Below are 67,164 nucleotides of genomic sequence, written 5' to 3'. Positions count from 1 at the left end.
AAAAATAAAAAAAAATAAAAAAGCTACCATACTGCAATAGTTAGGCAGACCCAGAGCCACCATGGGAGTATTAGGAGAACAGTCTCAGATCTACCCTGTGAGTGCTGTCTTCAGGGTACTTCAATTTATTTTATCAATCATTGCTGGAATTCCTTTTAACTTTGTGCTAAGAATTTAGTCCCTCCATATTATGGGCCCACAGGATCCAAGTGAGTTGATACTCTCCCAGGTTCAGAAATTCATCCTCTGTCTAGTGCAAAGGATGTATGAACTACAACTTGTCCCCTCTCCCAGGGAGATTTGCATTTTGAAGAGGATTATCACCTCCGCTAAAGGCAAGGTTCTCCCAGTGCAGGCTTTTAGGCCAAAGCAGGAAGAGTAGAGAGTGTCTTAGAGAAGCAGAAGACTGCCTTCCTAGAAACACAGATGTCACTCCGGCGAGGCAGGCTGCCCGCCCTGGGCTTTAGGCCGTTCTGGAACTGAAAGGGGGTTGGAAACCATCTGGCAGGGTAGGAAACAGAAAGCTGTGGCGAGCAGCCACCAAAGCCTTGGTTTCCTGGGCCTTCCTAAGCTCCCCACAAGCATGGACTTGTTTTCCGCTAAGCTCTCTGGGAGTCTAAGAGGGGGTTTAGGTGAGAGAGTGAGTGAGAGAGAGAGAGTGAGAGAGAGAGAGGGTGTGTGTGTGTGTGTGTGTGTGTGTGTGTGTGTGTGTTTTCTACAGCCTAAGGAGAAACTGCACATGGGGGAAGCATGTGAGATAAAGAGGTCAGAGAAAAGATGCAAAGAGAACAAGCAAGAGAGCCGGTTGGGGCAGGTCTCTAGAGCCGCTATTATTTTTTTTTCTGGTTGATTATCAGAGTGCTTGAAAATGAAGAATAACTTCAGAGCTTGGTGGGGAGGAGGGGCCTAGCTTCTTGGAAGCCTTATTAACACCCTGCACACAAGACTGTAATTAATCATCGGGGTACTTGAGCCACTGGGATGAACGTGAAACTGTATTCTGTCTCTGCCTGGTATTTTTATTTCAGCAAGTTCTGAAACTTTAAGGATGTTCTTCTGAACACGATTCCCACCACCACTGCCCTCTGTAACTCAAATGAAGCTTCCAGAGTGAAGCCTTGCAACTGTGTTGTCGTGTTTTCAACTTTACCATTTTATTCCAGTGACTTCTGGATTTTAACTCTGATTTATCCGCCCTGGTAAAGACGAATTGAAATAATTTGAAACATCAGACAACTTAGATTATGATTTTTATGTAGACCAGAATAAACATTTTTTTTTTCTTCCTACTGCTATACCTTTCTTCTTACTGGGTTAGAGTTAATAGAAACAATTCTTATGAAAAGGAAATCTATTATTTTAAAATATATGCTATTCCAGACATTGTCTGAGATGAAGGTTAGCTTCACGCTATCTGTGAAGAAAAGTTTGCTAAGTAAATGAGGACAATAAACTAAATCTCAGCCCAATTGTTTTAGCCTACTTGAAGAAACATACTGTAAGAACCATAGCAGCGTCCATTTACATGTAAACATTTTTATTCTACTTACAAATTATTGTCATCTTTCCTTAAAAGCTGATCCTCAAAGAACCTCTAGTTGGTAACACCCTTTTAGCTTCATTTTCATTACCCTACACATTGGAAATTCATAAAAATGCTTTTCTTTGCAAATATTCCCTTAAAGCTAATTTGAATAAATGACATTGGTGTAGAGTTTGTTTATAGTCTGGTACTGCTAAATACATGAGTGAATATGTTACCAGAAAAAATAAAACGGGGTTCATTTGCCTGGCAAGTAACAACTCTCCACGAGAACACAGGTTTTGCTCAATAAGCGTTTTACTATTTGTCACAGGTAAAAGAGCACTGGCATGTTCTCCAAGGCAATGTCTCTCTGAGGGAGAGTGACAGGAGGGTTTAATGGGGCAATGGAGAGGGGAGAGGAAGTGTCAGCGCATGTAGAGAAAGGGTCCCAGGGGTGGAGATGTAGTGAGTCATCACACCAGCACCTAGGTCGCATGTTATGGTAATGAGGCTATAGCTCCTCCAGGGGCGGGGACTCTAGCATGGTAATGAGGAAACTTCACTCAGGTTCATGTATAACTTGCCAGGGTCTATCAGGAGCTGGTGCCAACCAACTGGGTGACCACATTCCACATAGGGTTTGGGACAAAACAGGCATCAAGACAAGGGGCTGTAAAACAGGCTGATTGCTCAAGTTGACTAAGTTCCTATAGTTCCTGAAGACCCTCCCTGTCTGCTTACACACAGATGAATGCGTGAATCTTGAATAGAGTCCGCCAGATTTCTGTCTATTTCCCTCATACATGGGCCTCTGGGGACTCCCTGGGAAGGAAAAAGGATGTCCATTCCTCTCAAGAAGTCTTCACTGGCAGGGCATGGTGGCTCATGCCTGTAATGCCAGCACTTTGGGAGGCCCGGGTGGGTGAATTACTTGAGGCCAAGAATTTGAGGCCAGCCTGGTCAACATGGTGAAACCCAGTCTCTACTAAAAATACAAAAATTAGCCAGGTGTGGTGGTGTGCATCTCCTGTCCCAGATACTTGGGAGGCTGAGGCAGGGGAATTGCTTGAACCCAAGAGGCAGAGGTTGCAGAGAGAGCCAAGATTATGCCACTGCACTCCAGCTGGGCAACAGAGTGAGACTCTATCTCAAAAAAAAAAAAAAAAAAAGACTTCACTGTCCAAGCCACACTTCCACCTATGACTGAAGACCGTAGCTCCCCAGCCCCAGGCCTGCTCCAGGGTCCTGAGCCACCTCCTCTTCATGCTGCCACTTGTGCCTACCTTGGCCATTTGGCCGCTTCGCCACCTAGACTTGATTCTGCTTTGAGCTCACCTCTCCACGATTTTACTGCCAGGATCTGAAATGAGCAAATCGGCCTGCAGGCAGGTTCATTATTTCAACTCAGTTTTGAGTCTTAACAAACTCAAAACTGTTTGGCAGCCTGACCTTTTTCCACAGCTCTTGGTACACAGTGCTCCTTACTTGCTCCCCACAGCCGAGACCTATTTCCTCTCACCTCCCCAAAGCCAGATTGCCAGGGAGAGAGAGCAAGATTGGACAGACTGCTCACAAGCTCTCTTGGGGTCACCTCATTCCATGTAGGTAAACTCCTACTAGCTGCTGGCCTCAATTCTAGATAGCTGTGGACCCCAAAAAATGCTATCAAAGGGGACACAGTGCTCTGCTGCTTGGCTGTGAAATTTTCTGCTCTGAAGTAAAAGGATTGATGATTTCCATACTAAAAATCTTCCCATGTTCCCCATCCCATCTTTTCCCTTAAAAATATTAACATTTTTTGAATTTAGGTCTATTTGTTCCCTTCAAAATATTAACATTTTTTGAATTTAGTCAACAAGTTCTATTTGTTCCTGCAACTTTTTAATGGACCCAAGTATTTTCCATTAATCTAGTTCTGCCTTTTATCAAATACTTCCCCATATTTTCCAGTGTCTTTTTACAGCATTTGTATATATTATTTACAAAATAAGAACATAAAAAAATAAGTATCCATAATGCAATCACTGTTGTGTATATAAAACATGAAGTGTGTACAACAAAAATGATATTTGGGGGGTATAAAATATGAAAGGAAGCTCCTGCCCTCACCATGACTCCAGGTGACTTCTTGGATCAGCCCCGATAAGTTTAGCGCCTTTCCTTCTAGACCGTTTATGGGCTTAGACAAACATGTACAAATGTTTTCAAGCCAATTATCAACTTGTCTTTGATTTTTCTTTCCCTCTTATCACATGTTATGGGCTGAATCATGTCCCCTTGAAATTCACATGTTGAAGTCCTAAACTCCAGTTACCCCAGCATATTATGACATTTGGCAATAAGCTCTTTAAAGAGGTACTTAAGTTACAATGAGGTAATTAGATTGGGCCCTAATCCAATATGATGTGTGTCCTTATAAGGATGAGAAAGGAAATCTGAACACAAACATGCACACTCACAGCAGGAAGACCATGCAAAGACACCAGAGTAACATGGCCATCTAGAAGCCAAGGAGAGAGGCCTTAGAAGGGGCCAACCCTGCCAACACCTTGATCTTAGACTTCTAGCTGCCAGAAATGTGATAAAATAAATTTCTGTTGTTCAAGCCAACCCATCTGTGGTACTCTGTTAACGCAGCCCTAGCTGACTAATACACGAACCACTAGGAAATTCTAGTGCCTATTCCTCCAATACCATCTTAAATTCATTCCATCTTTACCACCATAGTCCAAGCCACTATCATTTCTCACTGGTTGACTATGAAAGCCCCCCATCAAGCAGTCCCTTCACTCTCAATTGTAAGCAAACAATAGATACCAACTCCAGTGAAGGTAAGCAGAAAAAGGATTATTGGAACTCCATTAAGAAGTTCACAGAATTGATGAGAAAGTGCTAAAACTAGCCTCAGAGATAGGCAAGTAGATCAGGTTATTCCTGTTTTTAAGTCTTCCAATGGTTTCCCACCACCCTTAGAATCTAGTTCTAACCACATGCCCTTGGATACCAGATCCCCTGTGGCAGAGCTCCAGAGATGGAAACCCATTACCAGAGAGTCAAACAGCATCAATATAAAGGTTAAGCTCATCATGTATTCGTTGTCATCAATGCCGACAAAGCCCAAGAACTGAAATGCCCTTCACACATGCCTCTTCATGTGCGTGGAGGTTCAGATGTCTGCATCTGGGCCCTGCTGCTTCTGAATGACTTCATTAAAAGCATTTTAAAGCTCCAATTTAATTAGCTAATTTAAATCCTGTTCAGTTTATCGTCTGTGTACAATGATCTCTGCACAGGTCCAGAAACTAATGACCATCTTCAATATAATCACTAACATTTGCATAGTGGTTCACAGTTTACAAAGTGCTTTTACGTACTTTAAAAACCCTCTGATTCTCAAAATGCTCCTGTGGATAGGTATGATAGGCATTATTACCTCATTTTGATAGGTAAGAAAACTCAGATTCAGAGGTCAATTGTACTTTTCAAGCACACCGGGGGTAAGAAAGGGGGAAGCTTGGATTAAAACCTACCGCTCTAAATGTCACTTCTAATCACCTAATTCACCAGGCATTTTAAATTATCAAGGTTTTGCTGGTGGATGTGAGGGGGTGAAACAAACAAAGGCCACAGGATCCTAATTCAGAAGCAGGTAGGGGCAAAAGGAAGACAGCTGGGTTTTGCCGTAGACTTGGGAACGTCCAGCTCCTGGCTATGCCCCAGCAGGTTCTAGGGCCCGGAGCAAACTATACACCGGGCGCCCCCCACCGATGCTACTAATAGCCGTCATATACACTACCATGGAAACGGTGAGAGGAGTAAATGAAAATGGACATCAGGGACCACCTAAAAGAAGAAAATTAAGAGAAAAGGAGGCCCGCCCACAAGGTGGGGCAAGAGGCACTGGTAATTGTTTAAGAGCTGATGTTTATGGAACTTCTATCTGTCTGGCGGGAACCTTTCATAAGTTATCTCTCTAGCCTCTGCCTAGAGACACTCACTGCAAGTGAACATGGAGATTAGAAGGAGAAATTAAGAAGAGCAAGAGCAAGAAATTAGGCAGACTTGGGGCTATCCCCTTGATTACCAAGACCCCAAGGAGTTGTTGCACTAGGTCTAATCTTACTGCATGGAGAGCTTTTTTTTTTTTTTTTTTTTTCAAATCAGAAACAAGAGAAATCACAGCTCCTGTACCCTTTAGTCTATCAGAAAGTAAATCTCCTGGCTGAGGCACTTTCTCTTCAGTGTCGGGTTTCTCCCAAGGTGACACCCCAGAGACCTTGCTTCAGGGGCATGGCCTAGGGCACCCCATCTGCTCTCCTGACCTTACCCTACATGCTCCCACTGCATGTGCCAAGTCTGGTCTCAGACAAGAATCCAAAGTGGCTCAACACCAAATGCAAATCACCAAGTATAATACCTCTTTGTAGTTTGTTCACACCTTTCATCCCAGAGTTTCAAAGCACAGTACAAATGTTAACTTGTCCTCAGACACCCCAGGAGAGGCAGGTAGGTGGCATATGCTATTATCATCTCCTGTTTACAGAAACAAACCAGGCTTCAAGCCATGAACTGTCTTGCTTAAGGCCTCATGGTGAATAATTGTATGTCCTGGGCACCTACATCTAGTCATTAACTATATAATGTTACTGCTGAAATACCACAAATATCAGTCCTCTGCTAACCATTTTCTTACCTTACTTTCTTCTTTCTTTCTTCCTTTGGAATCTAAAGTCTCATAGCTTTATAAGGTGATACCACAAATTGCCACAACCACAACCCATCTTCAGTTACCCTTCTCTTAAAAGAAGCCAGAAGATAAATTAAATCGGCCCTTTTGCTACATGCTTGCCATATATGATCACTTGCCTAGGGAAATAGTTTTGGCTAGGTCAGTGTGTTATTTAGAGTGGAAAGTCACTCAGAGGTATCTATCCTCCCTAATGTCCCTTCCTAAGGGACTCATCATTTTTGGCTGAGAAGAGTAGCCTCTAACTGTGACTTAAATGATGCGCACATCTTTTGTAGCACATGACTGCGCCCTTACCCAAGCTACACCCAAATGAACCAAGGACCCAGATGTAACTAGTTCAGAGATTGGTCTGTGGATTTTTAAGAAGGCCTACCTCCAAAGTACTATTCATACAATGGAATTTGATGGGAGAAAAAGAACGGTGAGTTTCAATCAGATGGTCAAAAGAGAAGTGGATGGGCTGGAGAGTAGTGAATAACTTTATTGGCAGAGAATGAGAGTCCAAACTTCTGTTGTGAGAGCAACAGTTTAAACAAATCCTTGGAACTACTGTAGATGCTGAATGACCTTGAGGTTCTGGTGCCTGTGAGTTTTGGCCACACCTTGGTCTTATTCTTCATACATTCCTACATGCTTTAGTGCTAGCCTTTATAACATGCCCTCATTTTTAGCCTGATATCAGAAATACCCAACTAAGTATTTCATCTATGGTCTGTGACTTACATGCATGAACCAATATAAAGTTGTGTAAGTCACTTGCTCTTTATGCTTCAAAGCTTTCATCAGCAAAATAGGGATAATTATTTCTAAGGCCATGCCTTCAGAGTTGATTGGACTTCATGAATATATAGTTGATTCGAAGTGGGGATTTTCTAGCCATGATAACTTCCAACTACCAAACAATCACTGAATGTCCACCTGGTTTAACTGTTTAGATATTTGAAGTAATGACATTTTTAAAAGTCCTGTCGCATAGCTCTCTTAAGAATAGGGTAACGTCAGCTCTGCTGATCAACCCCTAAGTGTCATACTAGTAAATTGATCCTGAAGGGCCTATTACCCCAGGCCTTTTGAAATTCTGGGATGTGACTTGTGAGACAGATTATAGAAGACATCAATTATGTTGCCCAAATGGTACAAATGTATCTCATCTAAGAGAGAGAGAAATTCAAATAGACACTGTGTGCTTAAGAGAAAAAAATACAGGACACACAAAACATTTTTGAGAAACGAGATAGTTGACATTTTGATCAATCAACCATAATTATGAAATGCCATCATCTCTGCCAAGTTAATTACCTGCAAATGAAGAGCCAGCCCTGGCCAGAAGCAGTTCTGCAGGCATGCAGCTCTGCAGTCACATTCGGAAAGGGGAAAGGCAGAAACTAGAGAAGATCAGGGCAAAGCCCAAAGAAACAAAAATTGTGAAGTATGCTGAGCAGCATTTTCCTAAAGGATGATTTCCGTCTCAGCAGTTCCAGCACCCCTGCTGCCCGAGGGAAAGCTGCTGGCAGGGGAGGGGCCCAGCTGTCCAATGAGCTTGTCACCTTGCTCTCTCCATACCCAGCCTGCGTCAGTGCATCCCTCAGACAGCAGCTGGGCAAAGTGGCAGCTCCTCCCAAACTTCCTTTGGCTCCAGTGGTATCCGTCCTGGGCTCTGGCTCCATACTTAGTTCAGGAATAACTGCCAGGGACCAACAAGCTGTGGTAAGACTCTGAAGCTGCCATTCACAGGCAAGGAGACTGAGGTCCATTCCACGTAGGTGGACAAAGATAGGGCAAGAGGAGGAAACACTGCCTTGTACACGGCGTATGGTAGCTGAGGCATTTTACTTAAGCAAGACTTGGAGAAAGCAAGCCCAGGTGAGCCCTGCTTCAGAAGTATATAAAGGAGAGGGGAAATTCTTTTGTCCCATTTGAGCCACATCCAAGCATTTTCCTTAGAAGAAAGGCAGATCCAGGTTTTGGGTAGCCTGGATTTTATATCATTTGGGGGAGGGTCCCTCTTTGACAAAAGCATACAAAATTAAGTACAGGGCTTTAAAAAAGTAGCTCTGAAAGCTTAAGCTTTATTGCCTTGTGGAAAATCTGCCATTACTTCGAAGTAGGTTTATTTTCTGTTGCTCTGCCTCTCTCTCACCTCATTTCTCTGCCTCTGTCTCTCTTGCCATGATTATGGGTTCATTCACCCTAGGGGGACCTGAAACAATGCAGGTGATATAAATATTTGTCTGTGTCTTCTGGGGTGTTCTCAGCATCTGTCCCTCTGAAGTGCTCCAGTAGCACAATAAAGTCTTACTGGCATTAGGGGATGGGCTCAAGGCAGAGGCCCAGACTTCACTGAAAATTGCCTGTTATTCCTCCCAGTTTGGGTTTAGAAGTCTGGGTCTGCACTCCGCTCAGCCAGCAATTCTCAGGGTCACTGTCATAAATGGCATTGTGTTCCTCTAAAATGCATGTGTTAAATATTCTAGCTCATGGTACCTAACATTATGATTTTATTTGAAGATAGGGTCTTTACAGACCTATTTACAGTCAAAATGAGGTCCTCAGGTTGGGCTCTAATTCAATATGACTAGTATCTTTATCAGATGCAAAACTTGGATACCTGCAGAGTGAAGATTATGTGAACATAAAGGCAGAGATCAGGGTAATGATTCTGCAAGCCAAGGAATGCCAAAGACTGACAGCAGACCACCACAAGCCAAGGGAGAGGCATGGAACAGAACTTCCTCACAGCCGTCAGAAAGAGCCAGCCCTACTGATGCTTTGATCTTGGCCTTCTAGTCTCCAAAACTGTGAGACAACACACTTCTATTGTTCAAACCACCCATTCTATAGTTGCTATAGCACCCCAGTAAGTGAATACAATCACCTTGGATATATCTTCCCTCCACATCATTTGCCATAAAATGAAGATAGAAATAACGTCCTTCAGCTAGCACCAAAATGGCAGTATCAAATTCACACATTAAAAAAAAATAATAATAAAAAATAACGTCCTACATAATACAAGCTATAAAAGAGCAACCAAAGCAGGAATGTAAAAGTGCTTCTCTCTGTACTATCTATAAAGAATAACTCATAACCAGAGAGGTTCTTTAAGCACTTCTGCTCCAAGAATGTTTCACTTGCCTTGATTGTGGTACTCATGATTTTGTTCCAGTCATAATATAAGAGAAACTTTCAAGAGAAGATGTCAACAAAAGTTTCTTTCTTTTACTCTTTTTTGGGACAGAGTTTTGCTCGTTGCCCAGGATGGAGTGCAATGGCACGATCTCGGGCTCATTGCAATCTCCGCCTCCCGGGTTCAAGTGATTCTCTGCCTCAGCCTCCCGAGGAGCTGGGATTACAGGTACCCACCACCATACCCAGCTACCTTTTTTTTTTTTTTTTTTTTTTTTTTTTTTTTTTTCAGTAGAGATGGGATTTCACCATGTTGGCCAAGCTGGTCTCAAACTCCTCAGGTGATCCACCCACCTCGGCCTCCCAAAGTGCTGGGGTTACAGGCATGAGCCACCAGGCTGGCCAACAAAAGTTTCTTAAATGCACTTATTCTTCCAGTCTCTGGCCTTCATCCCAGGAGATGACACCTTTATTCATGGAAATTCAGCATTTACTGAGCATTTACTATTGTGCAGATTTTGGGTCAGGGGCTAGAAGACAAAAATTTAAAGGACATAGCCAAGCTTCTAAGGAACTGTATTCTGGTAAGAAAACAGCAATGGATAACACAGCTTGCAAGTGCTGCAAAATGATGTTTATAAAATACTGTGTAAGCTCAGATGAAGGAAAATCCCTGGGGAAGAGTCTCAGAGGAGGTAACATTTGAGTTCAGCTTTATTTTTTTAACTTTTATTTTATCTTATTTTTTTGAGATAGAGTCTTGCTTTGTTGCCCAGGCAGGAGTGCAGTGGCATGATGTGGGCTTACTACAACCTCCACCTGCTGGGTTCAAGTGAGCATACCCAGCTAATTTTTTTTTTTTTTTTTTTTTTGCATTTTTAGTAGAGAAATGGTTTCACCATGTTGGCCAGGCTGGTCTTGAACTCCTGACCTCAAGAGATCCACCCACTGCAGCCTCCCAAAGTGCTGGGATTACAGGTGTGAGCCACCGCACCTGGCCATGAATTGGGCTTTGAAGGATGAATAAGAGTTTGCCAGGCTGAGAAACAACAACAACAAAAATGTAGAGGGGCAAACATGGCCAGTTTGAGGCATGTTGAACAAATTTACATAGCTGTAGTACCGAGGTCAGATGAAAGAGAGGCATATTAAAGGAAGGGCAGGCCAGGAGCATGCAGCAGGATGAGGGCATAGGAGAGCAAGAGGTGAGGACAGAAACTCGAATGTCAGATTCTCTCCTCTCGATCTCTCCTGTGTTACGATGTTGAGGTACATCCTAGAAAGCCTGCCTTAGGTATAGTCAGAACCCAGGAAAGGTCCTTGAAAACGTTCTACTGTTTTCCTTAGTTTGGACTGATCTATAACAGAAAGACATTTGAGCAAGTGGTGAGAAGAGGGAAAGGAGTGGAGGAAGGCAGAAGACATGGCCCTTTGTTGTTCCTTTTGCATCTGGCCCCTGCTAAGTCTGATTTTCACTTTGTAACTTGTTCCAGCAGATTCTCTTTTACTCTGCTTCATATCTCTGGTTATCATATCCTCAGATAACCAGAGACACTTACACTGGATCTCAGGTACCTGCAGAGATCACTCCCTGCTTTCACCCCTTAACCTGGTCAAATTAATGCAGCCATTTATTCAGTAACCACTCCAGGCACTGGTCTAGGCACTCAGTGTACAACCAAAGCATCCAGGGGCAAATGTCCCTTTTCTTCCCAAGGCCAGTTGCAGGTTGTGGCCCAGTAGGCAAGGACACAGAACCGCCAGCCAGGAACACTGGTTTTGAGGCCCAGCTCTGCAACTTATAAGCTGTGTGAACTTAAGCCCATCACTTGACATCTCCAATCTTTGGTTTCCTCGTGTTTAAAATTAGGTTTGTGACACATTCCTCTGTTAAAAGGGTAGAACAAAACAATGAACATGAAAATACTTTCTCATCTGGGAAACCCTCGACAAATCTTATTTGTTACTGTGACCAGACCAGTTAGGTGAGTAGAAGCCAATTTATATTCATCAGAACTCTCTCTGTGGCAAGTAATAGGAAGCCAAGCCAAGCTGGCCAAAGGAACAAAGACATTTATTGATTCCTTTTCCTGGGAAGAGCCTGGAGAAGCTCAGTCAAAGGAAAGCGATGGGATCTAAGGCTTCAGGGAGCTGGGACCTGGTGCTCCCTTTGACTGCCTTTTGTGTCTTCTTGCCTTTGCTTCTCCTTGCATCATGGCCCCATTCTCTTGGCACAAGAATCCCTTTTTCTTTGTGGCAGGGAGCATGGGCTCTGGCAACTCAAGTCTGGTAGGCCCCTGTGAGAGTACAGGGTGGGGAGGACAGTCTGTAACCAGCAGAAGTGGGAGAAGCTCATGGGCAGATGAGAAACAGAGCTTCAATCATGGTTTTACAGCAACAAATGAGACAGACGTGGATGAGCTCCCTTCTCTTCTGTCATGGAGGGGGACAGAAAAATAAGCAATGAAAACAAGCCACCCACAACACAAGGACTATCAACTAATTAAAAAAGTATGAAAGATTTGGCAGGTCCATGCAATGGAACACTATTTGGCAATAAAAAGAAATGAGTACTGATTTATGCTATGACATTATGAACATCAAAAATTTGCTAAGGGACAGGAGCCAGTCACAAAAGACCACATACTATATAGTTCTATGCTTATAAAAGATCTACAATAAGTAAATCAATAGAGGCAGGAAGTAGATTAGCAGTTTGCAGTGGCTAGAAGGTAAAGCAAGGAGTGAAGGAAGGGGAAATGGGACATTCTCCTTCTGCTAATGGGTATAAGGTTTCTTTTTGGGTGATGAAAATGTTCTAAAATTATGAAAATTTGATGGTTATACAATTCTATAAATATACCAAAACTCATTGACTCTCACAATGTATTCTATTTTATTATTCTTATTTTTGGGAACAGGGTCTCACTCTGTCACCCAGGCTGAAATACAGTGGTACAATCATGTCTCACTACAGCTTCAACTTCCCAGGCTCTAGCAATCCTCCCATCTCAGCCTCCAAAGTATCTGGGACTACAGGCATGTGCCACTATGCCCAATTAATTTTTTAAATGTGTGTAGAGATGCAGTCTCCCTATGTTGCCCGGATTGGTCTCAAACTCCTGGCCTCAAGCAATTCTGCCTCGGCCTCCCAAAGTGCTGGGATTACAGGCATGAGAGACCCTGCCCGGGCCAACCTGCATAGTTTAAATACATGAATCTTGTGGTATGTAAAGTATATCTCAATATGGCTGTTTTAAGAAAAACAAACAGAAATCTTGTGTAAAATGTAAATAGGGTGATGAAATGAAATGGGGAGTAACTTAATAGTCACCCTAGACTAGATAGAAAAGTTACAAAGACCACTCTAAAAAGGTGACATAAAAACTGAGGGGCTGTGTGACAGGAATGGGCCTATCCTGCCGGAACCTGAAAAAAGATTATTCTAGGGAGAGGAGACAGATAGTCAAAGCCTCTAAAGCAGAAGCAAGATAAGTATATTCAAGGAATCTCTAGATAGGTTGATGACGCAGGTAGGGGAAGATGATTTGACTTTGTAAACACCAGTGGGAGGGGTGGATTTTATTCCAAGTGCAAAAGAAAGTCACTGGAGGATTTTAGCAGGGGAGCATCATGATCTCAATTATGTTTTCAAAAGATCATTCTGGCTGCTATGGGAAGAACGGAGGAGGCTGGTATTAAATTTTCTTTGGCTGATTAAGGGCAAAGTATTGAAAAAGAAGAAAAAGTAAAGAGGATTGAATCTCTGCCTTAAAAGAGCTAACAGAGTGGTGAAGGAAATGGTACATATAGGAACACAGAAATCTCAGAAGAAATGGATTGTAGAAATCACACAGGGAGAGGGTGGGAAGAGCTATGGGGACTCAAATGAAGACACAATGTTAACTGGCTAGGGAAGAAACTTGTCAGTAAAGAAAATGTTGAAGTGAAGTATGAAAGATGAGCAGAAAAAGAAAGGGGGGTGGTCTTCTGACAGCCAAAATCGCATCTCACAGTATGGCAGTGATAAGGTGCAGGGAGTATTAAGAAACAATATGCTATTCAGTTAATCTACAGAGTAGAAGGCAAAATAAGAAAGTGATGAGGGACAATGCTAATAATAGTCAACATTTACTAAGAGCTTACTAGGTACCAAGCACTGTTTTAACACAAAGCATAAGTGGGAACATTTAATTCTCAAAACAGGAATGTCAGATGGCTGCTATTATCATTCTGCCCTCTACCAGTCAAGGCCCCAGTAGGAAGAAATGGTACATTCACTTTAAAACAATTCAAGGATGTTTATTTTAAAAGGACTATTTACAACGCGTGGGCAGAAAGTTAGGGAACCACAATGGAAAATGCAGGAACCCATGGCTTGCAACCACAGAGCACTCAATAAATGATGGTGTGGTCCCTATAGGTTGGCCTCTGTATTAGGTTTCCCTAGAGGGACAGAACTAATAGGATAGAGAGATACATATAAAGGGGAGTTTGTTATGTATTAACTTACACGATCACAAGGTCCCACAATGGTTCGTCTGCAAGCTTGAGGAGCAAGGAGAGCCAGTTGGGATCTCAAAACTGAAGAACTTGGGGTCTGATGTTTGAGGGCTGGAAGTCTGGGATGGTAGACCACCTCACCTTTTCATGTTTTTCTGCCTGTTTGTATTCTCTGACAGCTGATTAGATAGTGCCCTCCAGATTAAAGGTGGATCTGCCTTCCCAGCCCACTGAGTCAAGTGTTGATCACCTTTGGCAACACCCTCACCGACACACTCAAGATCAAGACTTTGTATCCTTCAGTCCAATCAAGTGGACACTAGGTATTCACTAACACTGCCTCCAAGGGAGGAAAGCCTAAGATAAGAATGAAAAGGTAGATACTTAGTTACAGTCTCAGTCCATTTGTGCAACTATAACAAAATGCCTCATTCTGGGTAATTTATAAAGAACAGAAATTTATTTCCTCACAGTTCTGGAGGGAAGTACAAGATCAAGATGCCACCAGATTCAATGACTGCTGAGAGCTCTAAACTATATTTCTACGATTGTGCCTTGAATGTGGTGTTCTCACATGGTGGGAGGAATGGAAGGGCAAAAGGAATGGAAGGTTGTGTCCTCACATGGCAGAAGAGCAAGAGATCAAACCCACTCCTCCAAGCCCTTTTATAAGGACCCTAATTCTATCCATAAGAGTTCCACCCTCATGACTTAATCACCTCCTAAAGGCCCCACTTCTTACTACTATATAATTGGCCATTAGACTTCAACACACATTTTGGGGGACACATTCAGACCATAAGAGGTAAATTGCCAAAGAGGACATGAAAATTCAGGTGAGAAATATGATATTAATTCAGTGCATAATGAACAAGCTTTGAAGATCTTTGATGGATTAGAGGAGAAAATAATGAGAAGTGGGAAAATCAGTAAGGAATCTTTAATTGTCTCATTAAGAGGCAGTGAGCCTGAGGTGATGGGAAGAATAGTAAGAAGTGACAAATTTAAGGGCATTTTTTTTTCTTCAAGAACAATATGAAAAATAGACTCCATTGGACATGATAGTTAATGGGATATAACGGAGAGGTTGGAATGAAGTAAGGAAAATGCCAAAGATAATATGGGAGTTTTCAGCATGAATACTGAGAAAAGAGCATTCTTATTATTAACAGAAATAGAAATGGAATGAAGAGGGTTTATCTGGGCTTGGGGGTGTTATACCCAAAGCTCTTTCATTTGAAGCCCCACTTACATTAAATTAAGTAGAAAGGAATAATTTATTATAAAAATAGATGATTATTTCCCAAAACGCAAGTGCAGAAAGTATAGCTGAACCTCACAAAGGACCAGAATCAGTAATTGGCAGAACCAGAAAGGAGCCACATCCCTCATTGGTGATGCTGAGTCATCCCAAGTCTCACAGTCTCACATCTTGACCTCTATTTGCTGCATTCATGCTTCTTTTCATGAACAAGCTTTCTCTGCATCTCCATGCTCATGACTGAAGATGGCCATCTCACAGTGGCAGCATCACCTCTGAGTTTATATCACTTCCCAGTTAAACCACAATGAACTACCCCTTGCCACAATTCTGTATCTTTGGGAGACCAGATCCAGCCAGCTACAGCCAAGCGTGCAGGATTACATAGTTAACACCCATCTGGGGTGGAGAAAGTTCTCAGAGGAGGTCCATGTGCTGGGGGGAAATGCCTAAGAGGTGAGGAAAAGATGAGCTCAGTTTTGGACACTGTGAGTGGGAGATGCATGTGAAATATCTTAGTTGGATATCTAGCAAGCTACAACAATTTCAGTCCAAAGTAAGAGAGCAAATTGGCAGGAGGGGAATCAAGGCTAGTGAAACAGAGGTGACAAAGGCAAATCTTGAAAGACAGGGTGTATAATAAAAGAAAGAGGCCAAGGACTGAACCTTGGTAAATGCTTCCATTTCCAGGAAAAAATAAGAAATATCAGTAAAGGATACCAGTAAAGAATACAGAAAAAGATCTGTCTAAGGATGCAAGAAAAGAAAGAGGAGAATGTGGAGTCATGGCATCAGGAAGAGAGAGGAAGAGTTGATCCACAAGACCACCTGATTATTTTATCCTCCAATCCACTGAAGACCTTCAAAGTGTATTCTTTGACTACAGAGACTGTGATCTCCTGGAGGGCAGGGGTTGAATCTGTCTCTCTGAGAGTGAGCTCCGTGCCCAGTGGGTAGCAAGGGGCTCAATATATATATCTGTTGAATTGAATAAAGATGGTGAAGAAAGAGAAGGATGTAAGATTTAGCTAGAATGAGAGACCCTTAGTAACTTTAAAGAAAGCAGTTATATTGGAGTGTAAAGGAAAAAGTCAAGATAAAAGGAAGGAGTGGGCGTGGTGTAGTCATTGAGCCATTTTGGTGATAGAAGGAAGAGAGAAATGACTTGAGGAGGAAGTAGAGTTAAATGAATAGTTTATTATATTATTACTATTGCTTTTGTGCTTCATTTTTAGAATGAGAAAGACTTGAACATATGTGGAAAAATAGTCAAGATCTATGCATTGAACATTTTCTCAAGAAATGAGCAATTAATAGGTCAACTTCAAGGAAGAAGATAAGAGATAAGAGGAACTTTAGAAATCAGACAGAACTCTTCTCAGAGAAGAAAAAAGGCTCAAGATACAAAGAAAATTTGAGAGAGAAAAAAGCAAAGTTGAGGGAGCATCCCCACATGCCTTTACTTCCCAGAGAAGGAATAATCCTCTTGTTGGCCTGCCTGGGGCACGGTTGGAGGCTGAGGATAATGAAGCAGGTTTGGAACTGTGCCTGAGCAAAATGCTGCATGCAGTTATCAAGACAAAGGCTACGGTATTACCCAACAGTAAGAGCTCAGCTAAAGTTGGTGTGAATTTGTTAGCAGCCTCAGTTTGCACAACTGCAGGATTTGCTTCAGTAAAGCTTAGCAATTTGGAAGCAGAAGCAGAGCCCAGCAGAGATCTCCAGGAGTAGAGGGATAAAAGATCCCAGTGTGGTGGCAAGCACTGCGTTGAAAGAGCTAAGCCAAGGGTCAGACTGTGTAGGCAGCAAATGAGGAAGAGGCTGATGACTAGAGAATCTGGGGCACTGGTGATGAGAGTGAGATAAAAGCACAAAGGGAGGAAAAATGGGAAGCTGTCTCAGAGGAAGAAGTATCTGCTCTCAAATTCTAACAGGACAAACTCTTGGTGAAGGTCAAGATACCAAAGTGCCAAGGGGTGGCTCCAGCTCTGAAAAAGCAGTTCAAAGTCACTCACAAATGAAGAAGCATTTAGCTCCGACTCACCACGCAGGAGAGGCCACGGCTCCCAAAGGGCTGTTGCTACACAAGCTTCTAATCGCTAGGGCAGTTGGTTCCCACAAAACCCAGTAGTAGGAAAGTGGGCATTAAAGTTCATCCTAGCATGAGATGAAAAGTGAAAAGGAAATCCTTAAACATGTCATAGATACAGTGTGATTACAACTCTCAGGAAAATATTTCATAGAATGAAAGAATGAAATTGGGAATCGGGAAAAATCACCACATAACTAATGATTTTGGTTTTCAAGGGAATGCAACAATAGATGAATGGATGATTTGATGGTCTTCCTTCCTTCCTTTTTTTTTCCCTTTTCATTTCTGCGGCAAGTTCACTGTCGTTTCAAGAAAAGCTCACAGGTTTTGGAGTCAGGCAGAACATTTATAATCACTACCAGTTATCGACCACACACCAAGAGCCAGGCATTGAGCTCGATGCTTTACACATATGACTTCTAATCTTTACAGCAATCCTTGTAGTAATTATTATTCTCATTTTGGATATGCAAGTGAAACTCAAACATAAGAAGGAACTTTGCCAAGTCCAAAGCCCATCTATATTCTGTCCACTTTAGTTGACAGCTACTTTGATTATATCTCTGACTCTTTCTTACCAAATGTTGTGCCTTGAGCCTCCCTGAGGCTCAGTTTCTTCAACTGCAAACTAGAGATCTTAAAAATAAAAATAAAAACAAATAAGTAAGCCATAGGGAAATAAATTTGCCATCATCTCCAAATCTGTATTAGAATCACCAAGGTAAGAGGAGATTAAATCAGCTCCTGAGTGAACTGTAGAGAAAGGAGTTTTCAGAACCCTAGAAAATGAGACTTGTTCTATAGCCTTGGTTATGCTGTTTAGCTCACAAACCGAGTGAGTCCAATGTTTGTAAACATTCTCTTTACTAGAAATACAAAGGTTAGTTTAGCTTTTCTACAATGGTGTTGTAATCCTGAGGCCAAGTATAAAAGAGCAACAGTGAGGCAAGAACTGAGATGTTTTCCCAGCTCTGACAGCATAGGACGCCTTACCCATGTGGAGAGCGTCACTGGCAGCTGAGCAGCACACAAGGAACTTCAGGGCAAAGGAAAAGCCCACCAAAGTGGGCTGCACCTGCTCTGCCCTGTTTCGCTGTGGGTGTGCAGTTTCCTATTCATGGCGAATAAATCAGAGGCTATGGTGGAACTGTGCACAGGGAAATGATGGTGTTGGGAAGGCATGTCCTCTCACCAATCTACAATTTACTTGCAATATTACCAATGTCTACTTCAAAGAGTTGTGTAGATTAAAAAGAGTATCTTTAAAATGCCTGGTAGTGGACCCTGCATAAAATGACCTAATTAAGTGGTAGTTTTTATTGCTGTTTTTCAATTTTTTAATACTGAGCTTGCATTACCTTTTATGGGTAACACAATGAATTTTCTAATTCTCCATTTCAGCTGGAGTAATGAATGGCTACAGAGTAGACTTGAGATGGAGTAGTTACATTAAAGGAAAGATACTCGCCTTTTACTTCATATATAGAGCACATATGAATTGTTTGGGGTCATTCTTTTCTAAATGAATTATTTCTTGAAAAAGTTCACTAGCAAGATCATCCTTAGGAGGATGAGATGTCTCTCGGGCATTCTCTTCTAGGACGTTCCCTAGAGAAAGCTGGTTAAAGTGAAACACAGGCAACAGAATTAGAAACCCAAACACAAGCCACAACAGTAAGGTAAAATTGATGCCAAGACACAATAGCCAAGGGGCAGAAGGATGGATGAAGGGATAAACAAAACATGGTCCATACACACAATGGGACATGAGTGAGCCTTAAAAAGAAAGAAAATCCTATCACATGTTGGATTGAGGACATTATGCTAAGTGAAAGATGTCAGTCACAAAAAGGCAAATACTGTATAATTCTACTTACATAAGATATCTAAAGTCATTAAATACATAGAAACAAAAAGAAGATTCTGGTTATCAGGGACAGGGATGGGGAGGAGGGGAAAGGAGAGTTGTTGTTTAATACGTATAGAGTTTCAATTTTGCAAGATCTATTAGCCAGGGTTCTCCAGAGAAGCAGAACCAACAGGATATACATATATATGCAGAATTAGCTCATGCCATTATGGAGGATGAAGAGTCCCATTACCTGGCATCTACAAGCTGGGGACCCAGGAAAGCCAGGAATGTAATTCTAGTCTAACTCCAAAGGCCTGAGAAGCAGGGGAGCTGACGGTGTAAATCCCAGGCCAAGGTCCAGAAAAGACTGATGTGCCACTCAAACAAGCAAGCAGAAGTGAGACGAATCCTCCCTTCCTCCACCTTTAGCCCTATTCAGGCTCTCAGTAGATTGGATGATGCCCATCCACAATGGTGAAGGAAATCCACTTTACCAAATCCACGGATTGAAATTCTGGTCTCATCTGAAAACTCTCAAAGAGACTCCCAGAAATAAGGTTTAATCTGGGTACCTCGCAGTCCACCATGGCCTAGTCAAGTTGACAAATAAAATTAACTATCACATTAGATGAAAACATTCTGGAGATCTGTTTCGCAACCACGTGAATATACTTAAAACTACTGAACTATACTCTTGAAAGGGGTTAAGATGGTTTAAGAAAATTAATGGACAGAAGTACTAACAAATCATGTCAATAGGCCTGTACATAAAAAAAGAGACATTTCATTGAATATGTATAAATATACATTTGAACAATTAAAAATAAAGTGATGCCAAGGGAAAGAAGCCACAAAACACTTAAAGGGACATTACTGAAGGTAGAGGGGAAGAGGGGAGAGAGCTGTTAAAGCAGTGAAAGTTCTGCCCACACCACCCAGGTGACTATAGAAGTGGGGAGGGGCACTGAGTACATGAAAATCTTGTAGGGGAGTTCAGGCCTTTTTCAGAATAGTTGGCCTAGCAAGTGCTTCTCTTCCTGTGCCCTGCCTGACTCCTGAGTTTCAGCTGCCTGGCTGGTGTCTTCAGCAGACCCATGTTCAACCCTTCAAGCACTGCATTAACCAGTCCCACTAGATCGTCAGCCCACAGCCGTCCTCATTTGCCTAAACCAGATGAGTCTTGGAACTGACTTTGTGCCTCACTAACGTACCACCTGCTGCCTCAGACATCTGCATCCAGGACAACTTTACCTCCACTTTGAAACTTTGTTATGTGCCTTCATCAAGGAAATGACTAAATATGCCAGGAGGATTAAAGAGGAAAGATTAAAATAGGAAAGTTTATTAGCCAAGATGCTTCTAACTCCAAATAACAGAAAGGCCTGCTTAGAAACAGTTAAAATATAGGGAAATGTATTATTACATAACAAGAAGTCAAAGTTAAGTCAATAGCTGGGACAGCCTCCAGTTTGTGGTTAATCAGAAGCTCAATATTGTCATCACAGACTTGGGTATTGGGTAGCTTCAGTCTCTGCTCTGTCATCTAGGTATTGGTTTTGTCCTCAAGTTGTTGGCAAGATGGCTCTACAGTTTCAGCTATCGCATTTAGAGAGAATATCTAGAGGAAGAAGAGAAGCTACCTCTTCCTTTTTTTTCTTTTTTTTTTTTTTTTTTTTTTTTTTTTTTTTTTTTTTTTTTCTTAGAGCATGAAATTTCCCCATAAGCCCTTAGCATATTTCCTCTTTCATCCCATTGGCCAGAAGATGGGGCCACATGGCCACCACTAACCAATTTACTGCAAGAAGACTATTTCTCCTACAAATGACTGAGTCTGCTTATTAGAGGAGACCATGGGGTCTGCTTAAGAATGTAAATAGGCTCATAAAACAAACACAGCTATTATATGAAAAGCTAGCCTCTATATTTTTCTAAAGCAGAACTATGATGCTTCCTCTGACCTATTATTGCCCCTACCCTCAATCTCAACTCAGTTACAGTGGTTCTCAGCGTTAAAATTACTCATCTGGGAAAGACGGAGGGAAAAAGATTTTATAGTCAAGTATGACAGGGCAAACATCCACTTCACATCTGTCTCAGAGGTTCATGGTTATCACTAATAACAGTTATCAAAAGTTCTGCAAAATCCTACAAATTGCTTACCCTACCTTTCCCCAAATTTATCTATACTTTCTTTTAAAAAATGATTTAAGTTAACATTCTGTAAAATTAATGCTCCTCAAACTTTGAGAAACCACAGGTAAGACATGTCTTGCTTGGAAACACAGTATTTCACTCCTTCCTGTCCCTTCAATCTCAGCCTTAACAGCAGGTCTTCCAGGAAGCCCTACACCCAGCAGAGGGGAATCAAAGCACTTACTCCACTGCATTGTAATTGCCTAGTTTTTGAGTTTTCTGCCCCACAATCTGTGAGCTCTTTGAGGTTAGGAACTGTCTCTTGCTCTGGACTATATTTCCAATGCCCAGCACGATGGCCAGCATAGGGAAGGGACCAAATATTTCTTGAAAGAATCCCTTTGATTTTCCCCCAAAGGCAAGGGAATGAACTAGAATGAGCCAAGATAGACAAGTACAGATTTCAGCCTTTCTAATCCACTCTGCTTCTATGTAATCACTGAGCACTTCTCCAAGATTGTTGGAGAGCTAACTTTTTCCAGAAACTCCAGTCAGCACAAAGGAAGCCTTTGTTAACAGACCACACCTCTGCACCCAGAGCCATCCTCATGGATGGAGTCTTAGTCCTTCCAGCCTGTCACTCCCATTAGAAAACCCAGCGCAGGATGTGCTCTGCTTTCAGATTGGGCCTTTGGGGCTGCCTCGTGACCCTCACACCACCTCCATAAATGGAAGATAATAATTCTCAGAGCAGAGGTCATCAAGTCTATAAAAGTGCCTGGAGCTTGTTGGAAGAAAGGCCTTTCCTAAGTACAAAGTAAGATTATAACTAGCATTAAAAACAGAACAAAATAAGAAAACACAAGCCTCCAGCTGGCATAATCCAAAGGCATCAGATGCTGGGGCCTCAGGGTAGGGCTGAGTGAGGGAAGACACGAGGGTGAGTTGCTTCCCCTCTCTGGAGGCTCTGAAACAGCGAGAGTCACATGACTAGCTGTTGAGGCAAACACTCATGGTTGCCTATCCAACATCTATTGCCCACTTGTCTTCTTTCACCTGAATAGAAATGCAATTTGGTTCAGGTGTCCACCCTCCTTCACACAGCCATGGGCCTCAAAGGAAGCTGATGTCAATTCCACCTCCAGATGCTGATTCTGGTTTGCCTACAAGTCAGCCATAGTAGACCCTTTCCTTTTGGCAAGGCTTTGTTTAGAAATGGGCATGTGATCTAATTCTGAATGATCCAACATGAGGGTGAAATCTGCTGGGAGGCTTCTGGGAGAGTCTCCTTGTACGTAAAATAGAAAAGGAAAATCTTTCTTCTTCCTCTGGCCACGACTGGCCCAGCAGTGGTGGCTGGAAGTAGAGCAGCTCTTTCATCATCAGGCTGAGGATGAAGCCAGCATCACGGTGGCAAGATGGAAGGTAGGAAGCAACCTAGGTCTTTCAGGATGCTGTTAAGCCTCGGTCATACCAGAACCATATCCCACTCCAGACTGCTTACTATATGAGCAAACACTTGTATCCTTGTTGCAGTTGTGGTTTTACATGAATTGTAAGAAAGTTCATGACTAACTTAAAGGTACAAGGGTCCAAGGCCAGGTCTTATACATTCCATGTACAATCTGTTTGGCTTTTCCTCCCCAGTGCTGGGCAGTGGACACCACTGACAGGGTGAACTCCCATGGCTCTAGAAGAAGCTAGTTTGACTGTTTCATATCACAGATGAAACCCTCAGACCACAGGCCCCTGAGGCCTGCATAACACAAAGTGGTCATTTCTCTTGCCCAAGAGGAAAACAAGATAAAATACACTCTTCTATACCTGTTCTTCTTGAGAAAAAACAAAGCTTTCACCCAAAGGTGCAAAAAGCAGGCCTGTCCTTTCTCATCTTATTTAGGGGAGGAATGTGGTCAGTGGTAGCCATGAGGCCACTGCCCCTGGTCAGTGTGAAGTACGGACAACCTTAAATACGTAAGCAAGGACAGCCTATAGAGTCCAGAATAGAGTCGAGGTTGGGCAAGAACGATGGGCTTAATTACAGCTGAGATTACCTTGGTTTACTCTCAGGGCAGCTAACAAATAGTGTCAAATACCTAAACTAGGTAAAATTAAAGGCGGATCAACATAGCTCTCGACTAACCCCCTTATTTCTTGCGGACTCTTAACTGATATTTGGGGTCTTGGCAATTAATTAGGAATGACACATGATTGATTAGAGTTGCACAGAACTGTGAGTATGCTGCCCATGTATCTCTGCTTATGGAAGCACCCAGGAAAACACATGAACTCCAGATAATTCAGTAATTCTGTCAATCAGGAAGCCAGACGACCTGTCCTCTCTTCTAGTCTCTGGGGTTTTAGAGTCCTTACGTGCCAGCACTGGGCAAGCTTTCCCCTTTTGTGCCTGCCTTGCAAGGGAATTTCCCATTTCTGTCCACGTGGGTGCTCAAGTGGGCCTGACCACAGCTAACCACAAGAACACTGCTGCCCTCATCTTGTCCAGCATGCACTAGCTGGGTGGATACAGAGGTACCACATCTCACTGAGTCCTAGTTTCCTCATTTTAGTTACCCCACTGAAAGGCAAGTTCCACAATGGCAGGGACTTATTCCCCCCATTTTATTCACTGATATATCCTGGATGCCCAAAACAGTGCCTGGCACATATATTAATCACCTAATAAATACGTGATGAATGAAATCATTTCTAAGGTGGGAACAAAAGTAGTATCTACCTCGTGGGACTGCTTGAATATTGAATGAGATAGTGTGTAAAATATTGGCTCAGTGCCTAACATATAGTAAGTGCTAAGTAAATGGTAGCTATTATTATTACTATGCAAACCTTTGTCTTTGCCCTACTAAACAGGTGACTTGCTCCACCTGAACAAGTAACTGGCAATTCAAGATCCATAAAAAAGATATGCTCAGTGACTCCTGCATACCCACCTGGAGTTGTGAAAAAAAGGGGCTTTAAGAAACCATTCTGAATGCCTGATCTGACTCTCCTCCTCTTCACATCTTATCTAAGTCAAAGACATCATCTTCCCTCTCACCCGTATAATTTCTCTTTTGCCTTCACCCACTACATATTGGTTGTCACCAAGTCTCAGATCTCCTTGAGTGATGTCTCTCATGCCCACCCTCTCCTCTGCATCCTCACTAAATTCAGCTCAATTTACCTCTCACCTGAACAGGTGCAGCCTCCTGTCCTCTGTGCTCACTGCCTTGCTTTTCCATTCAGATCTCCAATACTCCCGCCAGGTTCTTCTGTCACTCTCCTCTCAAACCTCATGCCCTCCAAATTACCTGCAAAATCAAGACCAATTTATTAGCAAGATTTTCAACACAGCCCCAAACTGTCTTTCCGGACCCTTCCGTTCTTATGTCCCTCTCCTAACTACATCCTATGGCCACCATTCTCCAACCAGGCAGAGTCACACCACTGAACCTTCATTCAAAAGGGTCCTTTTGGCAGAAGCACGTTTCCTCTCACCTTCGGCTATGCTGATGAAGGTCAAAGGGGATATTTGGCAATGTCTGGAGACATTTTTGATTGTCACAGGTTGGGTAGAGTGTGCCACTGCCGGTAGCAGATAGGGATACTGCTGCCCATCTTACAACGCATAGGACAGCCCCCTACAACAAAGAACTCCCTGGCCCAAATGTCAATAGTGTCAAAGTTGAGAAGCCCTTGTCATGCAAATGCTCCTTACCCTCAGGACCTAACTGAATGCCACACTGTTTCTCTGTAAAGGTCTAAAATGGGAGCGTGGAACCCTCCCCTCTAATTTCATTCCAGCTTTGGCAACCCCATCAATCCTCTCCTGGCTTTCTAAAATTACAGGCCCATTCTCTGACTTTCAGTGTTTCTCTTCTTGTCTAGTGGAAAGATCCCAAATTTACTCACATCAAATCACAACCAGACAAAACAGTCTTTATTGTAATGGGTCAGAATTCATTATAACCCCAATTTTCCTCCCCAAACCCATTATTTCTGTTTATTTGATTCTGCTTCCTGCTAGCAGTTAACAAGTTTGTTTCTACACAAGAAAAGGACTATCCATCCCTCACCCCACGCACCAAGCACACTGCCTGCCCAAAGAGAGGCATTCAATCGATGTGTAGTGAATGTTAATTGTCCTTGAAAAAATCTTGACTGTGTGGTCTGATTGCAGCTTCTGCAGATGTTCTGACTGAGTAGCTTTTGTTCATATCTTTTCTTTTGTCTAAATCAACCTGTCAGTTATATTCCAACATGGAAAGGATTGAATAATTTCTTGGGTATCTCTTTTTTTTATTTCAGAGAAAAGAATGTAGGATAATCCAGCCATTTTCACTCCTCTTTCAGGTGAGTCGTACTTCAGATTAACATGCCCACTTCCCTGACTCCCTACTTTTGCTAGGCCGAATGGACAAGATACCATCCTGAGAAACACCCCAAATTTTAAAAAGCAGAATGTTTCCACAGAGCCACTTACCTTTAAACTGATCAAAGTCATAACCTCTAATTTTCTGTAAAGTCCAGCTAACAAATATGAAATTAAAACCTAACATTCCATTAATTTCCCCAAGATGACACTGAACAAGATTACCCTTACCAAGGCAACTCAACTTTGGACTTTGGGGACCAAATCACTGATCAGGCCATGAGCCTCAACTCCCCTCCTGACTGCGGGTACAATCTGCTTTTCTTTTTGGAGGTGCTGTGTTGGGTTTGTAGCTTGACACTCTCCCCTCCCTGCTTCTCATTCTTCTGTGAATCTGTAGGCAGAATGCACTCAGGAAGCCATTATGAGACTATCTACTTGACCTCAACATGCCACATTTCAAAGTAGATGATGTTTACTGATAAGTAAATTATAAATATTTTCCCCAGGTTAGTCACCGATTCCCACCTGGCACAGTTCCACTCAGCAGACTAGCTCCTGACCCAGCCGGCTTCACTACTGGCTGGCTGGTTACTTGACAGATGCAATATGCCTTGGCTTAGCTGCCTGCCTTGGCTTTTTGAGCTTCAGGTTCTTTCTGACAGGGTTCCAAATGCAAATCTCCTTTTCAGACCCAAACTACAGACGCCGTAACAGTTCCTTGCTTTTCTGGATTTCATTCCATCTTTCTCTTAACAAGTCCCAATTCCAATGCCTCACTGACAGGCTGAGTTTAATCAATAATTCCTTAAGTGGAATTTCCCAGGGCACTTTCCCAGGGCTTCAGGTTAGGAAAACAGTGGTGTGTGCATATGAAGTCATTTAGATAGATAGGCCTTGCTTTCATTCCATTCTCAGAACCACTTTTGGCTTTAGATCTCCCCTTCTGGGAGGAGATCTATCCACTCCTGCCTTTTACCATGCATTGTGTCTCCAGTAGTTGCTTTTAGGCAGCCTTCTCTCCAAACCTTTTTTTAAAATCGTATGAGACCTTTCAGTCCAGCACACTCCTCCCAACCTTGCCCTACCCTGCCCTGTCCTCGTCCACTTATTATCTGACCCTGACAACCCACTTCCCGTTTATTAGAAAATCATCATCCCTCAACTACATTTACATAGCACATCCATAAAGCAACCTTTGTCTTCAGTAGAAAGAGACATAATTGTGCTGCACATAATTAGGGCAAAAGACTCTTCATTACAATCCTATATTTCTACAGAAAAGTAGAGGCAAATTTTCATTAGTTTCCTACTATAGACAATGAATCCAGATAATTCAGGATAGCAAAGGACTAATGTTCTTTATTTTCAGATTGACTTTCCAATATCCAACAAGGTGACTTAGAAAGAGTGCTGCATTAAGGATCAGAAGACTTAGTTTCAAATCCAGGCTCTGACACTTACTAGCTGTCTGACACTGGGAAGGAGGTTTAAATGCTCCACAGTTCAGTTTACTCATTTGTAAAACGGAGATAATGACATCTACTTCACTCAGTTACAGTGAGGATTGAACGGCCTGCATGTACCAGCTCTGTACTTCTTTAGTGATGGGCTTAACCTTAGCCTGGTTAGTCTCTGTGAGCAGACTGGAGTAAGACAGAAACACTGGCTTTGAAGATTTCCCTTTGCACCTTAGTATTAATAGATGTGTAATTGTGGGCAATTAATTACCACCATCTCTCAGAGATTTGATTTCTTCATCTATAAAATGAAGATAATGTCTCTTTCCTGGCTTACATCATATAGAACATTTTAATCTGAATTTGCTTTGTAAACTAAAGCACATTGTATAGTTTTATGATGGTGCATCTCCTTCCCAGGGAAGACTGAACTGGAAATTTTAACCAAATTCTCCTCCTTCCCTATCTCCCCAGACCCTCAACCCTTCCCGCTACCTCCCCCAGGTCTCCCCCTACCCCCTACCTTTCTGTGGCTAGTGTACTTCCCAGAAGACCAAACAAGGAGATCTTTACTGGCTCCTCTCTGGGAAAGTAGGGCAGATTCTATTAGCCTGGAGGGAGTGGGGCCTGAAATTAAACCCGGAGGCACTCCTAGACTTGGAGGTGCTAAATCATCAACCTTCCATTGGTTGGCCTGAGTGACAACTAAGCTCCTTAAAGTCCCCTCGAGAAATTCAACAAGAATAAAGCTTATTCATACTATTATTTTCATCCAGTACTTGTGAAAAATTGATGCGCTTAACAGTATGATTTTTATTCCATGGCATATTTAACCCTAGCTTATCCAGGCAAGTGTTTTCCATTAGTGCATGTATTCTTGGTCGATCACACCCCCTTAGATCCTGGAGTCTCTAAGGAACCATGTTTCACCCGAGAAGCTGAGGATGATCACAATGGATGTCAGCTCTGTTCCCAGGAGACAAGCAGCTGGGGATAAATAACCAGGCATAATAATTGCCTTTAGGAATGCTTTCTTCTTCTGAGGAAAAAAAAAAAAAACAAAAACCACAAAACCTGTAGCTCTCCAGGACTCCTCCCAGGCCCTAGACTCTGACCCAGCTCTGCAAATGTCCACTTCTCAAAAGGTTCTGGAACGGTCTATCAACATGTTCTTTGAGGCAAACAACCTGACTTCTGCCCTCCCTTTATGGGGCCCAAATTGTCAAAGCCTTAAATGTCACAGGAAAGTGCATCACAAGAGGTGGGAGGAGAAAGGGATCATGTTTTTGTTTTCTGATAACCATGAATTTTCGTTGTTTCATCTGGCTTTCAGCTTTCATCAAAACAAGTTGTTTACTGAGATTAATGTTGGGTATAATAAAGGCCCCAGACAGTTCTACCTGTGGGTACTGAGACTCAATAAAGCAGTGCTCAAATTACACTCTCCGCTTCCATGGAGCAGCTTCAGTGTGTTATTGTGAGCTGCTTTCTGTTGATTTAAAGTGAGATGACATGGAAACAGATTAGTGAAAACCACAGACATTATAAATTGCAATTTGGCCTCAAAAGATGAATGAAGAAGAAATGCTTTGATCTGTGATTCAGCGCTGAGCTGCAGTATTTACAGAAAAACATGTCTGCAGGGAAAGAGAGTGAGAGAAAGGCAGAGAGGCCCAGAAAGGAGCCTTTGGGTATTGAAAAGTATATTTTCTCAAATTATAGATGACCTAAATAAATATGAGGGCTCAAGTAGAGAGCGTAGGGTTTTTTTTTTTTTTTTTTTTCAATTTAATTAAGCCTGTAAGGGTTGATATTGAGGGGATTTACATGATAAGACATCTGCTCTGATATAACATTGCAGCACCTAATCTAATTCATACCTCTCAATCCTGTAATTCAGGGCTGCAGAGAGACAAATGGCTGCAGGGTCCCCCTGCATTACTTCTTTATACTTGTCCTGTTCTCCAATAGAAGGTTTCATGGCCAGAACAGAGAACCACTGGGACAATCATCCCTCTACCCTTCTCCCAATGCAGGATATACAGCCATTCTGAGTGCTCTCTGGAACTCTGAGACCGAAGACCGCAACCTGGCAGCCCCCTGACCTGACAAGCAACCAGGATGTCCCCAGCCAGTGCCCACCTCTCCCTCCACTCCCACCTCAGGCCTGGACTGATTTAGACTTAGTGGCATCATGAAATGTTAGATGAGAAAGGCTACTAGGAATCAGAAAAACAATCCTTCCAAATTTATAAATGGGTGACCTAAGGCTCAGAGAGGGCACTTCACTTCCCCAGGGATACACAGTTGGCTGTTGTGCGCCCCCTTGGGGAACACAAAACTTCACAGCAGAATAAGCATAGTGAAGCCCTAATGAAAAAAAATGCTTAAGAATTGTGTAATGTTCTTCCCTCCAACTTCCTATATCTGCTATCTATAGAAAAAAAAGGGGTGCTCAGAGACCCTTTTGGCATTCCCCTTTCTTGGGGTGAAAGGGCACAGAAAAACATGGAATCTGTGTGTCAAATGTCAAATTAGATTTCACATGTAAGTATTATTGCTGATATTTATTGAGCATTTACCCTGTACCATGCACTGCTTATATATATTAACTCATTGATTTCTCACAACCACAATAAGAGGTAGATACATCTATTCCCATGATACATATAAGGAAACTGAGATTAAGAGATATGATGCAACTTCCCCAAGGTCACACATAAGGAAGGCAACACAGGCCTTTACCCCAGGCAGCTAGATGTGAGCCCAGAGTCTGAGTTCTTTAACCACTACCAGCAGATTTCAAACCCTGGTGTATCTCTGAACCACCTAGGGGCTTGTGATCAACACAGTCAGCTGGGGCTCAGCCCTGGACTCCTCCCAGCACCTTCTGGTTCAGTGCCCCCACCTTCCAGTTCTCTCTCCCCATCCTTCTCTCATCCTGAAAACATTCCCTTGTCATTTGCATAGTTTATTTGACAGCTGATCACTCTCCCCTCAAACCTGACTGGGCCCTCTTCACTCCTCATTTCCTTTGTGATCTTTTTAAGGCTGCTCTAGCTCTCTTTTCATCAGAAAATGGGGAGTCTTCTACTCCCCCCTGCCCTGAATTCCCACATCTGGGCCTCCCAGGCTCCAGCATCCCTCTTTCCCATCTCTCTCCTCCCACCGCTCCCAACAAATCTCACTTCATCCTTAGATCTGGTTATATTTCCTGGTCTCCTCCTATGTATTTTTGCTAATATAGAGAGTGATAGTTTGTAAACATTAGTTTACACTGACATTTGTGCTAGCAGTATTCTTACTCTATTTGGGGGCGAGAAGCTGGGATAAGGGGTATTTGTGGCAAAGCATATCTCCTTTTGATGTCTCCTGATCACCTAGCAAATATTCGTGGAACAATTTCTGTCTGCTGAGCATCTTGCTGCTGCCCATATAGGTTGAATAAAACATAGCTCCCAGTCCAGCTCTTCTACCTAAAAAATAAGAATACCACCTCTTTCTTCACAGAACTATCCTTCATTCATTTACTCACTTAGCAGATGAGTACTAAGCATCTTCCGTTGTGCCAAGCAACTTTTAGCAACTATTAGGAGGGTCTTTGGTCCCTGGGACTTACGGGGGTGGGGGTGGTTCTGCAGGATTATACCTCAATGTCACTGTGGGAACCAGAGGAATACTTATCACCTGCCAAAATATGCCAGAAATATGTTCCCTAAGGCACCTAGGAGCTAAATCTCAAAGGACTAACTAGCTAGATGAGGAAAGGAGAAAGGAAGGACATGCAGGGAATGACAAGGGCAAAGGCAGAGAGAAACGTTAGAAATAGATTGTGTTCAAAGAATGCATATTGACTTCTGGGGCTCTAGGTGGGGCAGCAGAAGGGGAGAACAGGAAATGAAAGTGGGAGGGTTGTCTGGGGCTAAAAATAGGAAAGCCCTCCCTTTCTGCTCGGTCTGCTTCTTGACCTTCCTTCACTAATCTTGGATGCTAATGTTGCTTCTCATAAGTTCGAGGGAGTGTGAGACTTTCTCTCCGCTTATCACCTGCCCTGTGTATCACTCACCCATCTCTTTGACGCCATCCATGGACATCCCTCAAGGATCCTTCTGTTTAGACAGTGACCTTGGCACCACTCCGCCCAGGAACTCTGAGTCATTAGCTTGCCACACAGACTGCCAACCCTTTTGAGGTCAAAGCTAGTTTATTACAGCGGAAAGAAATCTCAGAGCCCAAATGCTATACGAGTATTTAATTATGGGTGCACAGTTTAATTACTTAGTCCAGCTTTATATGACTTAATTTATAAATATAATTTACAGTTCCCTTGTTTCTTTCTCAAGCCATTTAGCTCATTAATAGTGCTGACTATAAGAGCTGTTCAGTCCTTTCCTGCTGGGCTACAGGCCAGTAGTTGCCAAGGTAAGGGGAAGTGGGGGCAGGGATGGTGGGAGAAGTCCGCTCCTGCAAGAAACATTTTATCACTGGTGTTGCTAGGAATTTCCAGTGCATGGTAATAACAAAAAGCAGAATGACTTTTATTTGGTTTTATTTTGTTTTCAAAACTGTAAAGGTCAACACCGCTCCCACCCCTACCAGGGCCTGCCCCCAAGATAGACCACGTGCCCCTCTGCCAACCCCATGCCTCTTCTCCAGGCACAACCTTTAGTTCCTCATTGAAGCCATTTCTCAGCGACAACCTTCTGGGGCTTCCTCTTGGGCCTCCCTAAGAAACATTTGTTCATTCAACCAGTGTTTATTCAATACCTACTATGTGCAAGACATCATTACCAATGAACTGAAAACCCAGGGTAAAACATAACACAACAATCTGGAGTAGGAGATTATGATAGCATCCAAGTTGGGTATTGGGTATTTTTAATGCAAATGCGAATCCAGACATGGTCACAATGGCCTTCAAACCCAGGGTAAAATCTAACACAATTAACACTCACTATGCACCAGGCAGTGGGCCAAGCTTTTGTAAACATTGCATTTAATATTTAGAAAAACCCTGGCAACAAAGCTCAGATTGTTTAAAACAGTGGCTCTTGCCCCTGACTGCATATTGGAGTCACCTGGGGAGTTTTGACGCTAGAACCAACCCTCTAGAGTTTTTTATTTAATTGGTCTGGGGTATTTCCTGGTCATCCTGATCTTAAAGAACAAAATAAAACACATTTTCAGGCAATTCTAACGTGCAGCCATGTTTAGGAGCCACTGATATAAGTAATTTTCCTAAGATTCCATGAGTAGAGCAGGAAAGAGAGGCGGGCTAACCCCCGAGCCCTACTATATGCCAGACTCAGCAGCACTAGGTCCTTTTACTACCAAGGATATAACAGAAGACATGTGCCATAAAAAAGATAAGACACTGTTAAAGTTCAAGGGACAATGAACTTGGAGAATGCCTCATGAAAGACCTAATTTATGGGTTATTATTTTAAAGAATTTGAAAGCAACGCAGAAGTTATCAAATGGTAGAACAGGAGTTCTAGGCAAGAGACAACCATATGAGCAAAGGTGTGGAAGTTGAAACACACGAACAATGCACAAGAACCAGTGAGCAGACACCATGACACTGGGACAGCTGAGGGCAATTCGGCAGGAAATGTAGTCAGGGACAGATCATAAAAAACAGTTCTTTCCAAACCACTTCAGATTACGGCAGGCATAGAATAATGATCATATGTGTAGTGTACATCAGGGGAAAAGGACAAGGCTGCTGTGGTGGATCAGCGTCTTGGCATATCTGGCACACCCACTGGGAAGCTTTGGTATAAAGCCTTGAATAGAATCCAAGAAGTGTGAGCTTCATTCTGCGGGTAACAGGGAGCCGATGAAGATTTTATATTGGAGTAGGAGATTATGACAGGATCCAAGTTGGGTATTTTTAGTGCAGATCTAGGCATGGTCACAACGGCTTTCAAAAGACAGACTTGACTTTGGTAAGTTTCTGCCAAGCATGACTAACAGAATACTTTGATAATATGTTATGATTTGCTATACAGGTAGTGTCTTTCCTGCTAGACTCTGAACTCTTTAACAAGAGAGACTGTTTTATTCTTTCAAAAAAAAATTCCAGTGTGTAGCACAGGGCTTGGCACATAGGAGGTATACAATTAGGAACTGACGGAACCACTCATTAAATTCCATTCAGCAGGTGGCCATCTATTTCAGAGTCAGGGAACAAAAGATGATGCAAATGCATGTATATTAAAAAGAGAATACAGATTAGAAGGCCCTGGGCAGACAGAACTGGTTTTCTTCCATTCCTCAAGCCTCTGCTCCTCTTCTGTAACAGGGACAATAAAAACTACTCAGCAGGAAGGTACTGAAATAACGCACAAGGGGTGCATAGCCAAGGTTTGGCACCCGGCTGGCTCCCAGAAAGGGGCATTTAATAATTAATTTTCAAATGCTTTCAGTCAGACAATGAGGACCATATTAATGGTTCTGAGTTGTATGAGTTACAATTTCCTTTGTAAATGTCTGTTCTGTTAGATGTGCGTGTGGCAGGGTTGCTGAGTTTATAAGCCTGAGGCTCTGACAATTGCCCTTAGTTAGCCTTCCACACAGTGGAATTATTATTCACACCAGGTGTTAATAATCACATCGAGAATTCACATCAATAATCACATTGAGAATTCACTATGTTTTAGGTCCGATGTAATGGATCAACACATAACACATATAGATGAAACACTAAGTCCAATGTTTTATATGTTATCTCGCTTACTCATCTAACCCTACACAGGGGATGCCAAACATGGCCCTGGGCCTGCTTTGCGTGACCCTCAAACTAATTGTGTATTTTTTTAAGGTTTGTAAAAACAAAAAGAATTTGATACAAAGACGGTAAAGCATTGTAAACCTTAAAATATTTACCTTCTGGCCCTTTGCAGAAAAAGCTTGTCAATCCCTACCCTATAAGACAGGTACTAAAAGTATGCCCAGTTTGCAAATAAGTAAACAGTTTTAGAAAGGTAAAGTAATCACCCAAGGCCAGACAGGTAAATGGCAAGTCTTGGTTCTCAATCTAATTTCATACCCATGACCTTAAACACGAGCTTTATTGCCTTAAATTACAATAAAATGTTTCCTTTTCCTTTAATGTAAACCCAAACTTGACCCATTCATAGCTTGTTCCTAAAGAGTTTGTGGCATGCCTTCTCTGTTGCTGACATCCCTGAACATGCTGCATCTCACCTCTCCTTATATTAAAAACAAAAAAACAGGCCCCAACTCAGTATCAGTTTCCTCTCCCATATTCCCCAGTTTCCAAAGCAGCAGAGGGTCAAGGGCTTCCAGGAGAGTTACAATCCACAGGAGAGCCTGCTGAGAAAGAAACAAAGTTCATTGTCTTCAGGGAGTCTGGATCTAGCTGCGGGGGAAAGAAAAGAACTAAGCTTTTCCTTCCAAAGGAAAGCATGGCCAGGGGCTTCCAGTAAGCACAACTCCAAGCCACCTCCTTGTCACTCTGTCTGGGTTTGGGAGGAAAAGACACCTGAAAACCACTGTGGTTCAAGCTCCAGCAGCTCACCAGCTGAGAAGAGCAGCTGCGCCCTTTTATCTGTTTCATATTCAGCAGGAGGATTAGCTTCATGTTCTGACCCCGAAAAAATGATAGAATGATGCCTACAGTAAGTGCTGTGTTATCCTGTCCAGCTGGAGAGTGAGGTGCCCTGTTTTATCAAATACACTGTTTCATGGAGAGCTGCCACATACACCATCAGCGGGCAACCAAGATGCAAGGACACAGCATTCATAAAATACTCTTTGTACCTAAACTATCCAGAAGGTAATTCCATTTTTTTTTAACGTTTCAGCAGTCACGGTGCCTCAGGGCACTGTCCTGGAAGGAAGAAGGTGCATAAAATGGAAATCACATTTATCAAGTTCTATGCTGCTGCTAATGTGGAACAGGATACCTTAAATAAATACACCTTTTAACATTGACAATCCCCAATGCTTGTTTTATCTACTCTGTAGAAGAAAAAAACTGAGGTTCGAGGTGGATTCATTCATTCATATGACATTTAAGTGCCTCCTAGGGACCTCAGCAATGGGGACACCAAAATCAACAATAAAGATCTGTCCTTGCCTCACAGAGCTTGCATCCTTATAAGGGAGAGTCAATTTAACAACCACACAAGTAATTAATTAATTATGGCAGGGAGAAGAACCACAAAGGGCAAGTGAAAATGCTGTGAAAACAGGTAGCAGAGGGAGCCAAGCCAATCTGGAGATCCAAGAAGACCTCCCTGAGGAAGTGAGATTGAAGTTGAGACCCGAGAAATTTCTTAGGAGAGGGGCAAATGAGCACTCCCCACACCACCACCATGAAGCCCCAACCGTGGAAGGAAACGTGGCCCTTCAAAGAAGGGAAAACATGCCAGGACAGGTAGGGCAGAGGCCAGAGGTGGAACTGTCATAAGGTAAAACTGGTGAGATTAGTACAGCCTCAGCCACCAGCAGCAGCCTTGCAGACCAAACAAGGATGTTGGACTTTATTTCAGGAAGTGTCAGAGAAACACAGCAGTCCTTCAGGAGGTCAAACCCTTTCTAATAAGAAGCAAGTGATCAAATCCAGGTTAGACTCTAAAGTCCATGCTTTTTCCATTATACCCAGCACATTTACGTGATAAAAAAAAAAAAAAAAAAAAGCCTGCAGGTATGATTGATTGATAGGATCTTCTAGCGCACAGCAAGAAACTGCAGTAAAGGGAAAGCCCTGGAGTAAGAGTCAGAAATCTTGGGTTCTAGTTCTGCCTCTGCCCATTCCTAATCCAGCAGCTTGCCTAAATCTTTTAATCTCCATAGACCTCAATTTCCTTACCTCTAAGAGAAAGGGCTGGACTCAATCCATGCATACCCCATAGTAAATACTAAGTAAATCTTAGCGGCTACTTTTATCAGCCTCTTAGCTCTCTAATATTCTCTGACTCTCGGTATAAATTCTGTGACTATGATTATACTTTCTCAGACTCTCACTTCCCAGGCATGGTAATCAACCTTAGTTATTTCCAGAGTAAGACAATATAATTATTCTTTTGACATAATCCTAGAATTCTCAAATAACATTTAGGAGCTCTCATCTCCAGAAGGAACCCTGAATTTTATGGCTCACTTAAATGTTCACATAATTGATTTGCCCCTCTTACAGGATTTATCCATGTATTCCACAGGCAGAAATTTAATTATGGTTCTGAAGGGACTTACTGTTATAATACTGGCAGAGTTTTCACAGGTTAAGTGATAATTACAGTTTAAACTTCACAGAGGTCAATCAGCTTTTAAATGTGGTTCCCCCCACCACTAAGTTATAACAAAGGCAATGTGGTTTTTGAAATGCAAGATAATCTTAAACAAGAAATTATTTTCTACACTATATGTAAAGTTATGCTTGCTTTTATTTAGTTCCTGGATTTAGCAATAATACATTTTCCTGTGTGTATGTGTATTTGTATGCTACAGGATATTTATGTGATTTGGGAAGAGTCTGGAAGGGTTATATTTTATTACTATAGCAAATAGTCAGTCCTAGACCACTTCCACTATGACTACCCCTAACCCAACACTCACCAAGTTTTTGGACCCCCTCTTTTCTTTGCCCAGCTGGTGTGTGCTTTCTCTGGGAATGCAAGCTCATTTTAATATTAGCTTAAGCAAGGCATAATTAGGACCACAAATCTGCTGCTGCAAGAAAACAAAGCAACTTATTCAAAAGCCAAGATTCAGTGATTTTTGGATTATCTGTTGTTAGGTTTTTTTTTTTTTTAAACATTCTCATCTCTTTCCATTCCAGTAATTGAAAGCTGTCTGCATATTTAAGTATGCAGCTGTAATTGTTCCACTAATATACTCTTCCCAGGAAAGCTCTGTTGTTTTGCAAGAAGAAATAGGATAGCTCACCTCCCTTTGGCAATCTTAGTAGAAGATGAGGATGAGGTCCCACCTAGATTCCTCCTGTGACAGACACAAGAATAGAACTCACTATACGCTGGAGCTGAGTCACACATCAAGGGTACTTTTTATACTGGGTACTATTTCTTATCTTCCATAATAATCTTTTCTTGAGCATTGTCTTCATCCTTAATCATTTTCCCTCTCCTTCAACGGATTCATTTTGTCTTAAGACCTGATGGCTTTACTCTTTTGTCGACATTACAAAGTAATCATTCACCCCTGAATTGTCAACATTTTGTCACTGGAGGATTTCATATTGGCACAAAAGGGGTCATGTCAAGTGCTCTTTTATATAACTTTGTATGTATATTTGTGTGGGTGTGTGTAAATGTACATGTTAGCAAAACCTAAAATCAAAAATGAATTTATAACACATCAAGGTCAGAGAAAGCATCACCATAATTGAGCATTATGCAGGCAGAGGACCTGTATTACATAACACCAGCAGGGTAACAAACTCCTGCATGATTTCACTTCTGTGTTTTCAGCTTCATCTCCTGACATTCCCACACTGCCTTCTCTGCACTCCTGCCATATTGACAGAATCGAGTCCTTGAAATCCCTGCTCTTTGCCTCCTGTAGGCCTCCACAGATATTCTTGGTCTATCTGAAATCCTCTTGTGCCCCATCACAAGCTATTTACTCCTTATTCTTCAGGTCTCAAGTCCATTACCATTTCCTGTGAAACTTGGCCGTGGACCTGGATCCTCATACAGTTGCATAGGCTTTCAACCACAGCAAACATGTTAAAACTCTTTCTTCAGGCAAGTCTGCATGCTAGGCACTGGAGGCAAAGGGAGCAGAGAAAAAGGGCTTCAGGGGATCATCCAAAGGCCTTTGGTATGCCCATCTATGGTATTTCCAGACAAACTTGCCCGTAAGACTCTCTAAACTGCTAATGTCTTTGCATTATGAACCATCTAATTTGCTGAGTCTTTACGCCATTTTGTACAGAACTCTACTAATTTTTACATCCTAAGTTCTTTATAGAAAGAATCTACCTACAAAGCTTAGCATTGATATGAATGCATAAGAAATACCTGACAAATATCATTGACTAATTATCTATTGACATGCCATTGGGGTGACTTCCACGAGTCACTTAGCAACCTGGTGAAATGCCCAGGAGATTGCAAACTACATAAAGACAGAGACCTTGTCTACCACGTTCCACATTTTTCTAAGGACTGATGCAACGTCTGACACACCATAGGCACCCCTAAATTCATTCATCCATTAAATTCAGCAAATGGATGAATGAATGAATAATACAAAGCCAATGGTAAACACAAGTTCTACCCTAAGGGAACTTCCAGACAATAGAAAGAGACATATTCTCCTCTCTCCTCCATAAAAGAAAAATCTGCAATTTGTCAGCTGGTGGCAGTGGCTCCCACCTGTAATCCCAATATTTTGGGAGGCTGAGGCAGGTGGATCACAAGGTCAGGAATGCAAGACCATCCTGGCCAACACGGTGAAACCCCATCACTACTGAAAAATACAAAAAGTAGCCAGGCATGGTGGCACACGCCTGTAATCCCAGCTACTCAGGAGGCTGAGGTAGAGAATTGCTTGTACCCGGGAGGCAGAGTTTGCAGTGAGCCAAGATCGCACCACTGCACTCCAGCCTGGGCGACAAAGTGAGACTCTGTCTCAAAAAAAGAAAATAAAGAAAAATCTGCAGTTCGATATAAGCCAACAAGTTAATTCTGCATTGGGTATTCAAAATTTAAAAAGTGAAAAGATAAGTAAGACTAGAGTGCAGTGAATGAGAGAGAATGTGAACAACAATCATATAATGCGGTAATTGCTATGCTAGAGGAATGGACAGAGTGCTCAGAGAATAATGAAGACGGTGCAATTAATTCTGTCTCAGAGCATGAGGAGAAACTTCACAAAGAAATTGATCATTGAGCTAGACCTTCAAAATGGTAGGATTTTGCAAGTAGAAGAGATTAGATGGGCATTTGAAACAGAGAAGGCAGCATGAAGGCATCAAGCATGCATCAAATTCCAGGAGTCACCCCCAGATGATGGACACTGTAACTAAGATAGAGGTTCCCTGTTGAGAAATTTTAACACTGAAGAGTTTTTTTTTAAACTTTACATGAAAATAGTTGTAGCTTTAGCATCTACCAATTGAGAACACACAGTACAGCAAAATTTACATGTTTAGTAATGTTTTTGAACAAATGTGTGTTTTATTAATCACTCTAACACCTACATACAGTAAAAGAAAGATGTGGTATATAATGTAAAGACGTAATGCTCACATTTATTTCCTTCCTCTAAATGTTTCATTGAAACAAAAATGAATAATGGTTGTCTAAGAAAAATAACTGATCTTCCTGGAAAATTCACCTTGTGAGAGTATCAGAAAAGAAAACTAGGGCTTTAGGTAGTTCTTGAACCCCCCCTACACAGATATACAATAGTGTGTTTAGGGGGAAGGAGAGGGACAAGCTGAGAAATTACAAGGAAAGGCAACTCTGTCCTTAAGCGAAATACTGCATTCCTAAGTTCTCTGCCACCAAAATAAAGTTATCCTCCTTTGCAAGTGTAGATAGGAACCCTCAAACTGCCTTCTGGAGGGAAACCTACTTATAAAGAGCCTAGAAGTAGTTCTCTAATCCAAGAATCTATACAGGTGCAGAGAAAGTATAGCCAATGACATAACCATCACTCATAAATATAAACTGAAAATTATCAACAGATAGTAGAAGAAAACCAACAGCAAGTAAAGAAAAGGACCGAAATCACAAAGGAAACAGAGATAATCCAGGGAAGAGAGAGAAACTTTTCAAACAATTTTAATTAAAATCCTCAGATATTCAAGATGTTGTATCAATTAAACAAGAACAGAATGCTATATAAAAAGGAACAGCCAGTCCCAAACAGGAAATTAAAAGATCTAAGAAGTTTAATAAGTGGATAGGAATATGCTGAATACAGCAGACCCCCCAAAATAACTCAAAATAATTTAGATACCCCCCCAAAAAGCCAAAAATGCTCCCAAAATTTGAATCAAAAAATTGTTTTGAAAAGTAAAATATGAAAGAAAAAATAGGAGACAAGGAGAAAGAGGAATCTAAGTGGGGAAGGATGTGGTGTTACTTCCTGATCTTTCATATCAATAATTCTCTCCAGCTGATAATAACAAGAAACAGAAGGGTAAGTGTATTTTCCAAAGTTGCATGGTTACCAGCAAAACTAAAAACACAGCCTGTCAATAGTGACAGCTTTCAGAACATGAAACTGGGAAATGTCTTTGGGATTAAAGAGTTCCTTCTGTGGACTTCTATTTTTTGGGGGGGGGAAAAATACCACATAAGAATACATTCATTTTAATGTTTTTCATAAAGTTATCATTAGAAATTGTAACCCATTGACAGAATTGAGACATCATTTCCACATCCTCCAAATCCTCACCACCTGTGAGAATTACTTAAGGAAGGCAAAAATCAATCTATTCTTTGTCAATCAAGAGGTATTTTGTAACAAAAGAAATCCCAGAAAGTAGAGCATGTCCTGCTGTGTGTCAGGGGCTTTTCCCGGTGCTCTAGATAAAACAGTCAATATAACAACAAAAAATCCTGCCCTCATAGAGCTTACCTTCTTCCCTTAGCACGATAAACCCAGAGTTATTACTTTGCAATTAATAGGCTCAATGTCATTTTAACTGAGGAATGTTTCTCAGGTAAGAATAGACCATATGATCTTCAGAAGAAAACACTTAAGTATTTCACAATTGTTAAATTATAATTTAATGTTAGGTAAATTCAGGTGGAACTCATCACCTCCCCACCCCCTTCCCTAAACACTCCATGCCACGAAGAGAACTTCCCAAGATATTTTCCTTTTCCCAAGGAGAGGTTGGGGTGGATAACCTTATGTGGAGGATTTTAAAAAGGAAGTTTCAGGAAAGAGACAAGATAAGGAGGATCAAGACAGAGAATGAGATTGCTGCCATGAGGTACTAGAAATAGGAGCACCTTTGTTTGGTGAGGAGGAACAGGTTAGCAAAACCATCGCTACCCCCACAACTCCCAGTTATCAGGCTCTGTACTCTTCAGGGCGGATTAACCGAACCCTTGAGTAAAAGAGCTGCCTGCTTTTCCTGAAGAGTTTTCTGAGGGATGGTCCTGGGGCAGGGTGACATGGAGATACTCAAGAGCAGGCAGGCTCTCTGAGCATAGGGCATCTTGCAGGTTCACACATCATGGATAGTTTGAAGGATGCTTGTTTGGAAGAGGTGAGAAATGAAGCCAGAGAGGTATATTGGGAAGATTTTGAAAACTACCTCTTGTGTTATACCAGAACTTCAAAGGAAAGTCAAGCAACATACAAAGGTACAAAATGTGCAAATAAGAAAAGAGTAAGGGAGGAGAAGCATTTTAATAAGAAAAGCGTATAATCAGATCTGAATTTTAGAAACATGATCCTGCTAGTATATTCATGGTAGGCTTGAAGGAAAAGAGATTCACAGACAAGGATGTCAGTTAGGAGGTTACTATAATTATTTAGGCAAGTGATGCCCTAAACTAGGGTAGTGACAGTGGGAAAAAAGTTATATACCTCTTTTGTGCTATTTCAAATCCTTCCCTACCCTTTATTCTGACCACTGTGGCCATCACCATTTCTGCACAGACTTCAACTAGCTCTGGGCAGGTGCAAACAGAGCATACGCACCTAGCCAAGGCCATGTACTCCATGCTACTTGACCTGATGATACTGCATGGAATGCCCCAAGAACCCACTCTGCAGTCTCACATGCACAAGCCAGAAATATGTGCTAACGCCCATGGGGCCATGGTTGAGTGATGGTAGGGGGAAGTTCTCTGCATGGACAATTCTGATGCATTTCACAAGAAAGATCCCACAGGATCAAAGATTTGCAGCAGTGGCCAATTCAGTAATGCAACCTTGATTTGGCTTTCTGCTCCTTGTCTGTTCATTCTGCTATACCTTTCCCTGCTCCCTAGGTCCACTCTCATATTAAACCACTGTACATAGAACTTGTCTCAGGTTTTGTTTTGGTGGAACGTAGGCTAAGGCAGATAATCACAGAACCTGGTAACTTATACCATGTTGGGGGAAAGGAAAGAAGAAACTTATAAGATGGCTGAGTTTCCACTGTGGGTGATGGAGCTGGCATGTGCTGAGGCTATCTGATATGACTGTGCCTGTCTCTGGCATGTGCATACATGCACAGACATGTACACATACCTACAATCTCCTTTTGATTTGTATATGGCTAGAATTTGGCTTCTGGCTTATGAATAGCCAACTTCATTGTAGTTCTGACTTCATTAAAGCTGTTTGCTTTTTTCTTTAAATTATGTTGTTCTTACCCCACTCCTTCTCTTCCTCTGTTCTTCCTTTTCCCTTCATGTCTTTCTTTTTGGTAAAATCTTTCTTTTTGGAAGCTCTATGGTAAAATCCTAACTAAGCCAAATTTACATAGTGAGAGAAAAAGCAAATAAATAAATTTTTATTAAAGAGAGGAGGGCAAGCAGAAAGGTAATCCATTACTTTTCAGAGTAATTTGTTCTCATCTTCTGGTTGTTTGCGGTCTACTAGGGACCACCTAGGTTTCTGTGGCATGCAGTCATCACTTCATTTGTTTTACCACCCACCGGCTGTGAAGGTGGCCCCTACACAGGTAGGCTATGCAAGCAGCCTGAATTCTCCCTCATCAGAGGCTTTGTCATCGTGCAGTATTGTGTTGAGGTGGGTGGTGCAGCAGTGTATAATTTTGTTTGTCAGTGAGTCATATTACAATGAGACTCACATTACATAGTCGCAGTGACAAAAATCCGAGCCTGGAAATGTAAGCCTTTGTCTCAGTCCAATTTGTGTTACAATAACAAAATACCACAGACTAGGTCATTTATAAAGAAATGAAAATGATTTTGTACAGTTCTGGAGGCTGGGAAGTCCAAGACCAAGGGGCTGCCACCTTGTGAGGGCCTTTGTTTATATCATCCTACGGTAGAAAGTGAGAGGGCTACAGAGCACATGTGAGAGAGGGCAAGAGGGCCAAGCTCATCCTTTTATCAGTAACACATTCCCAAAGTAACTAACCCACTCCTGTTTTAATCCATTCAGGAAGGTAGAGCCTCGTGACCTTCTTAAAGGTCCCACCTTTCAACACTGTTGCACTGGGGATTAAGTTTCCAACACATGGACTTTGGGGGACTCATTCAAACCAATGGAACATTCAATTCAGCAAACATTTATTGAGCAATACTTTCTTACTCTGCCTAATCAGACTCATTGGTACAAAACCCTAGGCATTTTTAATTACACAGAGAATGCATTTCTTTATAACTCATGCCCCAGAACTTGAAGTAAAGCAAATCAAAGTAGACGTTAGTATCCTCCATGTGTTAAGTCTCCATTCCCTTACAAAAATGGTTACAAAATTCCACCACTGCTTCATTCCAGCCCCTCTGTCACATACTCTTCCCCTTAGTTTCTCTTGTCCAAGTTACAGAAATACAGTTCCTTTCTTATCATCTAAAGAGTACAGTTGCTGGGTGTAGTGGCTCATGCCTGTAATCCCAGCACTTTGGGATACCTGAGGTCAGGAGTTCAAGACTGGCCTGGCCAACATGGTGAAATGCCATTTCTACTAAAAATACAAAAAATTAGTTGGGCATGGTGGCTGGCGTCTATAATCCCAGCTACTAGGGAGGCTGAGGCAGGAGAATCGCTTGAACCTGCGAGGCAGAGGTTGCAGTGAGCAGAGATCACACCATTGCACTCCAGCCTAGGCAACAAGAGTGAAACTCCATCTCAAAAAAAAAGAAAAAGAGTACAGTAGTTTCCCTTTATCTGTGGGTTCAGTTACCTGTAGTCAACTTCATTCAGAAAATATTAAACAAAAAATTTCAGAAATGAAATGATTTACAAGTTTTAAATTGCATGCCCTTCTGAGCAGCATGATGAAATCTCACACCTTCCTATCTCGGACATGATCATCCCTTTGTCCAGCATATCCATACTGTGCACACTACTTACTTACTGGGTACTTAGTAGTCTCAGTTAACAGAGTGACTGACATAGTACATATAGGATTCAGTACCATCTGCAGTTTGAAACATCCACTGGGGGTCTTGGACTTATCTCTACAGACGGGGGACCCTGTACGCACCAGAAGCAAGTGTTACAAGCACCTTAGTTTTAAAAAAAAATTCTGTCTTTGTAGCAAGCTCTCAGTTTTCATTTCTTTCGAAGTCAGAACCCATCTCTGAGATCTGCCCTTTTTCACTGATGTCAGCAGGAGCCAACCTCACGTCCAGCTGTGCTGAATCCCTTACTGTCAGTCTACCTTTGACTAGAAATATTTATATAACCAAACAGGGAATTAGCACATTTATTCTTTTTAAAAAATTCCACGTTCTATATTCAAGGCCAGTTTCCCAAAGATCCACTCAGGGAGTGGGGGTGGTAGTACTGGGACAACTTGCCATTGGAGCTGGGTAGAAAGTGGCCTAATGAGACGCCATTTTTCACATGCAAACGGTGGCAAAGAGATTTGTTTATGCCTTGTCATGACTAGACAACCCAAATACCACCACGCCTGCATCATCGGTTGAGTCTGGGTTTTGTCATTGTCAGTCCCTCTGGCATTCAGAAGAGATGCTGGCTCAGGAGGACCAGCAGAGTTTCATTTCTGAATGCATCTGAAATCTTTTAAGCTCTTTGTTGGAGCCATTACAAAATCATAGTGGGTATAAGCCTTTTTTTTTTTTTCCTTTCAGTGGTTGCATCACAGTCACTAAGACAAGCACAACTGGCTCTTTCTCCAGAGAAACATAGGTATCCGTGGTCCAAAGGTTAAGTATGCTGGGACCTGACTTGTTAAATTGCATTTCATTAGAGAGCCCAAGTGAGCACAGACTGAGCTCAGCGGCCTCGTTGGGGAAGGGGAAGCAATTGCTTGCTGTTCTTTCTCCAGGGAAGGGAACCAACATATGGTGCTCCGCCTGTGACACAAACGGTTAATTTCCACTAGCTTTTCTGTAGTTTCAGCAACTCTGGGATTAGAAAGGACAGGTTCTTTACAACTCCCCCTAATATCTCTCAAAGTTACTTTCCAAGTCTCTGCTTTTGTTCTGCTGATTCTCTTTCAGCAGCTTTGTTTTGCTAAGGAGTAAACACTTGGTTTGGGATTCAGGGAAATTTAGCTGCTTTGATTTTTCACTGCCCTTGCCCAGGGTCTCTGGAATAGTTATTTTGAATCTTGAGATAGTCTTAGATGTTTCTCCCTTATATGCATACACAAACCCTTCTTTCTTTCTCTCTCTCCACCTGTCCTGTAATGTTTATTAATCACCTGTGGTCCATATGGAATAAAACTCAGCTGAAGCAGACAAAGTATTTGATAGATTTGGTAGTGGCGATGTGTGGATATGTGAGAGACAGAGAGAGACCACTACTACTAATAACTCTTAATATATTGAGAACTTTCTATGCACCAGGCACCACATGCAGTCTTTAGGTAAATTCCTCCAAGCTTTAAAGGCAAGTGTTGTTACTATCCCCATTTTACAGAGTACAAAATTGAGGCCTAACTTGCTAGAGACACAATTTTGAAACAAAATTTACTCTTAATTATGATGGTATAATGCCTATTAGTAGACTCCTCCTATCTTTCTCATAATTTTCTTTCATAAAAAAATTATATCACTTTTTTTTATGGTATGAAATCCTGACACCAACAAGGATAATGGCAATAACTATAAATATTGGAATTTTAACTTTAGACACTGTGCTTTGCATGGAAATTTAGATACATGATCCCACACAAATTTGCATGTATATAAATAATACATATTATTTCCACTTTACTAATGAGAAAACAAGCTAAGATGTTTTAAGTAATTTGCCCCACCTCATTCCAACTGACCAGTAAATGGCAAGTTGGAATTCAAATAAAAGCTGATTTCAATGTCAAAAATCTTCTCAGAGCCTGTCCCATTTTTTCCTCACTATTTCCTTAGGGAAAGAGCCGAGGCAGACAATCATTGTTTGACAGTTTTCTAATTTTAGATGTGTGGGCGCCAGCGCTTCATTCCTAACGTATGTACGGATTCATGCATTTAACATACAGTTTAGGCGTGGCGGCACCGCTTCCTCTCGGCTCAGCTGTCTTGCGCAGGAGCCGCAGGGCCGTGTGCAGCCACGGCGCCCAGCCGGAACTGCATGATCTTCAAGCCCCGCTTCCACAAGCACCGGCAGCGACGCGTGGCCACGTGGTTCAACCAGCCTGCCCGGAAGATACGTAGACGCAAGGCCCGGCAAGACAAGGCGCGCTGCAGAGCCCCGCCCCCGCGTCGGGGCCCATCCGGCCCGCCGTGGGTTGCCACACAGTTGGGTACCACAGAAACGCTTCAGCCTGGAGGAGCTCAGGGTGGCCGACGTTCACAAAAAGGTGGCCCGGACCACTGGCATTTCTGTGGATCCGAGGAAGCAGAATAAGTGCACCGAGTCCCTGCAGGCCAACGCGCAGCGGCTGAAGGAGTACCGCTCCAAAGTCGTCTTGTTCCCCAGGAAGGCCTCTGCCCCCCGGAAGGGCGGCAGTTCTGCTGAAGAACTGAAGCTTGCCACGCAGCTGACGGGACCGGTCATGCGCATCCAGAGTGTCTGTAAGAAGGAGAAAGCACGAGTCATCACTCAGGACGACAAGAATCGCAAAGCCTTCACTAGTCTCCGCATGGCCCGTGCCAACGCCCGGCTCTTCGCATTCGAGCAAAAAGAGCCGGAAGCTGCAGAACAGGACGTTGAAAAGAAACAATAAAGCCCTCTTGGGGACTTGCAATTTAAAAAAAAATACAGTTAAAGTACATTCGGAGAGACACACTCCTCAGAAAAACAGAAACAAGCATTGATGTTCTATTATATGCCAGGCACTATGTTAGGCTCTAAGATGTGATCCCTGCTTTAAAAGAACCCTCAATCTCACAGGGAGATAAATTCTTAAGACATGTACTTTCAACAGAAGGTAGTGAGTTTAGTGAGGGTCTGTCATATACACTCCCAGACCAGGGGCATCTAATGTAATTGCGTCTCTGAGAGACCTTGGTGCCATCTACTCATTGTTTTCAGATGTACAAGTTTGCACAGTTAACAGAATTATGGAGGGAACCAATGTTGCTAGCAGTTCATAAAACTGAGAAAGCAAAAAGTAATACTACGAATAATAAATGAACTGGAAACTTCTACTCAGAAAGCTTCCTAGGCTCTCCACTTCCTCCTGAAGAATGGAGCTACTCAGCCAGGCAATCTGCATGACAAGTCCCCCATCCTGCCTGCCCTGCCAGAATTCCCCTGCAAAGGCACCCAGCCCAGAATCTGCTGAGTGGGCTGCAAGCTCCCGATGCCTGCCTTCCACTGCCAAGGTGACTTGGCTCAGGTATCTCCCAAAAACTTTGTACCACAAGACCTGGAAATGATTGCCTTTGTTCATCGCCAGACATTAAAAACAAGTATCTGTATCAGAAAAATAAGTAAATACAGGAAACTAGTATGGGAAAGAGAAGGGTGCAGCAGACAAATTAAGGAGAAGTGAAGACAAGAACTAGAGACAGAAGATGTCACAGGAGATGCAAAGAGAGCCCTTGAAACTTCCTAATTTCCAGCAAGTTTTAATGAGCCTAATTGTATTTTCCCCATCTTGAATTTTGTGCAATCTCCCTATTTTCTTTTACTAATTCCTTGTAAGTGTGTTAACTCAAGTGGGTTTCTGTTTCTTCCTATCAAAAAAAATCTTTGACTAGAACACCTTTGACTAAAATTCTTTTCTTTTGAGTCATACATTTATCTTTTTAACTCACTATTTTGCCTCAGGAGTGAGACCCAGCCAGAGCTATTCATTATCCTGCAAATACATTTAGCCTTTTGTTGCCTCTATTTCTTGGTTATAGGTTCCTTCTGCTCCAAAAGCCTGTTACCTGCATGTGCAAGTATCTGTTAGCCAGGCTTTGAGCTCCAGGGGAAACCTTCTCCATTTGGCTTCTCTGAACCTTGCTGGCCACAAGTAATCTCTCACTCTTCCATACGGCCTCATACGTAGGTCTCTTGATTCCCGTGCTTTCTTCCTTATGGTAGAGCTATTAGTATACCCAACTTATCTTTCCTCGTATACTATACGCTCCTGGAGGCAGAGATTTTTGTCCTACCCTTTACAAACTTTATCAGTGTTTCGCATATAGTAGGCACTAAATTCTGCTTATAAAATTAGTGAACAAATGAATGAATTCAAAATGCCAGAAAGCATAATGAACTAAAAACTGTCAAAACTCCAATTTTGGAGGAAATAAAAACAAATAGAGAAATTACATTCTATCAAACCTATAGGCAAAAACCAAATTAAAGTATTTATTGAGATCAGTACAAATTCAAGCAAACCTTGAACTTAATCTCTAAGGTTTCTTCGACTACAAAATAAAATAAAAATCCATGCCTATGTTATTCTATACAATAAACATCTACAATACTCCGCAGGGAGACCAGAGTTTAGAAATCAAGTATCGAGATGGTGCACATTTTTAATGATGAAAAGACAATGCTTTTATCCATTTACCATAGTACTTAATATAATATGATATGTAATTATTTATATACCTATTTGCTTATGATTTCTCTTCTACTGAACCTACTGAAATGTGAGCTCCATGTGGAAGTGATCTTCATTTCATTCACTGATATAGCCCATGTGCCTAAAGAGTGACTGGAATAGAGGTGGCCCACAATAAATAATTGCTGAAAGAATGATTGAATAATGAATGAGTAGGAAATATAAAAACACATGAGCTGTAGCCTCTGTCCTCATTAAGCATCCAGCTGTCTTTAGTGTAGAAGACACTGCCCTGCCCATATCCTTCACGAGACCAATGCCCTTATCCCCCAGCTGCTGTAAGTGTTGTTTGCTAACAGCTCAGAGCTGCCCACTACTCCTGAGAATTGCCCTCAGTGGCTGGAAACATCTTTCCCAGAAAGGCGTGGGAGGTTGCACATTATCTCCAGAGGTGGCCAGTAACCAATGACTTGTTGATGAAGGACTCCAAAATAGTGCCCCCACACCACTTGCCCACAGCACCTCTCAGTGTAGGAAGGTTTTGCGATGTCATTCACCATTTAGAGTTCCTCAAGGGATCAAAGCAAGTGTAAATCTTCATCTGTTCCCTCCTCATTCCTCTTCTCCCATTCGCTCCCTGACAAGTTTTACCTGAGAGCACTCTCTCAATAAATCACTGGCATAAAAATCCCTGTCTCAGGCTCTGTGTCTTAAGAACCCAACCTAAGACATTTGGAGTTATCTATTATCTATTATGTGCCACGCACCGTTTTTAAGGCTTTATAGTCAGTTGGCAATTTAATTTACTTTAACCTTCATAACCAATTTGCATGACAATTATCACCCTGATTTACTCAAGCTCACAGAGGCTAAATCAATTGCTTAATACATTCTACATGGTGAAGGTGGGATCCGAACGTCAATCTACTTAACTCCAGAATCTCAATGTATCACATTATTCTTCCTTATTGCAGAAGTCCATTATCTCAGAAACATTTTGAATGACAACAAAAGAAGTATTTTGAGGTTTTGTGGCTGATCCTCAGTCAAGCAGAATATGCAATTAATCACAACTGCCCTATCCCTAAAATTCAAGGTAATCAAGTAGTCTCACCTTTCCCAAACTGGCTCTTTCCCTTCACATTCTCATGAAATTCTGACTTAGGAGTTCATGTATTAGGTAGTCTTTCAGCACTTTTCACTGCCATCGGACCTTTAAGTAAATTCTCAGCACTGTGGAGAAGCAGATATCTGTTGACCTTTTCTGTTGAAGACATCCAGACATTGAGTGATATTCCCCAAGGCCACATAGCACATCTTCATCAGACACAACCATTTCAAATTCCTTCCCCATGCTTTAGACTTTGGAATTGTTATCTTGTTCCAAATCCACAGCTTTCACTCTCACTGAGAGCAATGAGCCACCAATGGAAAACTGTTTTGACTCCTGTCTCTTATTAGCTTTGTCTGATTCTACTGGTCAAGAATATGGTAGAAACATGTATAGGTGAAGAGGGATCAGCTTTCCAGAATAGCCTTTGCAGCCTCATAGACCAGATGAAAATGGAATTTGGAATATTTAATATGTTGAACTAAAATCTAAAAGAATTTTATATCAAGAGAAATGCATAATTTGGATACTACTTTTCTCCTTGGGATACTTGGACTATGTTGCTTCTGTGACCTGTATCTTTTGGAAATATATTGTGTTTTCATAAAGGAGATTTTGAACATGTAAACACTTTTACAATTTCTTGCCTAGCCCAAGTAAGCAACGATAAATAGTAGGTAGATGTATTATAGACCAAATGTGGCTTAGAATAATAAAACACAAACATAATGTTTATAGAATGGGAAATTATAGTACAATTGTGGCTCATAGATGCCTCTGGTTCTTTCAGAGGAATTAATAGAAAGAAACATATTAGATTATGAATTTCTATGTTTTTTCTATCATTGGTATTTTTTGTTTGTATCAAAGCAATGCTCCAGATTGTCAGGCCCTATCTAGATTTGATTTCCATTTGGCAACAATGGACTTTGCATCACAAAATAAAATACAAAAAGGGGGATTTCAGATAGGTGTCTAATACAAAAAAGGAGAATTGCAAGGTGATCTTCAATAAGTAAAAGATAAAATTTATAACTACATTCTGTCGAGGGATATACTTTTTTTATGATTTTGAACAACTCCATGCTCTAAAGCTAAATCTCCTAAACCAAAGATTTCCAAACATATATTTACACTGTAAAAATGAATACTTGGGTATCAACATCTTCAGTAATGATTATAATGTGAAACTCAAAGACAACATCACGAAGTGGACAGGCGAGTGCCCTGGGCCTGGGGGCCTGGCTTCCAGCATAATACGAGTTAACTTTGTAATATTGAACATTTGGCTTACTATTTCTTGGCTTCAGTTTCCTCAAAATTGTGTTTTAAGAGAATAAAACTAGACAGCTATGGTTTCTTCCAGCTCTGTATTTATGTGAATTCACATTTATGAAATGAAAGTTCTGTGGTGAAGAATCTCAGAACCTCCATAATAGCTTTTTCAAATTAAGTAAATTTTATTTCTCAAAATATTTCTTTCTGGAGTATGATGATATGATGGAACCTAGTGTTCTCTCCAGAAATGTATGTCATGTTGAGACCTGCGTATATAAAATATATTGGTATTATTATTGAAAGCATGTTGAGGACAGATATATGTTCAAGGAAAATAGAACAGATGAAGTGAAATGAAATTATACAGAAGAAAAATCTGAGTAGTGACTCTAGAGAAGTATTCAAGACTAAAAATGTTGGATAGACAACATAAATCTAAAATAATCAGAAGTCAGGTCCAAACAAATCAGTCAGTGCAGGAAGGGTGGAGCAAAAGAGTCCAGAGTCTGGATCAGAGAATAGATAATAATAGCACTGAAGGACAGAAAGCCCTCACAGAGAGATCAGATTTGAGGGCAGAGCTTATTTTCCTCTCTATGCTGTTAATATTTCCCTCTTGGTCTAGGTAGCTGTGCCCATAAGGCTCATTTTAGTCCGAATAATATGAGAAGTAATACTTATGAAGTAAGATACTGCCAAAGATTTTTGAGGGTTGCTTTCCATCACAAAGCATTGGAAGAAGATGACTTTTGAGTTACCAGAGGCAGGAGTTGAGATAAGAAAGAAGAAAACCATACATCCTTGTGTTACTTCATCACTTACTTTGCCCTTGCCCTGTATGGAGGGAAAACAAGGCACTCTTTACTTCCCTTATATTCTCATATCAAGCTGAACCAGCAGAGCTAGCACAGGGAATTTGATCTGAGTAATGAAAACAAGGCCAGAATCCTCATGCGTATGAAAGACCCCATGCAATAGCTGACATATCTTTGCCTTTCCCACAGCAACTCCTCATGTGCTCTCCACAAGAGAACAGTGTAGAAGGCCACCCTACATAAGGACTCCTGCTTTTCCAGTTCCATCTGGTTCTGTGTGAAGATGCTCTGACCCATTCCTGTCATAGGAATATATGGCAACACAGAAGGTACTGTGGACACAATAGAAGTTTCCCTCCCAAAGGAGAATTCTTATGTATCAAATGACTAGCTGGAGAGAGATGTTTTGATTTATATTTTCAATAAATTTTCTAGTTGCTCTTCAGGGAGGCCAGAGTGGAAGCAGAAAAACTAGTTAAGATGTTTTAGGAATCCAGATGAGAGATGGTAGTGAACTGGAATTCTAACATTCACCTACGTCTGTTTTCCTCACCTTCCAAGCACATCGAAGAATTATTTTGTATTCCATTTATAATTAAGTGGTGCCATGTAACTGGTTCTGGCCAATGGGTTGGAAGCAGAAATGACGGGTATCATTTCCAGACTAAAGGACCTGATTGCTAGGTGAGATTTCCCTGTGCTTACTTACTCCTGCAACTGTCACTGGGGACATTCCAGATTGTGGAGTCTTTCCAGTGAGGGGACTGGAGTGAGAAAGAAGTGGAGCAGAGCTTCCTCTTGATAAGCAAGGGACATGCAGCCTGAGTGATAAGGAAACACTTGCCATTTAAAATGCAAAGATGCGGGGTTTTGTTCCCGCAGAGTAACCTAGCATACCCAACAGATGTAGAAATTATGAAAATTAATCAGAATCAGGATATAGTTGAGAACTTTAGCTGATTGAACTTTGAGACAGATTGGAGATAAATATCAAAAGGAAGAGAAATCAAGGATAAACACAGAACAATAATGAGGCCAGTGATTAGCAGCAGCTGGCACTGTTAATCACTTATAGCACTTGCTCCCATTGAGCTCAACACAGTCTCACAATCCTTGTTAACTCAATGATGTAGAAATGAACTAGAGTGAGAAGGAGAGAGAAGCAATATGACCTGCCATACCTGGGATTGTATGGTTGTATTAGCATATTTTCATACTACTATAAAGAATTGCCTGAGACTGAGTAATTTACAAACGAAAGAGGTTTAATTGACTCACAGTTTGGGATGGCTGTGGAGGCCTCAGGAAACTTAGAATCATGGCAGAAGGAGAAGGAAGGCACCTTCTTCAGAAGGCAGCAGGAAGAAGTGCCGAGTGAGGGAGGAAGAGCAGCTAATAAAACCATCAGAGCTCATTAGAACACTCACTATCACTAGAATAACGTGGGAGAAACTGCCACCTTCATTCAATTATCCCCACCTGGTCTCTCCCTTAACACATGAAGATTATAGGGATTACAATTCAAGATGAGATTTGGTTGGGGACAGAAAGCCTAACCATATCAATGATCGCTTGCATCTTCTAGCTTTAGCAGTCCGACTCCATAATCGGCCCAATGAGGACCGAATGGTTGGAGATTTTTTTTAATCATTAAATTAATTAATGGATTGGGATGAAGTGAACACAACTAAATTCATTTCAACCTCCCCAAAAGGTAAAATTGAGAGCATTTCTATATCTTCACTAACTACAGAGAAAGCCAGGAAATAATAAAAGCATTAAAAGAAGTCCACTTCAACAAATGGTTTACAATAACTAGAAATAAGAAAGAAATAATTATTCTTGGATAAAAGCTGTTGATAGATTTAGGTGTTCAATATACATTACCCTAAAACTAGTATTTCACTGAACTAGATTTAAAAGAAAATTTTAAAAACCGTTTGTTGAAAAAATATTGCCTTTCAAACAGCATGGTTGCTCTGATGCTGAGTGACTGCACAAGCCACGCTAGCCTCTCTGAGTCTTAGTTTAGTCATTTGTAAATCAGGAGTGATTATGAGGGTTGTTTGGAGAATGAAATGTAATAGAAAACTCTTGGCAACCTACACAGTGCTAGTATAATATATGGATTATTTATATTTTTAAAGAGTGAACTACAACTATAGGGGCTTCTCTTTTATTTTTGAGCCCATGTATGATCCTGATGAGGCTGCAGAGTAAACATGAGAAGTCTAGATTACTATAAATTCAAATCATGACACAACAGCATTTTCAATATATCGCTGGCCCTCTGATCCTACATATCAACTCATGAGGGAAAAAATTAAATCACCATTCACTGTGAGCATTATCAGAACTAATGAAATCAACAGAGCATGCTCTCATTAATTCAAGTATTTGTTAAGCAGTTTATGGTAATAATCACATAGACTAAGCTGCCTTCTCTCCACGCCCAAAGAAACGCAACCTCTAAGAAGCTGATAGAAAAAAATGTCTCTGAACCTATCTCCCAACATCAATTTTTCAATTCCCTAGATTTTAACAATGGAATAAGAGCATGACAGCTGAGCATCAAAAATACAAAGGTAGTGAAGGAAGTAGAGGAGACCATCAAAAAGAATCTTAGTGACCTTTCAGTTTAATGCCACAGCAACAACACAGCAGCATTTTACTTATAAGGTTAGACAAATGTGCTACAACTCTATTATAGGTCTGCCATGGAAAACAGAACAAACTGATATTGGCAATAATTTGAGAGTATATTTAAATCCAGTAATGGGTGTGATACAATTTCAAAGAGTTTCTTTAACGAGGTTCTAAACAAATCTGGCCAAATCTTGATTCTTTTCCTTTGGGATACTCAATAACTTATGAGTCATGTCTTTTCTCGAAGTCATTAGTTTTAGTTAACAGCTAATTGAGTCCTAACTTTTGATATCAAGTTTCCTGTTTGTAGCTATATCCAGGTCTACACAGCACAAGGCAATTAAGCAGAACAATTATACAGTAAATCTGGGAAAGCTGACCAATAGGGCACATCAAACTATAAATCCACCTGGAGTAGGCTAATTCGAAATTATCTGATGGCCTGTTTGTGGAGTATGAATTCATAGGATGGGTTCTGGCTCTCCCCCATGACAACAGTTTCAGGAAATATTTATTGAGTACTTATAATATGCTGGCACTTATGTTCAGGAGCACAAAAATTATTTAAATTTCTCAGGCCTTAAGATGCTTACAGTCTACAGACAGGAAAACAAACCACATTGACACAATGTGGTAAGTGTTTAAAGAGATTCACAGGTGATGTGGAACTTTTAGCACATCTTGGCTTCCTCAAAGAGGTGGTAGCTGAGATGAATTTTAAAGATACATGAGAGTTAGCCAGGTGAAAAAAGGCACGAAAGAGCATTTTAATTTTAGATGCAGGTAACAGCTTGGTCAAAGAAATATAGGTACTGTGTGTTTGGAGACAAGGATGAGCTCAGTTTGAGATGTGTTGTGGGATAATGAAATAAACCTAGCTGGCATTTTGATATTGAAAAAAATTAAAAAAAAAAAAAAAACAAAGCTCAGGGAAGAATAAAGGGCTGGGGATATAGATTTGGCATCATCAACTGTTGAAGAAAAGATGAAGCCCGCAAAACAGATCAAGGGAAAAGATCAGAGGGTAAGATGGAGACCCTGGGGAACACCCAAGCTTAAGGCACAGGAAAAAGATAAAGAATTCATGAAGGAGCAGCAGAGAAATGATCAGATTGGTAGAAGAAGAACCAGGAAAGAAATCCAGAATGTAAAGTTTCAGGCAGATGGCCAACAATGACAGGGAAACACAAAAATCCAACTAATATAGGCCTAAAATAATATGCCTTCCATTTAGCAACATGAAGAGCATTTGTAACCTCTTAGGAAGAAATGTTAATGGCATGGGGGTCACAGGAGGAAGGAAGAAAAGCTATTGCTTGGATTGCACTTCTTGACTAAGAACAGAAGTTGAAGAAAAGCGAAGTTGAGAGAGGACAGTTCAGCGGAAAGAAATTAGAGAGCATTATAAGAGGAATGAAAAGAACCACTAGAAAGTAATACATTAAATATGTAAAGAATACGGAAGATAGCCAAAGGGAATTCTGTTGAAATGTGATAGGTGGAGAGAATGACCTTAAAGAGAATAGTACTCTTAGTAATTTTGGCCGTAGCCCACTGTAAGGAAAATATCTCACTAAGCACCCAGTGTATTCCCAAAGATATATGCATCTTCATATACATAAAACAAAGTTTGCAAGATAATATTTGCCCTTACTAAATATTATGTATGCTGATATTTCCTTTTCTGTTCTATTTTATTTCATTAAAGCATGCTAGTCACGACCCACTAAATTGATTTCATGCTCCACTAACCAATTAAGGCTTACAGTTTTAAAGAACACTGGAATGAGAGAAAGACTATTCAGTCTCTAAAACAGAGCAGAATAAGTTAAGTTGGGTAGAGATGAGGCTAAATATACACTTATAGGGAGAAAATTGAGGCATTTCAGGCCTGATGACCTCAGATTTCTTGAAGTAGGACTTGAGGTCATGTGTTGAATATGAGTAGAATGGAGTCAAGGTAGAGGGTCTAATGTAAATGGTGATGAATTGGAAAGGTCACTGAAGAAATTGAAGAGGACACTGAACAAAGACAAGCAAAAGGCTACACTGCACTGAGGCTGCTAGCAGTACTGAGGACCCACTGAAGCCAGAAATCAATTATTTATTATACCACCAGCCCAGACGTTTCTACAGATCAGACTCCCAGTTCCACCAGGTTTGTCAGACTTGTTTGATACTCTTGTACCAGACAATCTAGTAAATTCTCAATACTTAGTTACTAAATGAATGTTGAATCCAAGATATTCCATCCCTATGAGCTGGTTCACTGCCTGAATTTGAAAATATACCACTGTCATCTCAATTCCTCTCTATCTCTCCCTCATGTGGGAAAGGCACAGGGCACTTTCCTTAGACTTTCTCCCAGTCCCCTCCCAGCCCCCCACACCATTAAGACTTTTCTTTGCAGAATTTGAACTCAGAGAACTGTTCAACTGTCAAGTTGACAGCACCAAGCACAGCACTTGGCATCCTATAGGTACGAGTCATTGATTGACTGACATCTAGTTTGCAATGTATTGTAGAAGTATGCTATGTAACCAGCCTTTGTGTTTATACAGTTTGTCCAACAGAACCATATTATGTGATGAAACTGTGACAGTTTGAAACAATCTGGTTCCATTCATTCATTCAGCAAATATTGATTAAGCACTGACTACATGCCAGGTACGATTCGAGGTGTGGGGACAGAGTGTGAATGAGAACAACTTGGTACCTGCACTCACGTTGCTAACATCCTCTTTCAGGGAGGAATAGAGATGATTTTGTTTTATTTTGTTTTGTTGGTGGGGTGAAGAGAGGGGAACAATAAACATGCAGGAAGGCAGAAAAGCATGTGCAAACTTGAGGATGGGGTACAATATGAAGCATGGTGCTGGCATGTCCCAGAAGCTGAGAGAAAGCCAATGTGGCTACAGCCCAGTGATGGAGAGGACGGGGTCCAGATTGTACAGGGCCTTGTGTCGCGTTAAAGATACTCATTTCTCTTCTAAGAGCAAAGGGAAGCCATTTAGACAGGAGAATGATGAACAGATTGCCATTCCTGGATGTACCTCAGAGTCTGAATACTTAGCCAATTGTTTATCCTACTGAGGCATCTCTCAGCTGGCAGATTACTCAAAGATCCGGTTTCCGTTTGGCTTTGTTTGCTCTTGCCCCAAACACAAATATTGCTGAGCAGGGTCTGCATTTTGAGCCACTTCCCTTCCACCTTCACAATTCACTTTAATTGTCTGGGGCCCTTTCTGCTTCTACCCCACTCCAAACTTCAAGCCAAATGGTAACAGAAATATAAAATTCATGCTATAAGAGCTTGGGGTTGACAGAATTAAAGCCACTAGCACTCAGAACAGGTTTGAGAGCTTAAATTTCAACATCAAAACATAAAACCGTACGAAAACATTTCTCTTTGTTAGAATAGAGGGTTTTGCCTCTACTCTACTCCACTCTGCTGACTTAATTCCAAACTGGAAATCTTGCAACTGCTCATTCAATTTTGCCTTCTTAGTTTCCTTCTTGATTGCCTATTGCTTGGAAGCCTCAAAATCCACATGACCACCTCCCTTCTTTTCCCTGCACTCCAGAGGTAACTGCAGATCTGGACTGGTAGACAGAGCTGACTTCTTGAAGTGCATCACTCTGGGTGTGACAGGAGAAGCATAAGCTCCTTACATTATGCATGTGTCTGGCAACTTCGTGTATTAGGCCATTCTTGCATTGCTATAAATAAATACTTGAGACTGGGTAATTTATAAAGAAAAGAAGTTTAATTGGCTCAGTTCTGCAGGCTTTACAGGAAGCATGGTGCTGGCATCTGCTCAGCTTCTGGTAAAGCCTCAGGGAGCTTTCAGTCACAGTGGAGGGTGAAGGGGGAACAGGCATATCATTTGGTGAAAACAGGAGCAGAAGAGAAAGTGATAGAAAGAAAGAGGGTGTGTTGGGAGGTGCCCCATACTTTTAAATGACCAGATCTCACGAGAACTTATCATCATAAAGACAGCACCAAGCCATGAGGGATCTCCCTCCATGTTCCAAACACCTCCCACCAGGACCCATCTCCAGTTTGGGGGATTACAATTCAACATGAGATTTGAGCAGACAAATATCCAAACTACATCGCTTGGCTTGTGTCTGGGAAGTGTGAATCCCCAGGCTGAATGACTAATTAAAATGACAATAGAGGCCTACTCAAGGTGGATGTCCAGGATTCAAGTTGGGCTGTATCGCAGGCACAGGGAGGCCCGATAGGCTTGCCCTTGTGGCACTATGTGGATTTTATTGAAAATACCTGCCCTTTACTAGAAAGACAATAAGCCAGTCTGAAATTGCCACCCCTACCTGACAATGGGGTGGAAGCTGTTTTTGCCTTGTAAGAAAAAGGAGTTTGTTAACTTTTGTAATTATCTCTACTCCATTTGCTGACCTTTAACTTCTACCCCTTATTCAGTCTGAGCCTCCCCATTTCACCCCATTAAATCAGCCCCAGTTTTAGGAAGTTTTGCATTGCCCCTCAGTTCTTTGTTTCTAACAAATACAATCTTATTTAATTTTTTCAAATCTCTGTGATTGCAATGCAATGCAATTAGCTCATCAAATAAACCTGGCTTTGAGTCCAAGCTGTGTTTTACTTCGCAAGCAGTCTAATCTCACAGAATCTCATTTTCTCAATTATACGATAGTGGGAAGCCACCTCATTGACATTGGGAAAGTTAAATGAGATAATGCACGGTGTCTGGCACATTGTGTGTGTTCACTAAAATTTACCTGTTATTATTGTTCTCACTAACCCAGACAGGAGGAAATGACATGGGGATTGATCTTGTCATATAGAAATCTTAGACACTTGAAGACAATCCAAAGTTTATTTGCTGCAGCTCAGTTGAATATTCTTTGAAGGTGCAGAATTTAGACTGTGTTTTGCTCTAACCACCAAGATTAGGAGGCTGGATGTCACCTGCTAGACACAGCTCTGTGTTATACAGATGTTCTTTAGAACTGCATGCTCTTATAAACAGATGAATTCTGTAATGGAAGCATCAATTTTTGTTATTTAGAGTCAAAATGCAGAGACAGGCGAGTCTCAAGCAAATAAACTCAGGGTTCCAAAATCCTAATTTCCTAGAATGTGGTGAAATCCTCCCAGACACTGCTAGTGGGTGGGTTTGGAAACAACGTGATAATCAGCACCATGCTTCAGCTCTTGTCTGTAGCGATCCCCATGCCTGAGACCTTTCTTTTCTGTGGCTAAGCAGTATTCTCCGTGGGCTTCTGGTTGCTCATTTCAAAAGCACTCTGTTTCAGTGACTCATAGCTAATTTACTGAACCTTGGATGAGGTTCTGGGCTCTGTACAAAGTGTTCTGGAAACACAGTTCTTGTCCTTAAGTTCCCTTAGGTATTCTATTTATTAGTAAAACTGTAATTCTCCTTGTCTCCAAACATACCTGCTTCTTTCCTGCAAATATACTTTTGCTCATAATATTTACTTCGAGGAATACCATCTCCATTCCCTACCCTCCCTCCCTACCCACATCGTCTCTACTTGTCAATATTCTTCTTATCTATTTAAGCTCAATTCAAATACCTTCCTGTAGTTTTTCTCCTGCTTTCCCATATCCCTCTTTCTCCTCCAAAGTCTCACCTTAGAGTCCTTATCTTATTTAAACTGTCATTTTGGAGTGTCATATTCTGTTTACGCATTTATCTTCCCTAATTCAGGATAATATGCTAAAGAGAGAAATTTGTTATTCCCCTTTGTGTCTCCCACAATGTTTACAGAACTTTGCAGTGGATATGAAAGTTTGAGTGACTGATTGAATGAATTTGTTCATTCAACATACACAGTGACTACCTATCCACTAAGGACCAAGCACTCTTCTAGGTGCAGGAGACATACAAATGATTAGATAAAGTTCCATGTGAGTTAATTCCAAAATCATTCTAATAGTAGACATGCAGGATGTCTTGTTATCACAAAACAAGAAAGTATGACAAATATTTAACATCTTTGTTATTCCTATGCTGATTTTTCCCAGTAACTAATACTTAATTAAAATTACTACCATGTATCTCCTTCCGTTTGTTTGTTTTTTGAGACAGGGTCTCATTCTATCACCCAGGCTGGAGTACGGTGGCATAACCTTGGCTCAGTGCAATCTCCACTTCCCAGGCTCAAGTGATCCTCCCACCTCAGCCTCCCAAGTAGCTGGGACTACAAGTACACACTACCACGCTTGGCCAAATTATATATATATATATATGTATATATATATATGTTTTTTTTTGTAAAGATGAGGTATCACCATGTTACCCAGGCTGGTCTTGAACCCCTGGGCTTAGGTCATCCATCCTCCTTGGCCTCCCAATGGCCTCCCAAAGTGCTGGGATTACAGGCATAAGCCAATGCACTCAGCTGTATATGTTGTTTACTATTTGCTGAGAGCTAGCCAACTTTAACAGAAATCACTTCATTTGATCCTTACAAACAAAGGAAGAAGTAGGAGCTATTATTACAGTGAAGGAAACAGCTCTTGTAGGCTAAATAACGCTTCTGAGCATGAGCATGTAAGTGAATGAGAAGGCTGAGATTTGAATCCCACTCTATGTAACTCCAAAGAGGCAACCTATCAGCAACTGTGTCATACCACCATAGACTTTGGGACAAGAGCCTCATTGCCAACAGAGGAAACAGAGTGACCCACAGCATGCATTGGCTTTCCACTTGGCACAGTTTTCCTGTACCAGCCTTCATTGCTAAAACTTTACATACCCGTTTTGATTCACATTATCAGCTGAAAACATTTTCTCCATAAATTTTAACAAATTCAGTTTCTACATTTAGAAAAATGTGTTGCCAGCAGTTTCTTTGTCCAGAGGGTATACGCTAGGAGAGCATTCATCATTAATTTGAGTTTTGCCATGTCACATGCAGTGACAGCCCAACTTCAAGCGTCAGCCCATCTGCCACACGCCACACACCAAATAGGTCCAACCCACTTATGTTTCTATGTTCCACTCACTCAACCAATAACTAGCTTGTAAATCACCTTCTAAAAACAATTTCAACATATGATGGCCCTGGTGACTGTTGTGATTTTGTCCAAGGTCATCCCTGAGGAAACTACATTTGAATAGAATCAGTTGACCTTAGAGGCAAAGTCACAGAGTCCTTAAAATAGGGAAGACACTGCAGAGTGAGCTTCCCGAGAGGGAAACTGTCTTCGAGCTCTATCTCCTCTATCTCTAGGACACACTCCTCATTCAATAAGTGTTAATTAAATAAAATGAATGCACAAATGATTTCTAACATCACTCTGAAAATAATTTATCATCATTATTACTATTATCATACCACTGTACTCCAGCCTGGGTGACAGAATAAGATCCTGTCTCAATTAATAATATAATTATTATTAACGGATCACTGAAGCCTGGACCTCTCCTGCTCAAATGATCCTCCCACCTCAGCCTCCCAAGTAGCTGGGATCACAGATAACTGCCATCATCCCAATCATCCCAGCTAGTTGTTTTTTCTTCTTCTTCTTCCTCTTCCTCTTCCTCTTCTTCTTTCTTCTTCTTCTTTCTTCTTCTTCTTCTTTCTTCTTCTTCTTCTTTCTTCTTCTTCCTCCTCCTCCTCCTCCTCCTCCTTCTTCTTCTTCTCCTTCTTCTTCTTCTTCTCCTTCTCCTTCTCCTTCTTCTTCTTCTTCTTTTCTAGAGACAGGGTTTTGCCCTGCTGCCTAGGCTGGTCTGGAGCTCCTGGACTCAAGTAATCTATCCCCTCAACCTCTCAAAGTACTGGAATTACAGGCATTAGCCATCATACCTGCCTGAAAATAATTTAAAATGAGATTAGAGTGCGACCAAAAAAATATTGACCTTGCAGTTAAAAAAAAAAATTGTAGCTCCAGTACTTGAGATTTATGCATGGCATGATGCAAATAAGTAAACTGCATTAAAGTTTTTTCGTCTGTAAAATGAGCATAATGTTGTTTGACACCCGACTGCTGTGAAATAAAAATGGGATAACAATGGAGGGCCAAACAGTGTCAGCACACAGTAGGTCCTCACAGATGTTTCTTTCCTCTGGAAAGCAAATTTGCTTGGTTGGTTTGCACTTTTTTGTAAGACATAGATCAAAAGAGTTGGATTAGGCCTGGAGTGCACCCTTATTCTCATTTGAAAAGTCTTGTTATTTAGGGCCAGGGGTTGTCCATAATTAAAAAAAAAAAAAAAACAACCGTTGATAGACCAGTGGGAGATCCTGAGTTAGTGTCTTTGCCAGCACTTGGCAGAGGTACAGTAGCACACATGGGATGTTAAAGTGCCACTTAAAGTATCTCCCCCATTATTCACAGGAAGGCTATATGTCCATTTAGCCCTTTAGTCTGAGAGCTTCATAATGAAAGAGTTTCAAGGGACCAGAAGTTCCAATTCTCCCAAACAAGTGAATGCTTCTCTTATTTCTCAAAAGTTTTCTGTCCAGTGATCTGATCTGTTATCTCCAGATATCTTGGTGGTTGAGTTCTGAATGAAAGAGAGTAAAGTGAGCAAGATCTTCAGAAAGCACTCAAGAGTACTAGAAGCATGAGAAGGTTATGTCAGCTCATTTGATTTTTTTTACCCATTTCCATAGGCTACACCACCAGGAGTAGATTCAAAAGCTACAGGTAAAGCTGTTGGCATATAGCAAACTATCAACAAATGCCAATTCTTCTCCTCCTAGAAGAAATCTTCATATCACAGCCACAGTATTTACGCAAAACCTCAAAGCTGATCCAAAACAAACTAAGAAAGTATAGTGCAGTGGCTTTAGCAGTTACCAGGCAATTGGTCTTCAACAAGGTTTTTCACTAGTGTTATCAAGTGACAACCACTTGAATCAATTATTTCTTTCTATCCTATTATCAGTTCTGTGAGACAGATATTGTTATCCTCATTTTAGAAATAAGGACAATGTCAAAAGTGTTAGAAAGCTTCCCAAGATCTCACAGCCTGTGAGTGGTTAAAACCTTAGATCCCTTTGACTGCAAATTAGTTTTCACTATACTTCTATATCTTCAGCTCTGAAATGTTATCTAGAAAAATTTTCCCCAGATCTAAATATCTACATTTTTATTATGTGATTTAATGAAAAAAATGAAGTTCTACTACTCAGGTTTTCCTATGCTAGGGATAGTTAGGTGATGTCAGGAAGAATAAAATATGAAATTTGTATTGATACACACACAATAATAATCATAATACAAGATAGAAGTGGCAACCGTCATCAAGAAGCACTAGAAAAAGGGCTCAGGGACTTCAGAAAGGAGAGGAATTGGGTCTTCCAATTGAGCAGGCGAAAGGAGACTTCTGGGAGGAGGAAGAAGAATATGCTCTAGACCTCTCAAATGTCTACTCAGTGTTCAAAGAAAGATACTTGTATTTCACAGGCACCAAGACTTTTGTGCTTTTTCTGCTTCTCCATCTGGGTTGAGAGAACCCCTTTATGAATTGAGAGCTTGATATTATTTTGGACAATTTAAAGGCAAGAGAACTCCAAGTGCCCATAACAAAGCACATTTCAAAATGCTTGCTTTAGAAAACGACTATGACATTGAAAGTTCACTTTCACTTCATCATTATTGTCATTTCATCTATAAATCATGTACACATGGACATCTAAATAATTCAGAAGACATACTGTCAAGCTTCTCCTCTTGGTTCAAGGTGGGCAGGTAGAGAGTTTGGATTTCAAACCTTGGACACTAAACAGAGCTCTGTTTGTTTGGAAAGCATATAATGGCAAGAGAAAACACAGGTTGCACTTACCCCCCTGCCAGGCATGATTCTAAGTGCTTCACGTATACTATTCTCATTTAATACATGCAGTCATCCTATGAGATAGATACTATTAATATTTCCATTTTACAAATGAAAAAGCTGAGACACCAAGAGGTTAAATAATTTGCCAAAAATCACTCAGCAAGTAATTGTCAGAGCCCAGGTTTAAACTAACAAAGCCTAGTTCTTGAAAATGTATTCTTCACCACGGTTCCGCATGGCCTCTTCCTATGTGTACACGAATTGACTCAGCTGGTTTAAAATTAATAAAAGGGGAAAAACTATCATGATTCTAACATTTGGGGAAAAACAAAAGAGAGGGAGAGAGAGAGAGAGAGAGAGAGAGAGAGTGTGTGTGTGTGTGTGTGTGTGTGTGTGTGTGTGTGTGTTTTACTGTAAACTTTTGGCTCAGTGTATGATTCACAGTTTTAATGGCCTAAATTTTATAGGCTTAGATTTTTTAAATTATTGTTAAAATGCATATATTGTAATATATGTAATATTGAATTTTTTTAATACTGAGTGTAAATCAAGATTATTGTAGAAAAAATGATATACACGTTATAGTACAAAGAAGACAACAAAATCACTTATGAGACTTCGACTTACATTTTGGAGGATTTCCTTGTAAATAATTTTTTTCTATGTATAGCTATGTATTTGCCTTCTCTATGCACATATTGGGGACCATGATATACCCAGTTTAAACATTGATCTTTGTCCATGTTGTCCCATCTTATTAAAAAAAATTTTCAGCCCTAATTTTCAGGACAAAAAATAATCCATCTTATATATATAATAACTGTACCTTATATATATAATCCATTTTATATATATATATAAAATGAACATTCTATATATAATATATTTAATAAAACTTCTATTGTAGGCATTCAGGTTGTTTACATTTTTCCTGTTAAAATAAATGGCTCAATAAACATCCCTGTACAAGTTTATAACTGATTATTACTTTCTTAAGCTTGTTAGGTTTATATCCAATTTAATTAATTCCATAAATATATACTAAATATCTATAAAGGACCAGCTGCAGTTGAGGGGCTAAGGACACTATGGTTTCACTGAGTCAAAAGGGATGAATATATTTAAGAATCTTGACACATATGACTAACTACTTCACTTGAAAGGTTGTTCCAGTAATTTAACCCACATGAGCTGTTTAAGATTTTGCATCTCGCTAAATCCTATATGCATTAAGCATTATATTCCCCAGTTTGAAAGGTGAAAAATTATATCTCATCATTACCTTTACATTTCTCTTATTTTTTGTGAGATTATACCTTTTTTGTATATTTAGTATTCATAAATGTTTAATTTTTAAACTCTTGTTCAGGGCCTAGTCTAATTGAAAAAAAAAATCCCATTCCATATTTCTTTATAGCTTGAGAAAATGCATATCAAAAATACTCCCTGAAAGCCTTAATATTGCCTTTCAGTACCCATAAAAGTCAAGGTCAGGCTTTTAATACTTCTAGCTCTCAGAAATCTGGGTTATTGGAGAACATCAAAATGGGCTCACTGTCTGCACTGAGAGCTTAGAATGACCTGGGCAGGGAAATTAAACCAAATTAGGTAGAAGACATAAAATCTGTTGGTCTCAGCTCAAGGAAGTTTAGCAGGCATATCAATAGTTAGAGGAGTTCTTCCTACAAAATACTTTAAAAGACCCAAATTTGTCTCTAAGGCAAATTGTTATTTAATGTAACTTAATGTACTAATGTTACTGAATATAACGTGTGCATTTCACTGAATCCTATATGCAAAAAGCATTTCAAAATACTTTACAAAGTCTCTTTGTAACCTATTCTTAGAAAGAGCATCCTTTCATCTTTGCCGTATTCTATTCATTAGAAGTGAGTTACTAAGGCCATGCACATCAAGTCATTATAAAAGGGCATGAATACAAGGAGGCAAAGATTATCGGGGATGACTTCAGAAACTGCCAATTACACTTTCTATCCTTTACCATATTTTATTTTCTTCATAGGACTTAGTATTCACTAAAATTATTTGTTTGCGTATACATACATATGTATATATATATATAAATTTTTTTGAGACAGAGTCTCGCTCTGTCACCCAGGCTGGAGTGCAATGGCCGACTCTCTGCTCACCACAACCTCCACCTCCTGAGTTCAAGTGATTCTCCTGCCTCAGCCTCCCAAGTAACTGGGATTTCAGGTGCACTCCACCACGCCCAGCTAATTTTTGTATTTTTAAGTAGAGATGGGGTTTTACCATGTTGGTCAGGCTAGTCTCGAACCCCTGATCACTTCAGCCCCCCAAAGTGCTGGGATTACAGGCGTGAGCCACCACGACCAGCTTCTTTGCATATATTTTTATCATCTATTTCTCTTCTCTAGAATGTAAGCTCCATGAAAGCAGGGACTTTATCTGTCTTGTTTGCCACATTATTCCCAGAGCCTCAACTGTACCTGGAATATAGCAGGTATTAAATAAATATTATTTAGTTGGTTAATCAGTTGGTACATCTGATAGAATACAATGGACTGAGAAAGCATGTTTATTGGTCAAGAGCAAGGTCTGTTGAGTCAAACAGACTTGAGTTACATTCCTGTATTTGCCAGTCACAAGCTGTGTGACCTTTAGCACATCACCTAACAATTTTCTTTCTCAATTCCCATATTGCAGTTAGTTGACTTGCAGATTTAAGTTGACCTTGACATAAATCAGAGGCAGAGAGAGAACTTGGCATATAGTAAGTGTCCAATACATAGTCATTGTCTTTATAAATCAAACAATGCTTCTGATCTGTATGTAAGACTAAGCCCAGCAGCTCAGCCTTGCACTGGGACCCATTTCCAATGAAGATATCTGCGGGGAAGGAGTG

General features: G+C 41.1%; 1 pseudogene across 1 annotated transcript; it reads left to right on the top strand.

Moving 5' to 3' along the window:
- Nucleotides 1–7,706: 7,706 nt before the first annotated feature.
- LOC108287110 lies at nucleotides 7,707–46,870 on the top strand (annotated as a pseudogene). The gene is made up of 3 exons (XR_005196449.1): nucleotides 7,707–7,982; nucleotides 42,624–42,773; nucleotides 46,167–46,870. The product of XR_005196449.1 is annotated as a 60S ribosomal protein L13-like (transcript).
- The last annotated feature ends 20,294 nt before the right edge of the window (nucleotides 46,871–67,164 follow it).

The sequence above is a fragment of the Cebus imitator genome, unplaced genomic scaffold (genome assembly GCF_001604975.1).
Source record: "Cebus imitator isolate Cc_AM_T3 unplaced genomic scaffold, Cebus_imitator-1.0 Scaffold336, whole genome shotgun sequence".
Taxonomy (NCBI): domain Eukaryota; kingdom Metazoa; phylum Chordata; class Mammalia; order Primates; family Cebidae; genus Cebus; species Cebus imitator.
The sequence above is the reverse complement of the archived record's forward strand: the minus strand, read 5'-3'. Positions and strand labels throughout refer to the sequence as shown.